Source organism: Azolla caroliniana, unplaced genomic scaffold (assembly GCF_043228905.1).
Source record: "Azolla caroliniana isolate FFs.n. ecotype wild unplaced genomic scaffold, voAzoCaro1.0.p SCAF_5, whole genome shotgun sequence".
NCBI lineage: Eukaryota > Viridiplantae > Streptophyta > Polypodiopsida > Salviniales > Salviniaceae > Azolla > Azolla caroliniana.
In genome coordinates this window covers 5,155,473-5,227,561 of record NW_028230440.1, presented here as the reverse complement: position 1 = coordinate 5,227,561, position 72,089 = coordinate 5,155,473, and the positions used below count along the sequence as shown (strand labels likewise).

General features: G+C 37.2%; 5 protein-coding genes across 5 annotated transcripts; 3 read left to right on the top strand and 2 right to left on the bottom strand.

Moving 5' to 3' along the window:
- Positions 1-6,605: 6,605 nt before the first annotated feature.
- LOC147863843 (Ankyrin repeat family protein) lies at positions 6,606-12,533 on the top strand. Its single transcript, XM_087320016.1, has 10 exons — positions 6,606-6,713; positions 8,885-8,941; positions 9,022-9,089; positions 9,165-9,375; positions 9,490-9,611; positions 9,689-9,764; positions 9,855-9,914; positions 11,736-11,786; positions 11,868-11,946; positions 12,148-12,533. The coding sequence occupies exons 1-10, from the start codon at positions 6,642-6,644 to the stop codon at positions 12,228-12,230; spliced, it is 879 nt and encodes a 292-aa protein (XP_087176142.1). The 5' UTR covers positions 6,606-6,641; the 3' UTR covers positions 12,231-12,533.
- Positions 12,534-14,037: 1,504 nt separating this feature from the next.
- Positions 14,038-16,027, bottom strand: LOC147863842 (uncharacterized). The gene has a single exon (XM_087319110.1). It carries the CDS (start codon positions 15,919-15,921, stop codon positions 14,377-14,379), a length of 1,545 nt encoding a protein of 514 aa, XP_087175236.1. The 5' UTR covers positions 15,922-16,027; the 3' UTR covers positions 14,038-14,376.
- Positions 16,028-19,833: 3,806 nt separating this feature from the next.
- LOC147863841 (uncharacterized) lies at positions 19,834-22,905 on the top strand. The gene is made up of 6 exons (XM_087320585.1): positions 19,834-19,932; positions 20,087-20,178; positions 20,516-20,582; positions 20,902-20,932; positions 21,046-21,186; positions 22,613-22,905. The coding sequence occupies exons 1-6, from the start codon at positions 19,891-19,893 to the stop codon at positions 22,705-22,707; spliced, it is 468 nt and encodes a 155-aa protein (XP_087176711.1). The 5' UTR covers positions 19,834-19,890; the 3' UTR covers positions 22,708-22,905.
- A 2,915-nt stretch (positions 22,906-25,820) lies between these two features.
- LOC147863840 (Pseudouridine synthase family protein) lies at positions 25,821-44,893 on the top strand. The gene is made up of 18 exons (XM_087319508.1): positions 25,821-26,052; positions 26,287-26,530; positions 26,603-26,675; positions 26,802-26,858; positions 27,589-27,668; positions 27,870-27,932; positions 28,000-28,087; positions 28,169-28,272; positions 29,412-29,514; positions 29,823-29,896; positions 30,567-30,631; positions 37,450-37,634; positions 38,337-38,404; positions 42,476-42,536; positions 43,097-43,134; positions 43,210-43,278; positions 43,416-43,656; positions 44,528-44,893. Exons 1-18 carry the CDS (start codon positions 25,869-25,871, stop codon positions 44,579-44,581), a joined length of 1,851 nt encoding a protein of 616 aa, XP_087175634.1. The 5' UTR covers positions 25,821-25,868; the 3' UTR covers positions 44,582-44,893.
- Positions 44,894-54,884: 9,991 nt separating this feature from the next.
- Positions 54,885-57,711, bottom strand: LOC147863839 (uncharacterized). The gene is made up of 4 exons (XM_087319219.1): positions 57,469-57,711; positions 57,041-57,110; positions 55,265-56,947; positions 54,885-55,013 (listed from the first exon to the last, which is right to left on the bottom strand). Exons 1-4 carry the CDS (start codon positions 57,698-57,700, stop codon positions 54,908-54,910), a joined length of 2,091 nt encoding a protein of 696 aa, XP_087175345.1. The 5' UTR covers positions 57,701-57,711; the 3' UTR covers positions 54,885-54,907.
- Positions 57,712-72,089: the final 14,378 nt, after the last annotated feature.

Genomic DNA, 72,089 nt, shown 5'->3' with positions numbered 1-72,089 from the left:
GGTTTCAGGTTGACACGCCCGAAACCGCTGGTCCCAACTATCCTATTCCGCAATCGGTATCTCGGCCTCGTCCTTGGCCGTTCTATCTTTGCAAGTCAAGAGGGCGTTTTGTTCCGCACCCTCTCCCGTGGTACCATCGTATCGATCTTCCGCCATCGCGTGGGGCAAGTCCGTCTCCTCAGTCTCAGCTTGCGGCCTCGATCTTTCCTCTTCCTCGAGCATCGCCTCGAGAGCTGCGTACGCCTCTGCAATCCTGGCCCCAACGCCGACCCTTGCCGACTCTCTTTGCCGTTTGACCTCTTCCCGTTGTGATGGCACGCCGTCGCGCCCCTTCCTCTTAGCCTTCTCGGCTCACTCGTTGTCTAGCCTTTGGCACACCCTTCTGACCTTCGACCAATCCTTTGTAAGCCCATTCGCTCCGTCATCGTCTACGAGCTCAATCCCGATGGCCTCCCGTTCTGCTCGGTCGATTGACCTGACGAACAATAGGACTTTGTCCGCCCCCACCAAACCTTGTTCCCGCTCCGGGAGCCGAGCAAGCCGTCGCTCGAACTCTCGGAACGCCTTCGTTGCGCCCCGGTGGGTCTTTGCCGATACTACCCACTGGTCGAAGTCGTGTCGTCCCGGTTCTTCCGCCGTCCTCCATATGCCTGCAAGAGCGCCTCTTCAAAGGCCTCCCACGAACTATGAGCTTCTCGGAGCTCCTTCACTTCCACGTGCATACGGACGGTGACAGCCCGACAGAAGAACTCCAGCCTCAACGCTTCGTCCACGTCTCGCTCCTCCATTTCCGCGTTGTAGGCTTCCAAGTAAGATGGGACTTTGTCTCTGTTGAAACGGCCGACTCTTTCAACCACTTGCTCAACCACTTGTTGCGATGCTTCTCGCCTCATCACCACTCGTGCCGACTCCAACACCACTTCGGCCACCATCACCGCAAGGTCGTCGTCTTCCGACTCCATCCTCCCTCGCCGCCTTTCACGTCGGGTTCACCAAAGATGTCACGAAGTTTCGCGCGTGCATGGAGAAAGGCGGGACCACGGGGGTCTTGGACTAGGGAGTGACGAAGCGTAGGAAGTCGTGCTTCACCGTTTCCGGGGCATCCCAGAAGCACACCGGAAGCAACCGAAGGAAGAGAGAGAGAGAGAGAGCAGGCACGCAACATTGACTCTTGCACACATGCACACAGCACGCCGACCCAACTCACGCCTTATGTACAGAAACGAGAAAGAAACTCAAAGACACACACACACACACGCATACCAACAGAAACTCGAATATGCACAACCAAATGTATATGTATTTACAAGACAACGAGATTCAACACCAACTTCGAGCCGGACCTAGGTCGCATAGGATACAACTGTTGTCTACTGCCAAGCCGTTGGTCGGGGAGCTCTCGGGCTTGCACAGAGTATATGGCAGAAAACCGAAACGCTAGACACTAGTGCTCGACACGTAGAACAACAAAGAAGAAGCAGAGGAGAGCAAGAAAGGAAAGAGAGAAAGAGGAAGAGAGAACGTCTCTTCGTCTAACGATATACCCTGCTAATACAAAATGGGCAACCCTTCTACAAGGGACCATCCCTTCCTTTTATAGAACAAGGAGAGGGATGTGTTACAATGTGGGATAAATCCTGATTTACATGGGAATCTTCGTCCCGACTTAACTCCTATTATTCACACAATTATACGAGGGTGAGTGCACATGGTACACCCCGCCGATGTAGCCAATATTTCCCGGTTTCCGCCTCTGGCCGAAATTCTTCACGACAACGTCGGTCTCTCATAGTGCTATTGTTTGTGTCGTGTTTTGGGTCAACCTCGACTATTTACCCAAGCTCTCATGATAGAAGAAGTCGAGTCAACCACTTCACCCGTTGGTGTTTGTGTCTTCGGTGAGGACCGCACCTGCTCACTCACGCCCATCGGTGCTCCAATTCCCATTCACCCCTACACCACGTTTTGGAAAAGACGATCGTAAAGGGGAGGATAATGTCACAGCACAGTGACATCAAATACATTGTTGATGAGGATTGAACTTGCAACCTCACATCAACAAGATGTTTTGCTCAACCATTTTGACATGAGCATACATTTATATATAATTGTGTAATATTCTATAGTCTAGCATATAATACATTTCAGAATCATAATATTCTAGTCGTTAGTATATTCTAGAAATTTGTATGGTATATTCTAGACGGGTATATTCTGGAGATATTTCTCGAGTATATTCTAGAGATATTCAATCTCGGAACTAATATAAATACTTGTAACCTCCTTGGTCCCTTTCAAGGAATTCAACGCCAGTCATTGACACATCATCTCAAATATATTCGGGAATTTGGATAGAGATTGTGCATAATCTCACAGGGTTATTGGATAGTATAAAAGGTAATACGCACCAAGCAGAGCTTAAGCGTTTGGAGTTTCATGGCATCTGGGACATAAGTATTTTTATAGACGGCTTTATGATAAGGCGGAGTGGTTTTACTCAACACCAAAGTATTTATTTAAGCTTATGGTTAGAATTTAGAAAAATACAGGGGATTTGTGGTATATCTTGTATGTATAGCCTTCTGGCGTTTTCTAATACTAATGTAGTATCTTTTTTTGGAAAAAATAGTCACCATGTCTGCCCAAACTTAATTGGGTAATTTAGGTGTGCATACCCTTGTATGATTATATCTTCTTCATTAAGCACTAAAGGTTTGTGATTAAGAGCCTCCACGTTCAACAAACAGTCTACATGTTGGTAATTTTGAGAATAAATACTTTTTCTATTTTCTAATGCATATATAACCATGTATTGGTAATAGATATACATTTATCGCATTTGCTTAACAATAAGAAGACCACACATTTCACCTAGACAATTGTGTCTCCATCAATTGGCATATGTACTAAGTAGTAAGGACATAACTCCATAAGAGTTAGAACGGAAGGATTCCGTTGCAATATTAGACATATTAACAAACTTGAAATAGAATGTATGCATAGGAAAATGAAATTCATAAAATGGTATTTTGGAAAATTGATCGAGTCATGTTTGAGCAATAGTATTTCTTAAAAAACAAAACATTAACTACAAAAGTTAAATGTGTGTGTGTGTGTTGTGGGGGGGTACTCCCTCTATTTTGGAAAACGATACTAAATATATTAGAAAATAAACACACATTGCTTAGCACATATATTGAATGGTGACACAAGTTGAGATTTTTTTTTTCATGTTACAGGTTTCACTCTTTCCTTCCCTTCCTTCAGTAAGATATTTTGGTGGATAAAAGATGTGAGCTTACAAGTTAGGTCTTACCTAGTTACCATCGATCAAAGCTAGTTGGGAATAAACCTCGTTTTATCCTAAAATGATTATGTGTCTTGATTATTCCTCTAGTTGTATGTCTCTCTTCATATTTTCAATTTCTAAACAAAGCTCAATGACATTAACTTTTAGACTTTGTAAGGATTTGTTTTTCATATCGTGTGAATTTACATGAGATATTGGGTACATTAGTGACTCTCTCTTTTTTCCAAAAAAGAATATACTCCATTAGTTAAAATATACACAACTCCAATCCCTTTCTCGGGTAGGCTTTGCCTAAACTACCCTATCATTCATGAGTGATCTCACTCATTACCATATGGTGCATATGGACGACAAGGTGTCGCAGGGTATTTTCAGCAAACAAACGCCCTACGGCTGAATCGATTAAGCTAATATGGCACACATTAATAACTACACCGAGAGCTCAATATGAGCGGATTGATGGTACTGATGATGCTTCTAAAATAATGAAGCTGAATTTTAGAAAACGTTGGTGTACTACACCGATGGCCACAACAAATGGAATGGATATATGATGGCAATATGTAGTGCCCAAATGGTGTTCGCCCCCTCCGATTAGTTGAAAGAGGGGCGTTAACGAGATGTCATGTGAGATATTGAATGCATGTGATGTGTATGGGTACATTAGTGACTTGTATATATGGTTTCCTAAGCAAGAGGTCATACAATTTAGAAAAACTTTAATTCATGGCCTCGTAGTTATATTGGTTATATATTAGCCAAAATAACTACTATCGTGTTTATAATAATTAATCTTTAATAACTTTTGATTTGATGGATGCTTTGTATACTAGTTACACATGATAGTCAAGTGGTGAACATGCATGCTAGCCAATATAGCGAGCATGCATTGACATTGGCTTATGGACACAAATCAATGTTAGGTTGTGAGCATGTATATGTTTTTCAATGTATTTTGATTCAATGTTATATCAATACATATCTCACAATGGTTCAAATGGTTCAAGGTTGGCAAATGCCAAATAACACGTTTTGTATGCAATGTGGAAACATGAGTGGATAACAAAGAGGGTTACAAGAGAAAGGGGAACCATGAACCCCATAATGTGGTGACAATGTGTGTAATGGATGGGTTGGCATTCCCATCGTCATTTTAGAGCTAAGGTGTCTATTTAAAGGGTCACGATTGGGAGGTTAAATCTAAGAAATGCTTGAAAAAGACATCACTGTTGGAATGCGTTTCTTTTGTGTGGTCTCATTAGAGTTTAGAACATAGTACCCATCACTAATTTGATTGTATGATGATGCTTGGACATATATTTAAGCTTTCACAACGAGGCCTTCTATGCTCAAGGTTTTGAGCCCTTATTCCAATGAGTCTTCTCACAAGTTGGCTCAAAATTCCCGTCATTCCACTTTTGAATAGTTGTCGGGTTGTTCAACTATTGGAGGTTATGGCATATGTGTAACAACTTTGTATATGATGCCTGATTTGGGGTGACAATTGGAACTTAGGTTTACTTTGCCAATTCTTGTTGTTGGAAACATCATGGATGATATCGCCTCGAGAATTCCAAATATACAAGTTGTCAAGCTATCATATATTGAAATTTGTGTTATTGGCCTTTTAAAGCTCATCAAATTTCGTTTCAAACAATAATGTTGTTAGTCGTTGAGTAGTCATAACTTATATATGTAGTTGTTTTTTACTTTTTGTAATTAATATGATTTTATTTACCATTTTTATTTTGTAAGTATAACTACAATACATTAAAAGAGAATTCTTTTACACACGAACCAATGACCTTTTCATTAAGAGCCATTTATAGCAAATAAAATACAAATTATTAAATTAGAGTTGTAAGATAGCCTTCTTGGGTCAGGGATGAAGGTTAGAATATCCCTTGGTATGAACTTGTTTGTTACTTTTCATGAACAAAACTCAAACATTATTGTAGTGATGCATTTCATTTCATGTTTTAATAGGAAAAATCTCATTGTACATTGACAGTTTAATAATTCATTATACTTCTTTTCTACAAGGGAAAGACTCGCACAAGGAATTATCTAAAACTTTTTAATCATTTTACACCATAATGTTGTTCTATTAATAAAAATCAATGATAAATGTCCCTCTGACTAATTTGACCTTTAGGTAAAACATTGTTAGAGACCTAGATTGGATGAAGAGTATTAGAGGTTTTTTATATGGTATTGGACATTCTTCCATTGTTATGCCCAAAATTGGAACAAATTGGATTGATAATGATGAGTTACAAGCGACATACTATAGATAAGGCAACTGTGAATGTGGAGTTGTTCTATTTCTACTTGTATGAACCAAAAGCTTCAAACGAGTGAATTGCTCCCATTGTGCATTTACTTGATAGGAACAAAGCTTGTCACATGCAACATATTATAGATAAGGAAATAGCAAATGGGGAGTAGTTAGATTTCTATAGTATGAACCAAAAGATTCAAATGAGTGAATTGCTCCCATTATGCATTTTCTTTAATAGGAACAAAGCTTATGATGTGGTCTTTTTCATTCGTGATCCAACCCAATATTTAACTAGTGAGAAGTCTCGAGTGTAAATATTGTTATTTTATGAGCACATACTCACTAATATCAGTTGTTGATGAGGAAAATGTTGATGCCCCTATTGAGGATCGCGCTTGTGAGGTTCAAATTACAAGATTGACACTTTACCCTCATAGTTACAAACACAATGTTGATGCCTCTATTGAGGATCAAGCTTGAGAGGTTCAATGTACAAGATAGTCACTTTACCCTCATAGTTACGAGTATAATGTTCACCCTCGAGAGTCAAGACCTTCAAGTTTACAGAGATGGCACTCTACCATTGAGCTATGGGAGGCTCATGAAGGATAGATAAACACGCATGATATTCATCCATCTATATACATAACCTTCATGGGGCAGTATTGTTCCACCTTCTTCTTACATCCACGTGGATGTACAATTCTAGATCTTATGGCATGGACGTAAAATAGAGTATGAGTCATGACATTAGGCGATCAACTACCCTTATGTGTGTTGTATCCAACAATAGTTGTACACCTAGAACCATGCACGACCGTGCATGATCAAAGAAATTCAGAGACACTTAATACGAATACCAACTACAAGGATCCAAGGAATTTGGTTTTAGACTCGGCTGAGTGCATTTTGGGAAATAAGGAGAAAGTCCGGGGGGTACGAGATGGGAATAACGAGAAACTCAGATGAAATACTACTAAAACCAAAATTCTTTGATCTGGTCTGCGCGCGAGAGGCAGACAGACAGACGCATAGACGGGGAGGTGAGCTATGGTACCATCATTTCAAGAAGCACCTCGCTGCACCGTCTGCAATACTCCTTTCTCGACCTTCAAACGCCGTGTAAGTACACAAAAGTCTACTCCTTGTACTATTTCTAGATCAGAGAGAGGCACACACACACACACAGATCCGAAATATCATTTTGGTGTATTTGAGCTTCTGATCGAAAAAGAGAAGGTCGTGGAAACTTTACTAAGTTTCTCATCGTATGGTAGGAGGTCGAAGACTGTTTGGTGTGCAAGTCTATTTGATCTTCTTCTTTACTAAGTTTCTCCTCGTAGTTGGGAGGAATGCATCTTAATGTTATGCAAATTTTCATTTTTTTTAAAACTTGATACAATGGCATTTTGATGTTTCTTATCTGAATTGAGGAATGCCTACAATGTTTGTTTTTATCTTCATATAAATGATTTTTCGAAGTGTAAACATATCTTTATACTAGGTTTCTTCATGTTCGAAGAATGTGTACAATGTTTGTTTAATCTTAATGTAAAGGTTCTTTTTTCTAATGCCGAACATTCCTTTTGAAGCTTCTCACCTGAATTCCCAAGATTGCGTGCAATGTTTATTGGATCTTCATATATTTTGGACTTCTATATTGTACAGCATGCCATTATGATGTTTCTCAATAGTTGGGAAGAATATGTGCAAGGTTTGTGCTATCTTTGTATAATGTCATTTCAATCCTTCTCACCGTAGCAAGTGGACATTGTTTACAATTTTTGTTTGTAAATTTTTGTCTTCCAGGAATGCTTGCAATCTTTGTTTTTATTGCATCCTTGCACAAAATTCTGTTTGACCTTCATATACTCAATAAATTACAGGGATTCTGGAACGTATCTCTAAGTATAAACATGTCTTTTGAAGTATCTGATCTTGAAGAATGTCTGTTTGATCCCGATCCATGGACAAATGTTTGCTTAATATTTATATTGTGAACTTTAGTTTTATTGAATGTAGGGATTTAATGGTACAACGTCTTGAATTCCAGAATGGACTCTAGAACCCATGGTGACAATAGGGTGTTTGCCTATTTGAAATTCTGATCCGGAGAATATAAAAATGATGACGAAACCGTGCATTCAAACTTTGTCCTATTTGAAGAATACGTGTAATTGGCTATTAGCCCATTTTTACGAAAGTTTGAATGCAAGGTTACAAGCTCACATGTCCATCTCATATGTCCATTATCCAGACTGTTATGTTTCACATTTACGAAAGTTTTACATACAAATTTCATTTATTCCAGACTTCAACCACTGGGCCTCTGGATGGTTCTTCAGGACATGTTATATGGTCAGGATTAGGAAAAGAAAAACATATGTGAGTTGATTACTAAGGTACTCTATTCACACTGAAATTTGAATGTTCCTCTACCATTCCCATTTATGATCAAGGTCTTCAGTTTTGGATGTGACAATGCAAATCAGGCTGATAAAAGAAACTTTTGAATGTGATTTGTAGATTTTCGTTTATGGATCTGATGCTCCAGTTGTTTGGCAGAGAGATAGCCATATGTGTACTGCCTTGCTGATAAAGTAGTAAATGTTTCTCAGACTTCACTCTTTGCCTATTGTAATCCAAGTGAAGATAGAAACAAGTGACTGCTGACATTGAGCAAGCTTATATCTCATTGGTTTTTCTCACATTAAAATCAAAGTTCAAACTCATGTTTTTTTCTTTCGTGAAGGAAGGTCTTGAACATACTAGATGTTTGGATTTCATTGAACACCGTTTTGGAAGTCCCACTTGTAGACCAGCAATATAATTTATAACATTTGTTTTTCCATAGGAATCTATTAGTACCACCTTGCAAATCAGGCTTATATGTTCCAATGCGATGATAAGGCTTTCTCAAGATATTATTTCTTTGCCATTTCGAACCACAAAAAAGTAAATTATCCCCAAGTAGGGGTTTTCTCTAGGTTTGTGATAGAGACAGTATAGCCTTTAGTAAGCTGCAAATGTGTTAGCCTAACAATCATTAACTACTTTCTAATCTCAATTAATTAGAAACTTTAATTAGGGTCTTACACGCTCATGCAAGCATATTTCTGCCTCCACACTTTGTCCTTCCATCCACCATTTACCTCACACAAAATGACTGTAGAAGCTTTTTCTTTACATGTTTTCCTATTGTGTTTACTCCTTTGCTGCAGAGCTGCGACATGTGGCATTTTTTTTCCTCACAATTAGTTTCAAAGTGTTTGCTAACATTCAATTTTTCACAGCACCATTGCAGATGCTGTGGCAAAAGTCTTTGCAATGAGCATTCATCAAACCAAATGGTAATTCGATAATCTAGGATTTCCTCAAATGCTGTTGTAAATGTTTTCGGAGATTATAAATGTCTTGTACACAATGACAGGCTTTACCCCAATTAGGGATCAAATCAGCTGTCCGGGTTTGTGATGATTGTTTTCATGCATCAAAACAGTAAGTTTTCTATTGGCCCTGCATTTTTTAGAGACCTTCTGGAAACAATTTATTTACTTTTTTCTGGATCTATAGGACTATCAATGTAATAGAAGCTTCAGATGGTGCTGTTATTGATGTCTCAGAACCTTCAGATTTATTGAGAACACTAGATCTTTCCACTGGGGATGATCTATCATTGGTAGAGGAAATGCCATCAGTTTCATCTGCAGAGAGACAATCATCACATCAATGCACTTGTGGGATGCCATTATGCATTTGCCTAACACCTAATTCAGCTGCAGAGGTAAGCAATTAATCCTCCTGAATGTTTGTAAAAATTAGATTGCATGTCAAGATTTGTATTTCAGGTGGAAATCTTGGCCTCAAACTGAACTTAGCAAGTAGATTTGAACAACAGATTATCTCAAATGTGCAAGTTGCAAATCCCATTGCATCAAAAAAGACACGATTAATATCTTCGGGGACAAATTCGACGTACAGAAGACCTATTAATGTGTCCTACGGCAATGAGCTACCTAGGTGGGTGTTATATCGTCCATTAGATAAAATTGGCATCCTCGCACTTTATGATATTTGCTAATTGATTAAATATGCAGTTTATTCTTTTCTTCTGCTAAAGCTGTAGATGGTGGTAGCCAGACAGTCGCAAGGAAGTATGATTGTACAGCAGAGGTTTGAACTAAGAGACGATTCTGATTGAAATTCCTTTTAGTGATATCAATAAGAAATGTGTAACTTTGTTATGTCTTACAACTATTTCAGGGAATTCGGGAAGCTATCAAGAGTGGTGACACAAAAGCTGTGAAAGATCTTCTGTCAAATGTAAGTTTCGTCTTCACCATTTTCTTTGTTAAAATGGTGAGGGTGGATGAATAGGCATACTTATTGATGTGATTCATTGGCATATCAGAGTTCCTAGATGATATAGATGAAACCTGATTTTAGAAAACTGTATTTAGGCTTACATGTTTTGACTGAAGGAATGAGTTATATCCCTCAGATGTTTAAGTGAAGGTGGAGTACCTTTGGTGCCTGATGGTTGGTGTTTGGTTTTTGGTTGCTATGTGAAGCAAGCCTGCAATCACTTTATACTTCGATGTCTGAGCAAGAAATTCCTAGTTGAGACTTAAAAATCCCTGTTGTGTCAACATGAGGTTCTCATTAGTCTTTTCTTATCAGGATAGGTTATCTTGCCCATCTGTGTGTTGTACGATAACAAAGAGGGAAGTATAGAGAAACGATTTAAGTATTGTGTTGAAAGCATTGCTTGTGAGACTAAGTGTGCAGTTAGATTTGTTACACATGGATTGAAGAATAGGTTTGCACAAAGTGAGTCTTCAATGAATGCTTGGTAAAAGGTTAAATGCTCATGCATGAATAGAATGAATTATTACTAAATTTTGGGTGAAATTTTATTTGTTCATGGAAGCTATGGGAAAAGGCGAATGATATCTGCAGGTTATTATAAGTGGAGAATTTTGTGAAGAAGTTGATCCATAGATGTGCATGAAGGTTTATGTGAAGAGTCAATGAAAGTAAAAGAATCAATGAGGATTTGCAATCAAGAAGGAAAAAAAGTGTGTGGGTTTGTCAAATGAAGTAGGTTTTCTTTTTGAACTTGTGATGCCTGTTATGGACAAAGAGAATGAGCAACATGTGAAATTTGAAGTGAAAGAGAAGATTGGGTTATAATATGCATGGTGAAGGAGAGATTTGTCATGGTGATCGCTGCTTAATAAGCATTACTGTTTTACTCAATGGTGACCACCTTTCTTTTTTACTATCTCACAATGCACAGATTATGTATGTGGTCTTATACATAATGCAAATGCAATGCATACTTTTAGTTGTAATACAAAATTTCCATGAGATTAGACAATTCTCACCCAATGTGACAAAAACTAAGCTTATGGTAGTAAATGAGTTGGAACTTGCTTACCGTCAAAGAAAAAGACTAATCCTGTCCTTAGTTCATAGAATCTCAATATAGATTTAACACATCGGCAGAGTGCCTATTCAATTGAACATGGGTTGCATACCATTAATTCATAAATTATTGTGCAAACAATCATACCAATGGTCGGAAAATAAAAACAATGACTTTTGGAACATGTATCACAATTTGTACCCGACAAGCATTTCAAAAACAACACTAGAAGTATGAAACCAAGGGTTACATAATCTGTCAGTTTGTTGGTCACTCAAGTGAGTCCATTACAGGGGGAGCTTTCAACTTTGGTTTTGAAGACTCAATACCAGCAGGTAGAAAGAGTGATGCGAAGGAAAGAAGATGAAAAGATATGAGTTCAGATTAACATTAATGGAGGCCAAAATATTGGGGCCAAGTCACTAGAAATCATTAGTAATAAACTTGGATTTGAAGGTAGCCGATGTTTATTGATGGGTATGGAATCTCAAAGCTTGGATATGTGAATCAGTTAGATTATTCATTTTTCAACAATTGTAAAGAATGGCTTGGTGTATGCTATGTTTTTCACTCTCTCTAGGAAGTTTTGTTAGTTATGATTATACCCATGGACAAGTTATGTTGAAGGTTGAAGCAGTGAGGTTCAAAAATTTATAATTCTATATGTATGCATATTATGGAAGTCGTTTAAGGTTTTGTCAAACATCTGTATGCAGGGTGTTGATCCAAACTACCAAGACAAACAGGGGATGTCTTTGCTTCACCTTGTAAGGGAACATCTATCAGATTTTTTTTATTATGACAGTTCATAGATTTAACTATTCTTCTTTTTTTCTCAATCTTTCTAGGCGGCCTTATTCAACTTCACGGAGATTGTTTTTCTCTTGATAGATTGGGGTGCAAAAGCTGATTCCAAAAATTCTCAAGGTAACTAGAAATTGAATTTTGAGTATTGCACACTGAATCTTTCTAACAAGATTTTGTCTATTTGTGAGTTCAAACCAAAGTTGATAGAGATTGTGCCTTGATGTTTCTAGATTTTTGGAAGTAAATCTCAGTTTCATGTTTTTGTCTGGTTACAATTTACCATGCTTTTAGCCACCGATATTTTTTTCTATTCTTCTTTAGGAGAGACACCACTTGATTGTGCACCAGCCACTTTGCAGTACAAAATGCAGCAAAAGTTGAAATCTAGGATGAGTGATGCTTAATGTATTTGATGAAGACAAAAGGTGAAGTTGCACATAAATTGAAAAATTTTCGGTATGAGAAAAGATGAGTTATTTCAAGTGGCATAGTTTGTAAGTGATTTATTCACTTTCTATTTGCTTCAAATCAACGCTGGGAATGTTTTCTTGTTGATCTATAAATAAATTGAAAAATTTTCGGTATGAGAAAAGATGAGTTATTTCAAGTGGCATAGTTTGTAAGTGATTTATTCACTTTCTATTTGCTTCAAATCAACGCTGGGAATGTTTTCTTGTTGATCTATAAATAAATAGTTGTACATATCAGTGTCTCAACCCTGATTAGGCTATAGAGAAAATGGCGAGGCATCAAATTATTGTCTATAAGTTGCAGTGTGAAGCTATGTGAAACTTCTATGAAATGTGTAGGGTATGATTTGTCTAGTAATAAAGACCTGAAGAGAGGCAAGAGGTTAATTTTGGGAGTAATATTCACTGTTTGAAAGTTAACTATGCTTAGAAACCCAACGGACAGGTATTGTAGAATCCAACGGTTGACATTCTTAGATAGTTTGAAACAATTACAGTAAAATGGAACTATTCAATGAAGGATACTCCCAAAGATGGAGCAATTGAAAGTATTAAGGCCAATGTTAAGGCCATTACTGTGCTGGAAAAAATCTTGGTCAGACTTCCATTGCAACCTTTCTTTGTTATATTTTAACCACTTTATGTTCACCCTCATTTATATTATATATTTATAACATGTCTTTGTAAAATGGCTTGCTAGTTGCATGTTGCCAATAGTGAACAAGTTGTTTCAAATCTTGTACATGATAAAAATTGTTGTCCCTTTTTAAATGGCAATCCCTATACGTATGTAAAAATGCTCCATTACATTTGCAGCAAATTTTCCAGGAGTATAGGACAACATATAGGGGAACTTACACCAGTGCCATTAAAAATTTGTATATCTTATTTTGTCCGTACTTGCGTCTAGAAATCATTGTATCATATGCAAATAGAAAGTGAGCTTTATACGAGGCAAGGTGAAGTTAATTGGATGGGCATTATGGGGCATATGCATAATGTGTGAATTTGTTACATGTCACTTTTGAACGTATGTGAGATATGATTTTTGGATACAGTAAAAAGTCAATGCATCACATGTAAAGAATTTTGGCTAAATGAAAGTAATAATAAAGTTGGCCACCTTTGTTAAGCAGACTTTGTGTCCCCCTCCCCATTAGAACATGAAACTATGGATAAAAATAGGCAACACTTCTAGGATAAGATTAATTAAGGAAAGATAGAAAAAAAGTTGCAATAACTATATATTTCTCAAGCATGGCAAGAGAGATGGTGAGCATACACAAAATTCATAGACTTGGCATCACACTATTCTCTCATTTTCTTCTCTTTGAAAGGTATATTTCTTCTGGCGAGCTCCTTTCCACTAGTTATCTAGATAATATTCTTCTCTTTTCTTCCTTCATCTTCACCAACATCGTTCTTTATGGTCATTAATTATTTAACTTAAAATGCCACTCATTTATTTATTTTTTCTATAAGAGAGTAAGTTATGGGAATTCACATGAACTAAACTAGAGGGATGCCCATACAATAATGCCATGGAAATTTGACAATAGCAAGTGAAAAATGTTCATGTTGATTACAACATTTGATTTTGTATTCCCCCCACTTGAAACAAGTTGTGTTATCTTCTAGCACACATAAGAAGTTTAAGTCAAACGTTGTAGCATTTGATGCTTTGTTCTTAAACCCTAATGATTCATATCGAGCACTTTCATTGAATAAAATGAATATCATGGTAAACAATTTGATCCATTTTGTCTGACCTTTCCATGCCCATGAGCACTTTTCAATGGAATCTAATGTTAACTTGATTTACTTTCTACAGTGTCGTAGAATCTCACGTAGAACATTGAGTAGGTGGAGATTAGAATCTAAGGAGATGTTAGTTCGAAGGGATCAAGTCAAATGACCAAATTGTAGTTCTCTTCACACACCAAATATATCATTATTCGATTCCTTAACTTTTTTTGTACTAGTAGAGCCATTCTTATCATTAAGGTTTTGAATTCATGAGGGATGGCTAAATTTTGAAGAATGTTTTTTCTTTTAAAAGTCCACGTAGTCTTGTGAACCCCTAATATTCCCACAGGGGCTCACAAGGCGCTGTGTCATCATTGTCACTCTCACACAATGATCCAATGTGTTGAGTTGGCAAGTGGCCAGGAGGCACGACTAGCATTGCATCAACAATTTGTTCAATGGTGGGCCTTGGTGAGAACTCTACCTTGGCACTATACTTGAGCCAATCGGAGTGCATCACATGTGGCGATCCTATCGGTTGATTGGTCGTTGTTAACGAGTGCCTCATCATGTTTGAAGTGGGGACAGGTGACATGCCACGAGAAGAACCTAAGGAAAATCCAATCGTGGATTGTCCGAGTTGAGTTTGTTGACTGGCCGGCAACAAGTGGTTCGAAATGGTGATGGGCGACGTGCCACCAGAAGAATCTAAGGTGGATCCAATCATGGAGTGTCTGGATGGAGTCGGCTGACATGCCGTTGCCATTGCCGGCAACAAGTGTCTTGTCGTGTTTGAAATGGTGAGGGGTGGTGGCGTGCCACGTGAAGAATCTAAGGTTAATGCAATCGTGGATGTATGGGATATGACCCGACGGCGGGGGATGACGGACATGGGTCGATAGGAGCTGTTGATCGTGTTCACACTGGGGGACGCGGGTGAGGAGAATGGAAGATGGGACTCCCGACCGTCCTTCCAATGGGGATGGAAGCTTGGCACGTGGTCGGCGTTATCCGGTGGTGGTGGTGGTGGTGGCCCTGCGGGGGTGGACGCCGCCTCAGACTCGAACGCAGGAGCAAAAGGCGTCCGCTGCCGCTCAGAGATCTTCCATGGAAACTTCTGATCGGAAGGGCGAGTGGAGGAGGTAGGGAGAGGCGATCCAGGCGGAGGGCTCGCGGAGGAAACAGAAGCATCAGGAAATCGAGCAGCAGCAGCAAGAGGAGGAGGAGGGCCTAAATCTGGGGTGCCTGCAGCTGCTGAATCGTAAGGGGGCGGCACCATTGTGGCGGATGAGGCAGCGCTAGGCTGAAGGTCTACCATATAAGCAGGAGGAGGATCGGAAGTGGCAGTGGAGCTAGAATTGGCGATGGCGATGGCGAGCTTCTGCACGGAGCGGGGAGAGAGCTGTCCGGGGGAGATGTCTCTCAAGGAAGGGGGCAGTAGGTGGGGGAAGTTGGTGCGGGCGGAGTCCCCGCGCAGGAGGTACGAGGCGGCATCGAATGCTAGGGCCGCGGAGCGAGGCGAGGCGTGGGAGCCTAGCCATATCCGGGACCGTTTCCGGGGCTCCCGGATCTCGGCTACCCACTTCCCCCAGCTCCGCTTCCTCACCCCGCGGAACGGCTTCACGTCCTTCCGCCCGCCCGCCCGGTCCTCCTCCGGCTCTTCTTCCTCGTCCGCGTCTGCCTCTAAGTCCAATTCCTCATCGATGACAATGTCCTCGTGTTCCGGGGGGAGCCACTGGTGTGAAAAAACCCTGTGGCCCGCTTGCTTTGTCGAGCTACTACTCGAGGGCGTGGGCGTGGTGATCGTTGCGGAGTTAGTAGTAGTAGTAGTAGTAGTAGTAGAGAATGTTGTGGAAGTAATAGAGGATGAAGTTGCCATCTTTCTGATGAGGCTGACAATCAACCCCAACTGGTTAGTTAGTTCCTTTCACAAGAAACAGGTTGGTTGTGTATCACCTAGGTGCACACTTCACTCGCTTTCAAATACAAACATTGTGTTGTTGTTGTGTATATATATTATATATAGAAGAGGAGGGGGGGTTGGGTGTATTAAGAATCAACCTCACCCCCTCCTTTGATTTCAAAAGCAAGTAGTGTTTGAGCTTGGTACTTTCCACCGCCCACCTTTTTCTAAACCTTTCCTTTTTCATTGTTTTCTTATTTATTGATTTAGGCCTCCAATCGAGAGTACTAAGTTCGAACTATTTAGGAAGTTTCTTTGCCTTCTTCCTCCGACCTTTGACATATTTATTGCTTGAGTACTCACATTGTGGAATTAAGTTAGAGGGGTCAACCTTGATGCCCTTTCATATTCTTTGGTCAAATTGTTGACCTATGTTCTCTCCTAACTTCTAATCTCTCTCTCTCTCTCTCTCTCTCTCTCTCTCTCTCCAATGTGATTTTGTGGGGTCAACATTTTCTCCACTCACCGATCATCCCCGTCACACAAGAGTCTTCTCCTCGTCTTCTTTAAGCCCAATGTTGACTTGTCTCCACATTTTTTCACAGTTACCTTGATGAGGTTCTCTTGGCTACCTAACTTGTGCAACAAGCTTCAGATACCAAGTTTGATGGTGATGTGGAAACTTGTTAAAAAATAACTCCCCTCTATTTTGGGTAGCATCAAAACAATAACAAACTTGGTTTTGATATTTAAATTCCTTAATTTTTATATCGACATACAAAGATGAGTCAAGTCTTAGGTTCATTGGTTGCCTTATTGATCTACATGTAAAGTTGATTCCAAGCCTCTAATGCTCTCGTATCATACACTACGAATGATAAGGTTTTGTTGATTTGCAAATGTAAACATGCCTTTGAGTTGTGTAGGCTTTGAAGTTGATTCAATCCCTAGGTTTCTAAAATATCACATTTGCATAAGTCAGCTTGGCTATCCTAATTTCTAAGCCTAGATGAGACAAACTTTAAAATGTTTTTGTAATTTTACATATTTCATGTAAAAACTACGAACATATGTATAACTTATTTCATTCAAATTCTTGCTTTACATTTATGGTATATATTGATATAGATTGAAGAGTAGGGAAACAAGCTTGAAGTTGACATCCTCTTGAAAGTAATAGAGATGTATGGTTTTTAATAAATTAGAAGGAAACCCCACTAGACGTGTTTCAAGTTCATATGAATACCTTAGGAGCATTCTTGATAAAGATTTAGGGGAAGATACATGGAATAGTGGAAAGATAAGGCCAAAAGTATCCGAAGAAATAAAGAGACATTCTCGGCCTTTCGTTGACCAAATATTTTGTACATTCCAAGTTGAGTTGAGTGGATGTAACAATAACGTGACAATAAACAATGTGGACAAAAAGTATTCTAAGACATAGACCGACATTATTAGCCCTTAGTTGACTAATAATTTCCAATCTTACAAATTGGGAACATTTACATGAGTTAATAAATTTAAATGAAACTAATGAAAGTATCCAACAAAATAAAAGGACATCTTTATTATTTAACCGTCTCTTTGACAAAAGTGATTGTATGTGACAAGTCGGTGGGAAAGGAACAATTTACCGTGAGAATTGTGTGGTCCAAATGTTAGACCTCAAGATATCTCAACATAGGCTTGAAATAAATTATGAATGTGATATTCTTTGTGAGTAAATTGTTACTATTGTTAAGAACTTCCATTAGTATGTATTGTACATACATTGGTCGACGAAGTCACCCATGACATCATCCAATATATTTTGTATGTAAAATCGCCAATTTTGCAAATAAATAACATGCAAGTGTGTATATATTACATTATCTCCTAAACAACTTCCTTCAAATATCCTAAAAGGTTTTAAACTCTAAAGAATCTCAAAGCTTCATGTCACATGTTAAAATCTTACAAGTGGACATTTTTATTAGACTCTGATTCTCTTAGAAGATTTTCAATAGTGTATGTGAGCACATTTTCATTTCTTGTGATTTCTTCCAATGGCTCGTAAATATAAATAATTTGCCTCACATTTATGCATTCCAAATGGTGGATGAAATTTATGTGGATTCAAAATACAATGAGGTAATCAAGTGCCAATTGTTATTTAGACACCCGTGTTTGATTTTGATTAAGATATGGTACACAATTCAAGCAAGGTAGTTGCTCATACAAAATTTCTACAATGATCCACAAATTTTCCAAATTTTTCACATACCCCCTTATATGTGGAAAGTCTTCTCTCTCTCTCTCTCTCTCTCAATAGTAGAGAACCGCCAGCTATGTACTAGGTGTACATTTAAATTATTTATAATTTCATATTGCCTTAAAACATGGGTTTTCGAAACATTGTCCACAACGCATGGAATATATATTATTGAAACGTTATGTCACGAACACACCAATGGCGGACTGGGATGTAGCACGGATGACGAGGCTACAACTGATAAGTGTCGTGAGCGATAAGACTATAAACATAGGAAGTAATATAAAGATCAAGGAGACAATATGGCATGAAAGGAGAATACTAGATTGATGTGTCAATGACTAGTGTTGAATCCCTTGAAAGGGATCGAGGAGGTTACAAGTATTTATACAAGTTCCGAGATTGAATATCTCTAGAATATACTAACGACTAGAATATTCTGATTCTGAAATGTACTATACGGTAGACTATAGAATACTACACAATTATATATAAATGTATGGTCATGTTAAAATGATTGAGCATGACATCTTGTTGATTCGAGGTTGTAGGTTCAATCATCACCAAATATGTATTTGATGTCACTGTGTCATGACACGTAAACTATATAAGATGGTCAAAATATTTGGATTTACATCATTCTTCAAATGTCCCTCTTTGTAGCAGACAATTTAGAAATTTGAACATCACCAAAAAGTAGATAACTTATAATGTGTATAGTTGAAATAAGACAAGGAAACATACCATATGATTAGTGTAAGAAGAAGACACATTTTTCTCATTGTTATCATGTACGTTAGCTCCAGCCTGCAAGGACACATCTAGATGCACCCTCCTATCCTAGTTGGAAATATGGTCATAATTATGGACTTGGCATGATAAACCATAAGTGGTGTTTTAAGTCGTGAACTGGAATCAATAGATATGATATACATATTTGTTATGAGACAAACATAAAAAAAGGAACGTAATACATTCAAAGAAGAGACATGAATTGATGCCAAAATTCAAACCCAAGCAAATCTTTGCATCGAGATGTGGTTGTAATTGGCACATGGAAAGTAAGTAATAAAAAATCAAAAGAAAAAACAAATTGCCTAGATAAAGAAAGGAGAATGACATATAATCGATGGGAAAAAAAACCTCAGATGAATTGACTATGTGGTTATTCAAATAACATATGTAATTGCACAAGAGGTGGTGATTAGGAGCATTCGAGGGGGGATGACAAAACTCCGATCAATGCACGTGGGTTATTGAGGAGCCTTTCCTTTTATTTTTCCTCCAACTTCATTACTAGCATATAAGCTCGATCGAGATGGAAGGAGAGGCGAGTGTCATGCACTGAATTCCGACGGATAAGTAAAGCACACGAGTCCAAAAGAGACGGCCAAATGGCAATGCCAACCAAGGAGAAGAAATGGGACTCAGAGTTTCGTTTTGGACAATTATGGGACGATATCTCTTTATGTCATTTGCGGGTGGCTCTTTCGGCCCAATGTGTCAAATTTTGGTTATATACCAATGAATACCCCCCCCCCCCCCCCCCCCCCCCAATAATAGATGGTTTTGGATATTTATGGAGGGTACCCCCAACTCTAGTCTCTCCTGTCTTTTTAAATTTTAAATTATCTCTCTCTCTCTCTCTCTCTCTCTCTTCCTTGCCTTCCTATGTGTTGCCCCGCACAACCAACATGAGGGTTTTACTGCAGAGAGTCCTCTCAGCTCGCGTCGAGGTGAGTGCATTCCATCGTTCTCCCTCGTGAATGAAGAAGAGATAGTGAGGGTTACCCATTCATACGGGGCCGAATTGATAGAAAAATGAAATCCCCGTCCCATGGAATCAGTCGATGAAACGAATTGAATGTCTGAAATGAACGGTTTTTGCAGGTGGATAATGAGATAATCTCACAGATTGGCCATGGATTGCTCCTGTTCGTTGGTTTCTCTAAATCCGACATAGCTGCTGATGCAGAATCCATGTATTCATTTCCATTTATTATTATTATTTGTTTCTTTCCTTCGTGTTAGTCCTCATTGGTAAATTTCAAAGGTTCATCAAATTCATCAGTAAATTCAAAGATTCATCAAATTGGAGTGAAATCATATGAGGAAAAATACAATTTTCTATTTGTGTGGTTAAAGAATGTCGCATGGTTTCAATCTCGTGCTTTTTAGATCATTAGTGTTTGAAACTTTTTAGTTCATGGACGCATCCATTGTGGTCTTTGTATATATCCACACATGCATAAACACAAACATATCATGCATATACATTTGTACCATATATATAATGAATCTATTACATGATATTTGTAGATGCCAGAAAGTGTTGAACTTGCCCCTTTTTGATGATATGGCATCTCAAGATTCATCCAAGAATAGTGTAAGTCCATCAGTGTTGGGGAAAAAGGAGCCCTTGTTCTGTTGAAATTTCGAACCTGCAGGTTTGGAAACATTTACCATGGGAGCAAAATCCAACAAAATATATCTATTTGTGTGTCTGTGCATGTATATTTACTGAGTTCCTATAAATTTATGATAATTTTCTATCAGTTCATGCATACGAAAAGAAAACCTCAGTCGGTTTATATAGACTTTTATTTTCTTTGAGCACCATATCTCTTTTCGAAGATGAATGCATACATATATGTATAGTAGATGTATCATTACACAAGGAAATCTGAGTGTGCCTTCTCATCCAGGTCATGCAGAGCAATTATGAACTTCTTCTAGGTTTTACCTTATCCTTTCTTCTTTAATTTTCGTTTTCAACAAAAATACATGTTGTTTTCTGCTTGTTTAGTTATATTTTCTCATTCTTTTTTCTGTTCTTTAATAATTCACAGTTAGCCAATTCTCTCTATATGGAGTTTTCAAAGGGAATCGACTTGATTTTCATGATGCAATGCCATCTGAAGAGGCAAAACCTTTGTATGAATTTTTCCATGAAAGGCTTGCCCAAATATATAGCAAAGACAAAGTGAAAGGTAACTTCTCTAATTGTACTTCATACAAAAGAATGTTTATGTAGGAATCTGTAAATAAGAGAAGGAAGAATTACCCCAAAAGAATCATACAATAGCTTTTTGTGATGAAATGATGATTGTTTATATCAAGAAATTAAATAGATTGGGAGTTTTTGAATCTGTACACGTGGAGTAATTGAGGTGCTGAAAGAGTATGATTCATTGAAAACAAATGCAAACATAGGGAATGCTAATCGTTCTATAGGTCATCGCATATTGAGAAAATAACAAGAACAACTTCAATCTTTGGAATGTATTTGTGTTTTGGCACCAAATATGTTAGTAACCTTCCTCATTTTTTTCTGTTACGAAACCAAAGATATGTGAGCCTAGCAAAACATGAAATTACTTATATGGATAGATATGTATGTGATTATTTTAGAAATAAGTAATTGTGATAGTTTTGGAGGGTTCTTCACAACAGAATTGAACTGTTGGATAGGATAGATCAATTTAAGTGTGAATAGTGTGAAGCTAAGAGTTTAGGGGATTTTCGAAGTTCATAAACCAGAGTTTATAGAGAAATTAGGATTTCTACATTCAGGTTGAGAATTTAGTCATGCACGCTTACTAGTTTGTGCAAAAAGTTGATCTTGTTAAAAACTAGTTTTTTAGATAATTTATAATGACTGAATTTCTAGGCCTGCTCAAAGGATAGTGCGGTCAGGTGGTTTAGCTATCGTTTTTTGGGTGTTGAATATCTATATTGTGATTCTATCATTTGTGTCCTGAGTTTTTTGGTCAATTATTCTTTGGCAAAAAACAAATTAGATTTTTTGTGTTTATTTAAATATGATATTATTTAGTCAGAAGACTTTAATGCTACAAGGTTTTTGAAATATGTATCCTTTGCAAAATAACGTCCTTTCCTTTGTAGAAGTGTTCCCTTTGGAGGATGTGCATTTATAAAGTTCTGAATGTTCTATTGCTCAAAGAAAAATTGCCTGTTTGTCCGTCTCTCCATGTAATGTGTTTCTTCCATACGTTATAAGAAACCCCTCACCTTCTGTAATGTCTTTTTTCTATACATTTTAAGAAACTGCTCATTTTGTGCTTTGGCTATTGACCAATTCTCTTATTTCTTCCATAGAATTTAGATAAACTAGTGACTGTCCTTTATCAATTTCCCCAGCTAAAACTATATGGAAATAGAATTATATATTTGTTTATGCCTTTTTTTTGCTTGTTTTGAAACAAGTCACAAACATAGTATAATCTCAAAAATAAGGACAGACTTTGAAACAATCAATCATGTGAAATATGCATGTTTGCCTTTCTGTATATGTATAATTCTTGATTAAGTTGCTTTTTTATATGTTCTTAAAATTGAATATTTATAGGATTATAAAAGTTAACTCTTAGAAGTGTGCTCCTTTCTTATGTGCAGATGGTTTGTTTGGAGTCAAGCGGCAGGTGTTTTTCGTAAACAATGGGCCCATGGCATTGCAATTGGACTCGCAAATGTTCACCAACGAGAACTGATGGATAACAGACATTTTTGCCAATCAACTATGACATTAAGCACACTATGATAAATATTCTATTTTGTATTGCTTCGTGACAACATATATTATTTATCAGAACAATCGTTGGGAAAGCAACAATCTTCTTGTGAATTCCCTTGTAAAAGCTAATGTTGAATTTTGATCTTTTTTATGATCATAGTACGCGTACTTTCTCTATTGTTTGTTACATAGGCACATAGGAGAAAGGTATTATCATGCTATTTAATGTCCTCATCCTACATGAATGCAGATATTGACCAAAATGCTCTCACTAATTCAATAAATTGGTCCAGAAGTTCAACATCGATTTTGTAATTTGTTCAGTTGTATACATTATTAACCAGCTTATTATACAACAATGCTATTATTTTGTCCAAGTAAAGCATCTACATATACTAACATGAAAGTCCATGGTAGGCAAAAGCGATTGGAATGTTGTAAATTTGGTTTCCATTCATCATGAATATGTTTTGGGATCTCTTGAGAAGCTTGACAAACTTACAAATGCTAATACCAAATAATTAGATCAAGATTAAACAAGCATAGCTTTTTAGTAATGGTATACTAGCCAATAGTGCACATTAAATTTCCAGACTATTTGAATCCCTCTCTTGAAGATATGGCACTAGTCAACCAAATGAATTTCGCATCCCATTATATTTCCAAAGGATCTAGACTTTGTATTTAGACAAAATTGAAAATTTGTGGATGTTTGTTGTGCTTGATTTAAATACACATAGATGGATCATTATGTGAAAGTGAATTGGGAGAAGCAAGCAAAAAGATAAAAAGAAGATTATGAATGTTCAAAGGAGATTAGTGGGATATTGATGATGCATCATCCGTGAGCTTTCTCTTGTGGGTGCCTTTAATAATTCACATTTCATGTGATTACAAGATAGAATAATTAGTACATACTGTCATATTCATTTTGACATCCTAGCAATGTTATTTGGTCAAAACCTTAGCCATGTGGCGACGGGTCCATGCGGGTATGGTGTCATACATTGAGGGAGATTCAAGTGAAGCCAAGTCAAGCAAAGTCAAGCCAAGTCATGCTTGGACTAGACCAAAACTCTTCTAAGGAGAGTGTTAAAAATAGAAGAGGAAGGAAGGAGGAAGAAGAAGGGCTTTGGAGAGTAGAAACATAGAAGGGTGGTTGTTGGGCACATGAGAAGAGGCCTGAGCCTCCTCGTTCAGAGTTTTAACAGACGTTTCGGCCCTTCTTCGTCTAAATTCAGAGGGGACAATCTCTCTCTCTCCTCTTGTACATCATCCAAAGTTTCCATCTGCTCCCAGATCGGTTTTCTGCTTCGTTTCTGGTGGAGGAGCCTCTTCCCTTGCTCGAACATGGTGGACGAAGCCACTGTCGGCATCGTTTGCTTTGCAAACAATGCCCCGGGATTCCGTGGAATTCTCAAACAGCGGTATGTATATAGTATTAGAATGAAAGTTTTTCCCACGGAACAAATTGCATGTACGTACACCCATATATCCCTACACATACATACTCAGTTTTAGCAAAGTATTCTATTAGTGGTGGGAAAACCTCACAGTGAGGGAAAACTCGCAAAGAATATCTACAACACATACGCACACACATAAATGCTGCTCTAAGTGAATAGTTGTGGATTCCACAATGTTCATAGTACATGCATGTATATATTATTGCTATTCTAAATGAAAAGCAGGTTGTGAATTGCCACAATGTCCATGATTAATAGAACAAACTATGAATAGGAATGTCAATACTGTTAATGTGCATATAAATAAATGCTATTGTAAATGAAAATAGTTGTGTATTCCACAATGCCAATGATCAATAGAAACACTATTGTAAATACATTCCCGTACGGGTAGAACATTAACATTCTGGCTTTGTAAAATTGTTTGTGATTGAAGAATCCTAGAGAGGTGGGAACTATGGAGAAAAGTATCTTGACTGAAACATACATGACTGTAATATGTCCTCACATTCTCATATTTATTTCTCAAAATTATGAATTACTCATATATTAATATGTGTAATTTCTGGAAGTGAATACAGCACAACAAAAAATTGAATTCATAATCTCAGGATAAAAGTTCAAGACCACAAAACGTGCTTGCATACCTGAATTTGAATGCATATGTTTCACTTTTGCCGAGAACTATAGATTCCACAATGATCACCACCACTTGTAACAAGAATCAGATCTCACAAACTGTAATGAACAGTATAGAAATATTTAAAGCGTTGTCATTATGTTTGGATTGAGGAAGAATGCAAAGTACCGATATGGAAATAGTTTATCTGGACAAGTTTTGTGTTAAAAACTATGTTGCATGAAATGATTCCAATTTGGACAAGGCAATCTGTGGATTTGTTTGGAAATGGAAAATGTCAAAAAGGTGGGAACAGCAGGTTTAAAATGAATTCTGTAGTAGCTATACACAAAGGTTAAATTTAAATCTATTTATAAGAGATTTAATAGCACCTCCAGTTCTATATCTTTTTGATGCTCATCAAAATCTTCCTCCTCAAAATCCCAAAGTTGAGTATGCTCTGATGAATAATGAACCTCCTGGTAGGGATAAAGTCTTAGGTTATCATTGTCCATAAACAAAATCTTCTGCTATCTTATGTGCAAGTCAATTTTTGTAGTATTGTGTAATAAGCAGAGACGATAATCATTTGTTCTTATCAATTGCTGAATCAAAGGTATCCTGCTTATAATTAGGAAAGTGGGTGCAGATTTTGCATTTCAGTTAATACGCCTAGCTATTATTATGTGTAGAAAGCTCGTTTATGTAGTGCCTCAATATCTCTATTATTTGAACAACTTTATTAAAGGATAAAAATTCCTTGTTTTACCCATGCTGCCACATGCTACAAGATGTAGGTCATGACAGTTCTACCTTTTTTTATCTTTTACTTTTTCCAGATATGCTGATTTTATTGTCAATGAAGTTGACCCTCTTGGAAATGTGGTACATCTTACTTGTTTGGATCCACTTGAAGAGGCATGTCAACCTATATAGTCTGCCAATTGGATTTATACAAAATTTTAGTTTAAATAAATTGTACATAAGTTGTGTCAAGGTTTTCGTCAATATTATATTGTTTTGTAGAATACGGATGATCCAAATAAAGACGTAATGGAAGAAGAAAGCTTAAGCTCTTCAAATGCTGAGAAACATATTGAAGCTTTCAAATTGTTATGTGGAGATGGTAATGCTGAACTCTTGAGGGGAATTCTGAATAACGTGATTGAAGGAAAAAAGGATGAATGTGATCCCATAGTGTTGGCACCTGATTCTGATAAAATACATCGGACGGCAAGTGTTCACTTACATTGTTCACATGCAATTACACTGTCTTCGTTTTGTTTTTCAATTCTTTTGCAATATAGAGATTTCGTGTACTGACAAATTATTTTAGGCACATGCAAAATGGAAATATATTAGAATTTTGAACTTTTCTCCTTGATATATTTGTACCTGGCTGTGTCGAGGTCAATACCCTCAAACTTCTTCATACCATGCTAATGTAGTGCTTATGCTATTATGCAGGAAGTTCACAACTTTTTCAAGGGAAGACTCCCTTTTCTTGTCACTGATACAGTGGATGGGCCTGATTCACATAGTAAATGTGTACGTGTAAGGATATTAAATAACGCAGGAAGCAATAAAGCGAAAAGAAAAAGGGATTTTCGAGGAAATGATGGGAGAAATAAGAGGAAGAAGGATGATCATACGGGGCCCTGTTTTGATACTAGAGGGGCCGACAATTGGCCTTCTCAACATGGGAAATACTTGCAGTAAGCAACTTTTAGTTTTCAAGAGCGGACATCTCTCTATTGTCTTCACAGTGCAATTTGTTAATTTTACAGGTTTCATCTATACAAAGAAAACAAAGATACACAGGATGCTTTAATGGTTATAGGAAAGATGCTTGGTCTGCAGGTATTTACAATACTACTGCTACCCAGCTTTTAGCATCTGTAAATGAATGCCTCACGAATTGCAAATCCGTTGTTTTTGTTATTGATGTTCCATTGAGATTAGTCTTTCACTTTCCATGATTGACAGCCTAAGTCATTTGGTATAGCTGGAACCAAAGACAAGAGAGCTGTTACAACACAAAGGGTACATTATTAACTTGATCATTATTAGCATTGTGATGATTTTCATTTGGGTATTGATGCTGGTTGCTTTTTGAAATATTTTTGACCAGAGTTATTTTTTGCTAATGTTTTAAGCACGATCTTTTATCAAGGATAATATTTCTTTAATAGAGAATGTTTATATGATTAATCAGAATACTTTGCCGTTAATATGTAGCCTATATTTTGAGGAGCTCAAGCTAGTTTACCTCATAGCATATACCATATTTGAGCATAGCTAGCCTCATCTTTTGGGATTTACTTTTTATTCTATTTATATGGCTGTGAATGATTGGTTCTGGTAATGCTATGTTTGTCTATAGTAAAGATAGCTCTGAATGCTCTCAATTTGTCAATTGTCAGAATGGACAGTCTCTTTCATTTTGTTCTGAGTTCCTTTATTTGCATACAAGTACTCCTCTTGTAAGTTCTATTTGGTAGAGATGTCTAGATAGTGGATCTTTATAGGAAAAATACAAAATGGGTGACTTTAGTTGTAGGTAGTAAAACCCAAGATTTGATGTCCAATTGACTACAATCAAAGACAATTTTTCATTTCATTCTAGTTCTTCATTATTAGGTAGACATTGAGTACTTTCTATATGTTCAAAGTTGCATTAATTTTGATTTTCCATTGTCTCTGTTTGTTTTTGTGCAGAACACTTATTGATGGTAGTCTTTTTGCTATACTGTGTTTCTTTTTATTCATGCAGGTAACTGCTTTTAAGTTGCAGGCAGCTAAATTGGCTGCATTAAACAAACGATTGTATGGAATGAAAGTGGGTGATTTCTGGTGAGTCTATGGTACAACAATTTTACTTTTAAATGACTTACAACATTCATCATGGTAGAGTAATTAGGAATTAGGTCTAGCCATCTTTTAATGCTTCTCATTTGGAAGAAACAAAGGAAACTCATGCAAGGTTATAATTTTAATGTTTTTTGATGTACTCCACAAGTTTAACTCGTGTAATGTTTTTTTGATTCCATACAGCTATGTAGACAGATCACTTGTGCTTGGTCAGCTTTCTGGAAACAAATTCTTAATAACATTACGGTAAGAACTATGGATGATCATGCTTGTCATAAACCAAATTATTTGTTAATTTACCATGGATTTCCAGTGGAGTAGTAGCTGAAAATGATGACACAATTAAGGATGCTGCAACATCGTTTGGAAAGAGTGGCTTCATCAACTATTTTGGATTACAAGTAAGTGAATAGAAACTTGCATCTAGGTTATGTGATTGGCATGCCCATTTTGTAATTACATCTAGTTGAGCATTGTTGCAGCGATTTGGAACAAGTTCAGTCCCTACTTTCACTATAGGAGCTGCATTGTTTAGAGGAGAGTGGGAGCAGGCAGTGAATCTGATCTTGCAACCACGAGATGGAGATATCCTTTTATGTTTTTCTCTCATCCTTTCTGGTCAATATTCTCTTGTTTTTGTTTTGATTTTTAAATATTTGAAACTTAGCTGAAATCGTAGGAAAACTACAAAGGGATATACATGCCCAATGCCATCATACTTTGTATGTTGTATATAAGCTAAATAAAATTTAAATCAGGAGGTTGTATGTTCAGCGTATGACGTCTCCTTTATTAGGAAAGGAGATAAAAAAAGGCAATTATGAAGGCTAATTTACAAGTGGTAGCATGCATAGTTAAAATCCTTGTTTCTTAAATTTTAAGCTATACAATACCTAAATGCAGAGGTATAAAACGTAGGTCAAGCATTTTTTGTTGCAGATTATTAATTTATAGTTCATGAGAAGTTATGAAACATGATTAAAGGAGGTCTCAAGGATCTAATTCTGATTCATGATACAGAATTTCATTATTTGGAATTCAATGTAAAATAAAAATCGTCATGATATGCTGTTTTAAGGTTATTGATAATGCAAATCACTTGATAGAAGGAACAATGATTGATTTTAAGCTGCAGTTACTTCTAGACTAATGATACTGCTTGATAGACCCAGGATCTAGGTTAAAAGTCAAAGACCTTTGTTTATCGGCTATAATTTAAAGTTCTTTCCCTTATTAAAACTGCCTGCTGCAAATACAATTGTTATACTACTACCAATGAAGTGAAATGTAAGACTACTATTCTGGAGAAGTGGCACTACAGTTTAAGAATGGTAATGGGCTTTCAGCTCCATGAATACCCTTTATTGGTATATATGGGATTTATTTGTTAGAACACAACTAGTATTCATGGGTGGTTTTGTTGAAAGCCAGCTAAAAAAGGGAAGGGGCCGCTTATTTAGAACCTAGTTTGATTCAAGAATGATTGAGATTTGTCTGTCAGTGTTGGTAGTATAGATGACATTTGTGTACCAAGCATGCAAGGAATCATAAAAACTATTCATGGGGGTTGTCTTGGGGACATTTTCAAAGAGCATGTTTCAGGTGAATCCTAGGTGGGCACGATATTATTCTCTGCGAATTGTATTGTGTGGGTTGCTTTTATGGAGTTTCATCTTGTTTTTCTTGAAAACATGTGTATTGTTAAGTCTTAATTGACATTACACAGCGACAAGATATTATGGAGGCACGGGATTATTTTGCGAAGACGAAGGATGCTGATGGAACATTACTCCGAATGCCTCGTCAATTTGTCACTGAAAGGCTAGTTGTAAGAAACATCGAAATATTTTATGGCAAGCCTTGTATGTTGATATGTTCTACACGAGTGCTGTAAATGATGCCACAATGTCAATCTCAAACACCACACATTATCTATGAGTGCCGCACTAAGTTCACAATCTTGATCTGAAATGGTGTATGCCTGTAGTCTCCAAGAATGCTGAAATAAGGCCAGTCTTGCAGACATACATACATGTCTACTTGCAATTCAAGTTGACGATTTAAATGTTATGAATCATTGCAAACCAGAACTTGAAAGTTGCATATTGAGCTAAAACTTAACTTCCTGTTTTGCAGTTATCAGGGCTGAGGAAATCTCCTGGAAATTATTTACAGGCTATCAGCAGCATTCCGAGGACTATGCGAATGATGTGCGTATTTGATGCAAAATGATTCCCCTGATTGTGTGAGAGGAAGATGTATGCATGACTGTTGGATTAATAATCTGTGAGGCCTTTTCTGGACTTTTTTCATCTTCTTGGGGGTATACTGTCCTGTTGTATTCATTCATCTAGCATCAACTCAATAGTTTGTTCCACTCTATTATTATTGGATATTGTATTAGGGCAGACTACTGTATCTACATCTGGCACAGTTCATCCAGGATAATATATAGTGTTTCAACATCAACATAATCAGAATGAAGAGTGTTTTTGTATTTTCTCTAGCATTAGCAGGCTTAGCATATTTCCTTCTATACTAAGTTTATATTGATCTCAAGCATGGATGTCAGAAATGCCCATTACAATTTCTAGTGGAGATAAAATACCTTTTTTTCCACTTGATGTTTGTATGCTATTATACATATTTTTAGAGGGTTAATGCTGCAAGGAAACTTAATACATGAAAGACGAGAATAAACCTGAGTTACTGTTTTATTGTGGGGAATTCTTGCATTCTAATCTGTAAATAAATGACTTACCATTTGTGGAGTAGATGAATTCCAATGGCAGAAATGTCGAGAGTTTCTGCTGCATATATTTGTGAACGGGTCAATAATCTTGGTTTTTGTCGTAATGAAATGGTTGAGGAACTTCACAGGTATGTGCACAGCTATCAAAGTTATTTGTGGAATCATGCTGCAAGCAAAAGGATAAGTTTATTTGGTAAGTGAATAATTTTTGCTCTCACAGTTCTACAATTAAAATGATTAATCTATATCCCCTCCTCCAAAACATGGATTGAGTAAAATAACATTAATAGTTCGTATATAACTTGGCACAAGAAGTCTTTTCGCAAACTTGGACTAGAGTTAAGATCAACAGGGTCTTCTTCCCTCGCTGATTCTTCCAAGCCCACATTTCCTACGCTGTGGTTTTGCTAGATAAAATAGATAGGGACAATAGGATGTTCTAATTATGATTAATCGATGTTATAATGATATAATAGAAACTATTATAATGATAATTGCAATGATGTTCTAGTGATAATTTTGCATAATTCTCTACAATTGCCTTTTCCACATCTGGAATGCTTATTTTTGTGCCATGACTCCGTTTTATGCCAATCATTCTTTTGGGAATAACTACAATGTATATTGTCAGTAATTTTCAGTTTTATCTTGATGCAAAAGTAGTTGAACTCCTTCAGCAAAATTCCACAATACTTCTCTTTGTATGTATAAACACAGAAACTATATGAAAAGAAGCTACAATAAAGCATCACAAACATGTTTATATTAAGCTACAATCTTCCCATGGAGTCATGGCATAATGATGACAAGTTACCTATACTTAAATCAGACCTAATGTGTTGAGGCTATATCTTGATTTGGAAGTGTAAAATTTCCATAAAGTGCACTTATAAATGAAACCCATTTGGTTTGGGTTATACCTGGATATGGAATCTACTGAATAGTACCCACCTAAAGAAAAGATTCTAATAAATCTCAGCTTGGATAGTTCTGTGGAATATTGTTTCTAAAGTGTGCATCAAAGTAATAAATGAGTGGTAGAGCCTTAGGTTTATACTTATGAATGCTAGATACATATCTCAAGCATGACAGATTAGCTTCTACTGAAGCCTATTGTCATGTGACATGGATGTGACCTCAGAAAGATACATCCTTGAAATGAATCCACTTGTCAGAACAAATTACATGATATTTTATATGTGGTACCCTTTCATGAATGCACTATTTTCAATTGGTGGAAAGGCTATACCTGCCATACGTTGGTCAATAAACTTAAACATGCCAGCTTGTGTACTGTATTTGTTACCCTGACAGAATAAAATGATTCAGAAGAAAGAATATTTTCAACTTCAATTAGCATTAAAAGAAAGTACCTCAAACTTAGTAAGTTGTGGAATAAAAGAGAAATGTTGTATTACAAATGTCCACTTAGCCACAATAAACTATCTAACAGGGAATGTCAATTGTGGATTATAGCCAATAATGTTTTAATCATATAATTGTGGTCTAATCTGCAGACTTTTTCACCATCAGAGTCACAAAATTTGATTGTAGTTTCTGTTCCTGTTGTATTTGTTGTATACACCATTGTACACATTTGACTTTCCAGAAGTGAGTATTATGGAAGACATTATAGAGAAGTCATATTTTTCACCTATATTTTGCTTGAGTTCTGACATACACTGGATTTGACTTCCAAAATAACTCTTCTGTAATAAATTTTTTGTTTCGTATGAATATTTTGTGGGCAAGTTACGATGTACTTAGTCTTGAAGTATGCGTCATTGACTTCAAGATAAGTATTATCTAGCACTAGCCTGTACCTAGGGAGTTGGGTCATATTAAATGACAAGTCAGTTGACAGAAAAGGAATATCTCCACTACTGTCAACTGACTTGCACATTTATACTAAGACCAAACATAGATTATAAGTCACTTTTCTCACACAGTGGTCAGATTGATCATCAGTCCCCACTAATTTTGTAGTGAGCCGGTCCATATCCTATCTAAGCTCTAAGGTGTGAGCGCATGGGAAAACTACCATTTTGAACTACTCTCATATGTAATAGAAATTCTGTTTTCATATATCCATCTCTGCAGTTGTAACTCTATATACCTATCTACTCGATTCTCAATATTTCTAATATGGTATCAGAGCGAAGAGGTTGATCTAGATTAGGTATATACGGGTAGTTGCTGTCTAGCAATAGAGAGAAATAGAGAGAGAGAGACAGAGAGACAGAGTATCAATGGCCTTGTCCACGAATGTTGCAGCTGCTCCATTGCGCATTCGCCCACCTCCATTGTCTGATGGAAAGCTAGATGGAACCAACTACACTCTATGGAAGTTCAAAATGTCTGCCATTTTGGATTCCTACGAGTTGTTGGAAACAATCATGGGACCCACAGGGGGAGACCCTGAGCCCATGGCAACCTTTGACCCTGCACACCCTACCACATCAATTCCTCCAAATGCTGATCTACTTCGAGCCTGGAAGAGAAGGAATGCTGATGCGCTATGTACCATAGTCACTGGTGTATGTGACTCTGTACTAACACTAGTGCAACATACAACTAGGGCACATGAAGCTTGGAGCATATTGGCCAGCCAGTATGAGACCAGAAACTATACAAGGATACAAAACCTCGAAAATCAGCTTGCTGCAGAGAAGCTCGCTGATGGAGAGAAAGTAGAATCCTTTGTAAAAAGGATTAAGGATCTTCAAGATCAGCTGGCGGCTGTTGGAGTAGTCGTCTCTCAAGAGGATATGGCTCGTCGGTGCATTCGAGTACTTCCTTTCAAGTATGATGGCATTGTGACAGCATTGAACACTCAGGTTCGACCCACTCCTTTAAAATTTGATGAACTAAGTGCAATGCTGCTTGAAGAGGAGCTTCGGCTGAAGACAAGAGAAGAAAGGGAAGATTCAGCATTTGTCTCTAGGACTAAGGGTGAAGGGGCATCCAATTCAAACAATGCGAATAGGATACCGAAGAAGAAGAAGTTCAATGGATCGTGTTTCTACTGTGACAAGAAGGGTCACACAATCAAGGATTGTCGAAAGAAGATGGCGGATGAGAAGAATGGTTCTAATAAGACTTCTTGGAGAGAGCCCGAGTCCGCTAACAATGTCGTAGATGAACTAGAGTTATGGGTCGCAACTGAAGAAGTGTGTTCTTCAGTTGACACTCAAGTTGTTGATGAGTCTTGGATTCTCGATAGTGGAGCATCCCGACATATGACCAGTAATCGTGACTGGTACAGTTCTTGGACACCTCTACAAGAGCCCATCAATGTTGTGGTCGGAAACAATGCTCGATGTCCGGCCAAAGGAACCGGAACCGTCTCCCTCAAAGCAACGACCGGTGGGACAAAGCATCTCTCTCAAGTGTTGTACGTGCCAGATCTGAAGAAGAATCTACTGTCCATTTCTGCACTGACTGACAAGGGTCTTGATGTTCGATTCAAGAAGTCGGGTGCAGAAATAACAGATTCTGCTGGCAAGGTTGTAGGAATAGGGGTGAGGCGCAACAATCTCTATGAGCTGAGCGCGTTTACCATTTCTACTGACCACGGCACAAGTACCAACACAAAGCAATGGCATGAGAGATTTGGGCATCTCAACGTTGCTGTGTTGAAGGAGATGAAGAAGTCGAATATGGTAGTTGGGTTGCCAACCCTATCTGACTTAAGTCATGTTTGTGATGCTTGTATGATGGGCAAGCATCAAAGATCAGCCATTCCAAAAGAGAGTCAAAATCGGGCAAAGACTCCTCTACAGCTAATACACATTGACCTCTCTGGAAAAATGGTGACTCCTGCAATGGGTGGATCTCTCTACTATATGCTAATAGTCGACGACTTCAGCAGAAAGATGTGGGTTTACTTCCTTCGGGAGAAGGCTGAAGCTTTTAAAATCTTCAAAAGATGGCATAAGTTTGTCGAGCGAGAGTCTGGAAAGTTAGTGAAGGAGCTACGCTCTGATCGAGGTGGAGAATTCTTATCAATAGAATTCTGTGAGTATTGCAAAGAGCATGGAATTAAGCGCCAACTTACAACTGCCTACACCCCACAACAAAATGGCGTTGTCGAACGTCGAAATCGAACAGTTGTCGAGATGGCTAGGTGTATGTTGAAGGCACAAGCGCTGCCCGACCCATTCTGGGCTGAAGCAGTGAACACAGCAGTTTACATCCTCAATCGGAGCTACACGAAGGCACTTCAAGGGAAAACACCCCAAGAAGCTTATTCAGGCAAGAAACCTTCAGTGCTGCACTTCAGAACCTTTGGGTGTATGTGCTACGCACATATTCCAGATGTGAGCAGAAAGAAGTTGGATGCTAAAAGCAAAAAGTGTATCTTTCTCGGATATAGTGAAGAGTCAAAGGCCTATCGACTCTACGATCCAGAGGCAAGAAAGATATTGACAAGCCGCGATGTGGTGTTCGATGAGGAACAACCACAGCTAGCTGAGAACAACGATTCTCAAGTTATCTCATCAACTGAAGAAGTATTTTACCCAATCCCGACCCATTATCCAAAAAAGGAAGCTGAACCATCTGATGGTAATGGTTCACTAGTTCAGCCTATGCCAGTCCCACATGTAAAGAAAATACCTAAGTGGGCTCAACAACTCTTCAATGATCATACTCCTAAAGTTGAGTTTCCTGAAACTTCAACTGATGGATTACGAAGATCAAGAAGAATACAGGAGCAAGGAAGAACCTCTGACCACATTGTCAACATGGCTCTGATGGTGGACATCATAGGCTCAGTGAGTGAGCCGACCTCGGTGGAGGAAGCTATGGCCGACCCGAAGTGGAAAGAGGCGATGATATCAGAATATGATAGCATCATGAAAAATGACACATGGGAGTTGGTAGAGAGGCCAACAAAGAAGAAGGTGATAGGCACGAAGTGGGTATGGAAAGTAAAGTATAAAGCTGATGGCTCTTTGGAGAAATTCAAGGCCAGGCTAGTAGCGCAAGGATACTCCCAAATTGAAGGGTTCGATGTACAAGAAACATTTGCCCCGACAGCTCGCATGACAACAATTCGAATGGTCATAGCGTTGGCTGCTTCAAGAGGATGGCCGATTTATCAAATGGATGTCAAATCAGCATTTCTGAATGGGCATCTCAAGGAGGAGGTATATGTGACACAACCACCGGGGTTTGAGATACCGAATTCAGAAAACAAAGTTTGCAAGCTGAAGAAGGCACTATATGGTCTAAAGCAAGCACCAAGAGCTTGGAACAAGAGGATAGACAGCTTCTTACGATCAATCGACTTTAAGCAATGTGCTTCGGATGCAAGTATGTATGTCAAAATGAAGGACGGGAAACAAGTCATCATTATCATTTACGTGGATGATCTAGTACTTACTGGTGACCATGAAGAGTGCATTGGCCAAACACAAGAGTGTTTGAAAACTGAGTTTGAAATGACAGACTTGGGGATTCTACACTACTTCCTTGGAATTGAGGTTTGGCAAACCTCGGTCGGCATCTTCATGTCACAAAGAAAGTATGCAACAGAGATCTTGAAGACCTTCGGGATGATGGACAGCAAGTCGAAGTCGACTCCAATGGAGTCAAACTGCAAGCTATCCCAAGAAGACTCATCACCAATGGTTGACATAAGGAAGTATAGACAACTAGTAGGAAGTCTAATTTTCCTATGCAACACTAGGCCGGATATTTGTTTTGCAGTCAATGTGGTGAGTCGATTCAGCAACAAGCCGAAGGAGACTCATTGGAAAGCTGCTCTACGTGTATTAAAGTACATTGTGGGTACTTTAAATTATGGAATCTTCTACAAGCCAACAATTGACCAACTTAGTGGATATTGCGACTCCGATTGGGCTGGAGATAGTGATTCCAGAAAATCAGTTTCTGGATATTGTTTTTCAATAGGATCTGGAGCTGTTTCATGGAGTAGTAAAAAACAACCAACAGTGGCACTATCTTCAACGGAGGCAGAATACAAAGCAGCATGCATAGCGGCATGCGAGGTAGTTTGGCTAAGAAGAATCCTTATGGATGTGGCAGTCCCAATAAGGACGGCAACGGTATTGAGGTGTGACAATCAGAGTTGTATGGCCATTGCCAAGAACCCCGTATTTCATGCACGTACTAAACACATAGAGATTCAGTATCACTATGTGCGGGAGCTAATAAATGATGAGATTGTGGAGCTTGAGTACTGTCCAACATCAGAAAATGCTGCAGATATCTTCACAAAGGCGCTTGGAGCAGAACAGTTGCAACAACACCTTCGACGACTAGGTGTTGGCCCAATTCCAAGTGAACTCAATGGGTTGATCATTGAGGGGGCGTGTTAGATATAATCAATGATCAGCCCCAAGTTGTAAATCTATCCCCATATGTGCTCTTAGAGTGCACATTTTGTGATAGCGCCCCAAATGAGGAGCGGCTAGTGTGCAACTCGACCATATGGGTCGATAAGGTGTTAATCTAGGAAACCGTAGATGCGTAGGACACAACATATTTAGGAAAGAGAGAAATAGATAAAAGGATTGGCTAATCAAGTCAGCTAGAATATTTTGTGGGCAAGTTACGATGTACTTAGTCTTGAAGTATGCGTCATTGACTTCAAGATAAGTATTATCTAGCACTAGCCTGTACCTAGGGAGTTGGGTCATATTAAATGACAAGTCAGTTGACAGAAAAGGAATATCTCCACTACTGTCAACTGACTTGCACATTTATACTAAGACCAAACATAGATTATAAGTCACTTTTCTCACACAGTGGTCAGATTGATCATCAGTCCCCACTAATTTTGTAGTGAGCCGGTCCATATCCTATCTAAGCTCTAAGGTGTGAGCGCATGGGAAAACTACCATTTTGAACTACTCTCATATGTAATAGAAATTCTGTTTTCATATATCCATCTCTGCAGTTGTAACTCTATATACCTATCTACTCGATTCTCAATATTTCTAATAGAAATCATTTCTCTTAATTTTGCTTTATCTTTGGTTTCAGGGGTTGATAAAGTAGTTGAAGGAGATTTAGTACTTTGTAAAGATGATGAAAATGATGCAAATGGTACAGCACAGCAGAAAACTGAAGCTTTGCAAGAGGAAGAGAGTGATATTGCTGAGGTAATTGACGGCGAAGGGGATGACAGCAGTGTTGTTGTTGCGATGGATTTCCTTCAGAAAGTTAAGGTAAAATATTACTTTTAGTGTAGCTATGCTTCGGGGGTAATGCAGTTGAAATTGACATGCCCTCACCTAATTGCCTCAGTTTTTGTTTCTTCCCATAGTTTTGGGCACAAGTCATGTGGCTTTTAGTGATAGTTTCTTACTTACTGCAGACTTGAAAGGATCTCTTAGGTGTCCTGCCTCTGCAATTCAAGTATCTGAAGTTCTTGCACCATAAGAAATTTGAGGATTATATGGTTAAAAAAAAATATTAATTTATGCTGGAAATGCATGGCATCTTGTAAAATTTATAACATGAATGGCATCTTGTAATGTTCATAACATGCAGTCATGTTTTTTGTTATGATTAGCACATGCTTTTACATGCACATTTTGTGTGCATATGTCATGCCATATGAAAGGTTTTGTGGTTGGCTATGTTATTGTGTTGGACTTAGTGCCATTGTTTAGAGTACGTACTGGTGCATGGCGTCTTGTAATATTCATAACATGCAGCCCATGTTTTTTTATTATGATTCGCGCTGTGCTTCTCTTAAGAGACAAATTTTGTGTGCACATGTCATGTCATACAAAAGGTTTTCTGGTTGGCCATTGTTATTATGATGCATATACTGTCATTTAGTCACAATATTATTTGTGTTTTTTTTTCATTACAACTGTAAGACTCATGGTGCTAATTTTTTTTGAGTTTTTACGTTGAAACAGCATGCAACAGCTGAGGATGTGGCATCTGCAAAGTTTAACATCAGTGATGTGGTACTACCATTACCTGGGTAAATTTCTGCCAAAATGCATACATGTTTATTGAAGTCAAATGCTATTTCTATTTGAACATTTTAGAAATCTTATGTGCTCCTAAGCCTGTGTGGATTATTTATGCGTCTTCAGAAGCACAGCCTGAAAATGCTTGTGCCTGACTTTCTGGTGGATATGCCATCCGTGGTGCACTCGAAAGACAATGCACACATTTGCAGTTCCAAGAACTATAAACTAAACTGTGTTTATTTGATATATGTGTCAAAGCAACTCTTATATATTGAGTAGAAACATGGGGGCTAAGTCTTAACAAGGAAAATAATTGGAAAGATATACAGAAACCTTTAGTTTCAATGGTTTTCCGCATGATAAAGAGCAAAACATCAAGGCCCCATGATATGATCTGGGCAGAGATGGGAGCAGCCCCAATAATCATTGAGGCATTATTCTGATCTATGACTTGTATCCAACGGTTGTGGGAGCTCTCTAACAGAAGGTATTGAAGGTTGGTACTTTTGTCATCAAAACAACTTGCTGAACATGGAGACATTCATTGTTGGTATGTTGAAATGCAACAATGGTTCTAGTCACTCACATGGCATAAGCGTTAATGCACGACCCCCGTTTTAATATAGCTTAGGGTGTCCCCATTTAAACATGATCAAAGTGGAAAAGAATTAGAGTGATCTAAACTGATATTATTAACTTCGAAAACAAGATAACATGGACGAGCCCCAAAATATCACTTGGTAGGAAGATGCCCAGAGTAAGAGACACTTTTCACACTCATCGGAGGATGGATTCATCACGAGACCATCTTATATGGACATTATCTACCCATGCACTGTGCAGTGTGATAGGGCAGCTGCGAACTGCATCACACCAGTTAGAGATTGAAGTAGGCGTGAATACTACTATAAGAAAGAATTTGCCAATTGTGTCATCAATTATTGGAATATGAAGAACATTATGTTTGTCATTGTAATGTTTTTTATCAAATAAGAGGGAGATATCACTGCCTCTTTAAACAAGGCTTTAGCCTAGTTCGCAAGGTAATGGAATATGAGGATCAATGGTGCTTTGGGTTCTCAAAAAAAAGACAACACTTAAGATTTAATCGGTTGTTTGGTCTTATAGGTCATTTTGGCCTCTTATAAGACATTAATAAGACATTTTGGCATGAGTATAAATGCGCTACCGTCGTTCCAATATATAGCTTGGATTGTCCCCACCTAAATATGACCAAAGTGGAAAAGAATAGAGTGATCTGGACTGATATTATTAACTTGGAAAACAAGATAACATGGATCAGCCCCAAAATACCACTTGGTACAAAGATGTCCCACTATAAGACGCACTTCTTACATACATTGTGTAAAGAATCAAGAGATGGATTCTTGTGAAGCGGAAGAGATATGAGTTATGTGTGTGTATGAGAGAGAGAGAGAGAGAGAGAGAGAGAGAGAGAGAGACAAGGAATAAGACACAGAGAATACGCAAGGTAAGAGTATATTAACAAAGGAGAAAGACTCAACTAAATACAAGGTGGGAGGAGGGTGCTTTATATAGTCACCCTCTCTCTTCATTAACTACAAGACTCATGGAGTATGGGGAATGTGAAAGCTCATAAGTTATGTGTCATAGAATATGATTCTATGACTCATACTAAATGCTTGAATACAAATTGGTGACATAATGTTGACTCTTGACTGTTGGAGTGTCTATTCACTCTCAAGGTGAGTTCACACACTAGACCAAGTTGAGCTTGATTCTCAACACATTGGAGGATGGATTCATCATCAGGCCACCTTATATGGACATACATCTATCCTATGCATTGCGTAGTGTGATAGGGCAGCTAAGAACTTCATCACATTAGATATAGATTGAGGTAGGCAGGTATACACGACTACCTCTAGAAGAGAGAATTTGCCAATTGTGTCATTAAGGAGTGGAATCTGAGGAACACTATGTTTGTCATTGTAGTGTCTTTTATGAAATCAGAGGGAGATACCATTGCCTCTTTAAACAAGGCTTTGGCCCACTACGCAAAGTAATGGAATATGAGGACCAATGATGCCTAGGACTTTTCTTGCTAGAGCTCAAGAGACATTGGGAAAAGTTGTTGAAGAATACAACCACACAAGCTCATCCACAAAGAACAATCACAACTTTCTTTAGCCCCATCACTCCTACTACTCCTATAAGTCCATCACGGGATACACAAATGGGCTCCAGACCAGGACATACAAAGGGGTTACAATTGATCGGGCAATAGCAATTTGTCGTGCACGTAGGCCCCACCCCCATGGACCACGACCTCAACACCCTTGTCATCGACAAATAAAAGCCATTATCTCCCGCCATCGTAGGTGCTTCCCTTGCTTCGGAGACATTTCCATGCTGGATTGACCTATGCTAGAGATCTTTCGAAGACAAAAGCTACAATATACCTAACTTGAGAATCTCACATGTGCCAAAAACCAGATTCCCTCATTTCTTCTCTTTTCATCTTATTTACTTTTATATTTATTGTGTAGTATTTATTTTATTTTGATTTGTTCTCAAAGACGAGACAACACTCAAGATGTAATCTCTTATTTGGACTTATAGGCCATTTTGGCCTCTTAAAAGACGTTAATATATCTATCTATCTATCTTTCTCTCTCTCTCTCTCTCTCTCTCTCTCTCTCTCTCTCTCTCTTACAACCCTTGGTGATCTTGAATGATAATGTGCACATTTGCAATTCCAAGATTCACGAAGTAAATTGTGGCTATTTGATACACTTGTCACACAAACTCTTCTCTATGGAATAGAAACCTAGGGACTGAATCTTAACAAGGCAAATAACTAGAAAGGTTAGAGAGACCTTTAGTCTCAATGATTTGCCTTGCATGATAAGGAGCAAAGCATCAGTGCCCCATGGTAATACCCAGACAGAGATGGGAGTGACCCCAGCAATCATTGAGGCATTATTCAGATCAGTGACCAATATCCAATGGCCTTGAGAGCTCCCTAAACAAAGGTACTCAAGATTGGCCCTTATGTCATCAAAATAACTTGTTGAAAATGGAGATATTCATTGCTGGTATGCTGAAACATAACAATGGTTCATGTCAAATGGGATAAGCATAAATGCATTATCTCTGTTCCATAAGCGTAAAGAATAGAGTGGTTTGAATGGATATTATCAACTTGGAAAACAAATAACATGGATCAGTCATACATCTCATGGTAGGAAGATGGCCCGTTATAAGACACTTTTTACACATCGGAGTATGGATTCATCATCAGGCCCCTCTTATATGGACATACATCTATCCCATGAATTGCGTATTGGGACAGGACAACTGCCAAATTATTTACATAACTTGGAGATGGAGGTTGGCAGATATGCACAAATACCTCGTAAGGAAAGAATTTGCTATTGTGTCATCAGGGAGTGGAATATGAAGACCACTGTTTTCCGTTGTATTGTTTTTTATGAAATGAGAGGGAGATGTAATCAGTTTTTTGGTCTTATAGGCCATTCTGGCATCTTAAAAGAAGCTAATATGTTCTTCTTTCTTTCTCTCTGTAGTTGTAGAGTGTACAATGACATGCTTGATTAAGATCCTTCTAAATCTGTTCAGGAAGTCACAGAAGGGTTGTCAAAGTCATTGCATTTTGCAACCACAAACGCCTTTACCCACAGCACATGCGCCAATCACCCATTCATGATGGAGCCACACAAAGTAGTTGATATGATGAGAAATGTTGTGATACAAGGAAATGCATGCTTCAAAATATGATTCAGGGGATTTGTACACATAAACAAAAAAGAGCAACCTTCAGATTGTGTGGCATGGCTAACTTTAATTTAACCCTTGTATGAATGCATGTGATTATCAATTGATGTCAGAAGTTATGAAAGCTAGACTAGGAAAGTCCTTGAAATGAATCATTGCTCAATCAAACTATGTAAGAGAATAATAGTGGACATAGATTGTTATGTCTTGTAATGTTTCCATCTTCTGTAGTTAGTCTTTTGTCATTTCATGCAATCTTTTATTAGCTGACGTTTTTATATGTACTTTTAATGCAACAGAGCAAGAACTTTGCTTCCAAATAATGAGGTGGCTGACGTTTTTGTTGATCTTGCTAAGAAGGTATTTATTATTTCAGAGTTTTGTGGTAAGAGAATAAATTATGCTTTTAAGCAAATTCAAATGTTCATATTGGATAATGCATCTATTTCATATTATGCTGGGGATTAAACATGATGAAAAAGTATGGAGAAGTTGTCTGAAGCTAGACAAAATTGATTGAACTATATGGATTTTATACATATTATAGATGCATGAGGATGGGTGAGGTTGATGCTGTAGGACAATTGCAGGCTTCCTCATGTGCAGGATATATCTGTCTCTGCATTCACATGTGTTCAAATTTTGGTTTGTCAAGTCCATTCCTTCTTTCGACTATGAATTCCTGAATTTTCTTCATTTCTACTTCAGTCTTTTGTTTATCAATTCTGTTCCTTTTTTCTGCAATGAATTCCCTTATTTTCTTCATTCCCTCATTATTTTTATATAAGCCAGTATTTCAGTAAATTGATATTCTACAATCTATTAGTGTGATTCTACTGGCATAAAATCTCATATTTGACATTCTTTTTGCTGTACTTTTCTTTGATTTATACTTACCAATCCTTTCTCTGATTTCACAGGATTCGCTTGACTTAAAAGCATCCTCCCACAATGTAAAGTAAGTGCTAGAGAGAGATATGGGTTGCAGATTCTATTGAAAAACAAATTGTCTTAATGCATGTTTCTATTCCAGGGAGTTCTCCTTTTTACATTTACCAGGGGGTTATAGACGCATCATTCAGACATCAAAAGACTTTGATTGGTATTGACCCTATATATGTATATATGCATCCATTCATTTATGATGTATGTATAGAGGAATTTAGTTGAATGTGATGACATCCGATGATTCTTGTTGATAGCATTAAATTGATATGATTAGAGTGTCAATTCATACAGGAGGATATTGAAATATTCTGATCAGACACTAGCTTTGGCTGAGACTGATTGGGACAGAGTTAAGAACCTGAAGGTTGAGAAGAAATCAGGGGATGACACTCAATCTGAAAGTCCGAGTGATGAAAAGGAGAACTCTAAATTGGATAGTTCTCTTCAAACTGCACTACAGATTGAATTTACATTGCCCTCTTCGTGTTATGCTACAATGGTGATACGCGAACTCCTAAAAATTTCATCATCGGTCTCACTCTAGCCCTCTCTATCCTTCTATATTTAAAGTACCGTTCTTTTTTTTTGTTCTTGGTTATATCAGGAATAATTACTTCCATATTTAAAGGTATTGTATTAATATATCAAAATCATCATGTTCATCCGTGTCTCTATTTCTGTGTTTCTGGTTTTCCATGAACGTTAAAATATCAACATCATTTCTCCCTCTCTGGCTGTTGGCTTGGTGGTATAAACTGGAAGTTGTAAAATTGAGCAAAACCAAGTTCAATCTAATGTCATGAGCTCGGTCCTGTGTCGTAGATTGTATTTGATCTCCCATGGTTGTTAATAATCTTTCACTTCTCCCTTTCTCTCTCTGGCTGTTGTCTTGGTGGTTAAAACTGAAAGTCATGAAATTTAGCAAACCCAAGTTTGACTCAAAAGTTTGCTGTCCCATGGATGGTAATATTCTTTTGTTTCTCCCTTTTTCTCTGGCCATTGGTTCTTGGTGGTTTAGATTGAATCTTAAATAATTGAGCAAACCCAAGTTTGATCAAATGTCATGAACTTGGCCCCGTCCCACAGATTGTATTTGGTTTTCTGTGAATGGTAACTTATATCTTCTCCCTTTTATCTCTCACAGAAGCATACACTCACCCCAAAAAGTGGCTTTGACTCTATTCTAATGTTTATCAAATTAGGAAATAATTATGTGTTACATTTTGGCGATCTGGTAAACTGGGAATTATGAATTTATGGTAATGTAGAGTGTGCCAGTTTAATAATTTCCTTAAACTACACACACACACACACATATTGGTAATCTAATGTATAGTGTTAAGCTTTTTAGGATGTTCTGGTGTTTGACATTATTTATTTACCGTTCATGTGGTCTTGGGCAGGTGGCATTCCATAAAACTTTGAGCGAAGAACAGAACGAAGCCAAGGAAATATAGATGTGTTACTTTGTCAAACCGTTTTTTCCCGTCAGGTTATGGATTTTTTGACATGAAGAAATTTGATGGTGCCATGATCTTCAGAAGATGAGATGGCTATTTTTGTATACGGTATACCAATTAAAAAAAGATAATGAGTTTAACAAGCAACAGAAAATGTTCACATTGAGTAAAACCCATTGCATCGTATTTTTGTATATGATGATACATTCAGTAATAGTATCTTCGGCATTCATGAATAAGATCATAGCATACCATTACACATGATTGTATACTCAATTATATGTTCCGAATGGAAATTGGCAGTGTTTTATTTGGGATGACTCTTCAATATGTCATGACATCCATTTAGGGTATACATTCTTTTTAGTTATGAACTAACATTAATGTCTATTTTCACCTATATTGTCATGTCACATTTTAGTTTTTGACAATGGAAAATGTCATCTTTATGAACTGACGTTTAGGTGTAAAGAAGCCATGCCCCTCTTCATTGGTGAAGGTTACTAAAAGCCTTTGAAAGACAAGCACAACTATGGCCATATCTCTCATATTGCACATGCAATCTTGAATTTGGGACAATATTTTTGCAAGTAAAGATGACCTTGGGCTGCTTTGATTTTTTTGGTCCTCTAATAATTGTGCCAATGAGTCTTTTTGCTCTTATGATGTTTTCAGTTTTTGGTTAGGTTCTCGATGCATGAGGACGTCTTGTGCTTGTACACATGTTCATTAGGATGTTTATATTGCGTAATGATAGAACTAGCCAACAAATAAAGTGGGCATGACATTTTCAGAAGTATTCTAATAATGACCATCGTGTTTTCATATCTTGATTCTCAAGGTTAAAACAATATAGCAAGATAGAAACCAATCTTATCCTAAGATTAAGGTGAAGTGGAAGATTGGGCAAGATTATCTTTGACTTCATGACTTTTGAGGAACATTTGATCTAATAAGATGATTTACATAGGAAATAGGATAATTGGAAAAGGCAAATTTTGTGCAATAGAGTATATGTGATTGTCAAATATTTCATGAGGTTCTAGTTTCATACTTACCTACCTTGTTTGGATATCCATGGAATGATTTCAATTTTTTGATTAACCTTGGAGATGCATTTGAAAGCCTTAAATGTGACCTTGGAATCCTTTCGTGCAAAGAAAATGGGGAAATATTGCACCTCCTTACCAAATGCTCTTTAGTTTTGTGTCTTTTCTTCAAGAGTGCGACTCATGTTATGAAAATGCTAGATCTCAACCCTAAGTTTGTTGAGATTCTTATTTTATTTCATTAAATTTAAAGAGTTTGAGTTCTTGTTCATTTAATACATAATAATTCATTCGTAATATGTATACGAAACTATAAAAACAAAGAGGATTTTGTTACGGTATTTGTTTGTGGTTGCGTTGGGACTCATGCCAAGATTAATATAATCTACCGTGTCTAAGGAAATTATGAATGAATAAACATCTTGAAATCATTTGCAATGTTTTCAAGAGGATGAAAACATAGGAGTTCTATAGTTTTTTCCATTTCTTCCTTCTCCCAAATCAACATATCATCTTGTTGTGATTCCTTCCTTCCTAAGAAAGGGGGTTTCTACTCTTAAGTAAAAACTCTTGGTGTGAAAATGATGCATGCACATATGTACTCACCCTTCTCAGTGGAAATTTGCATATGACATTCACATTATCATGTACACTTAACAAGCCATCATATTTCTCATGAATGGCCTTATATGTTGAGCATGCAATTAAGTGATATTCATCCTCCATAGGGTTTTCTTTGAGAGTGAAGGCTCATGGGGTTAGTGAGATGCAATTGGATAGGTTTTGGCGTTTTTTTCCTTGTATTGGGGATTGGGGGTTAATATTTGCAATGTAATATTCCAAATTTGACATTTTAGCATCTCATCATCATTTCATCCTAAGTGCCTCTAGTAATCTATCCTCGATGAACACATACTCTATAACATCACATGGGAGTTCTGATAAACTCATCTCTTAAACCATTTCATAATGTCAAACACCCAACCTAATGAGAGAATTTTGCTGTTATTAGTTTTTTGTACTTTACATCATATGTTCCAATCTTTTTTTCCTATTTTAGAGAGAGAGAGAGAGAGAGAGAGGATACAAAATCACAATTCATTGAGGTCGACCCAAAATCACAGATGGGGATTGTTTTCCTATTTTGGCGATATTGTGGATTGCATCATTATTGGATAAGCACAATGCTTTTGTATTTGATAGCAGGCATGGAGCCAAAAGCATATCTACAAAAGTTGAAGGGAATGACAATGTGACAAATTTCTTTATTCGAGGAAGTAGAAATTCTTTGCTCGATGGAGTGGTGGTCTTCTTGTCTATTGGTAGTTCAAAATATACCGCTACCCCTAGAGTGGTGATTGTACTCCATTGTGGTACCCATTATACTCTTTTTCACACACATTTATTAACATAAATGTGTGTTTTAACTTTTCACCAAAAAAATACGAGAGAGGCTACAATCCAAGAGATACATCCCGTGAAAGGAGGTTCATGTCAATAGGGGGAGGGAGATAGATGAGTTTTAATAGTACAACATTTAAGGGAGGCACCTCTCAAAAATGAGAAAACATGAAGCATGGTTAGGGATGGGATGTGGTTCGTGGTTCTCTATGTGTCACTTTGCCCAGAGGGGTGGACATTGGCAACTACAATTGACTGGCAACATGTTCTTGTCCGTTCTCTCTTAGGAAGTTTGTGATGCCGAGCTATGGGCGTAGAAGGGACACAAATCTTTATTGATCAATGCCGACCATGATATGTGGTCATTTTTTACACACAAGCGGGGCTTTAGAAGTGCCTAGGGTAGATAATAACCCATGGGGAGACTAAGTTTTGGTTTCTTTGGCACCATTCTTCATCCCATTCCTATATACAAGTCAGGATACACAACTTATGCATGGCCTACATGCGACCATTGGACAGATACACACCTCTTTACATTACCTCTGAATAGAGACTTTCATGTAGAAGATGTTGATAGCCAATCGTAGTCTATGCCAACTATTATGTGTACCACGGATGTGTAAACTAATATAAATTCTTTTGTTGGACAGAATATGACTAGGATGAGAGTCTGACTAAGTTGTTATAAGTTGAGTGCAAATTATTAAGCAGCCATAAATGCAAGTGAACATGAAAGTACTGAGATTTAATGGTGAAATCATCATTCAATGTTGCAGTTCCATTGTATTTCACCTTTCTCAACCTTTTAAATTACAAGCAAGGGAAAATGAGAGAGTTTTAATGGTGATGAACACATCCATGTATTTACCTTTGTCAACCTATATAAGTTGAATGCAAAGGACAATGTGTGTGTGTGTGCGTGAGAGAGAGAGAGAGAGAGAGAGAGAGAGATTATTTCTAGGGCTTAATTGATGTATCTATGCTCACTTTGTAATTTACTCTTATCTTGTTGAGATGCTTTAAGCTTAAAATTTTCATTTCATTTCTCCACTCATCAACTACTTTCTCATTGCTAAATCCAATGTAACCAACTAAATCCATGGAGTTAGCAAGTGATGAGTATTCTTTGTCTACTTTTTAGAATTAGTGCTTGAATTGTGATATTTTCGATTCGGTCCTATTATATAATCCAATTAAGGGTGCATATGTAAGTCCAATGAGAGTCTAACCAAGTTGAGTGAGTACACGTGATGACCACATGGCATATGAAGAATGCCAACTATGTGAGAGGGACATAGAATTAGAGGACTATTATATTTGTAGATGTAGTGTTTACACTAATATTTGAGTTAGATATCATATGTTAGAGAGGGGTTTTGACCATTACATTGTAACATGCAATTCAAGGACAAAATGTGTTCTTCAAGTTTCAATCTCTAGGGACTTTAGGGACATAGATCAGCTATTGGACAAATATAGGGCACTTCCACACTCCTTGAAAGGACACGAAGGAATCAGCCATAGCTTGGTTTGCCCACAAAGAACATGATCCCACAACTCACAAATAGAGCACAAGAGAAGGCAAATAATGGAAAGAGCCGAATAACTCATAATCCTAAATACCTACACCACATGGGAAAAGAATAGGTCACCTTTTCCACAACCAAATAAGGACAACATTATTTTGGAAGCATGGGATCTCTATGGTGAGATAAGGTTTCTCATTGGGCTTTGGGATGGGTGAACACGATCCATCTTACCTTCTCACAACTTTATCTTTACCAATCGGTATGCTAATTTCCATTTCTTGAACAAGCAAATAAGTTATAACGTGTATCACTATGTTGATCACATTGGGCAATAGGCGTCTCTCGTGGTTTTAATCCACTTTTTCCTTATGGATGAGAATCTAGAGAGAGAGTTGAATCTAGAGAGAGAGAGAGAGAGAGAGAGAGAGAGTCATTGGCTTTATTTTGACTGGCTTTATGGGGAAGTGTGATGCATGTGGACAATGCATGAATTCCTCAAGAAGTTTGGAAGAAATTTCAAAGTAACGGAAATGTGCCCTCTATTTGGCATGTGTGTGGACCATCTAAAAGATTTCATCGAGAAAGTAGTGTAAAGAACCGGAGTATATAGTTCTATGTGACAAAGTGTGTATGCTATGTATATGTGTTTGTGAGAAAGAGATAGATATAGACAAGTCACAATGAGAAAGAAGTAGACATAGACAAGCCACAATACACCATGTGTAAAAATATAAACGGGGGGGGGGGGGGGGGCTTGGATTATAAAGACAAACTCATTAGGTAACAATGTAGTATGATGGGAGATTGGGTGAGATATCTAGAAAGTATATACTTCATTTAATATAAGTTATCTCCCATTAATTAAGTGAACGATTCTCTATTGCATATACGTGCCCCAAGGAGGATGTGTTCACATTAGTATGTGGTCAAGCTTGATAACTCGCCATACACGTTTAGGTCAATTTTGTTATACAATCATTTGTGTGCTTGAGCTTGATATCTCATTAAGTAACATGATGTGAGAAATGTTTAGGCCCAACAATGCACAAACATATGGTTATGCTTATGTTCTATGTAGATAATATGGTGTCCAAGTCTTAGGGTATGTCAACAATCTTTAAGGTTTTCTTCGCATAGTATAGGCTTTCTTGTAGAAGCTTGTTAGTGAATGTAGGAAAAACCAAATACATGAAAAGTAAGACCAAGTAAAAAGATTGTCCATCGAACAATTATGCATTGAGATTCGTATTGAGAAAAATTAGGGTATATGAATACCTTTCAACTTGACAAATCAGCTGAAAAAGCTAGCACATCTTCAAATTGAAATAGTCTTGGTAACCTTTATAAGGTGGAAGACATTTCAATACATTGGTAACCCAAGCCTTGTTATATAGTGTGGAGGTATAGGTAGGATGTATATCTTGGGTTGGAACATACTCAAGATGATGCTCTTTGAATGAGGCTCAAACCCATTATACAAGACATGCATGTGGATAAATAAAAAGATGTGGAGGCACATTGCTTGGGATAAAAGAAATAAACTGCAAAATACAACTAAAAGCAATATTCTCTTTTCTAAATTGGCACAAGCCATACAAATATAATCATAAAAACCTAACATACAAATATAATCATACAAATACAAGCAAGTCTACTTGAAAGACCAATATAATCATAAAAACCTAACATGGCGGGGCAACAACAAATCAATGAAGTGATTTGCGTGGTCTAAACCATATCTTACCCCCATGCCAAATGGGGCAAAGTCATCGCATTAAAAACCGGTAAAATGGTGATAAAGTTATCCTAATTAATGAGGCAAATGAAATCCTCTTGAATCATTTTGTCATGCAAGGATATGTCCCTATTACCTTCCTTAGTCACAATACACTAAAAACATGTTCCATTTGTAATGTGTTCTTAAAGAAACACTTTAAGATAGAGTGAGAAATGAGTCACACAATCATTTTACACATTGTTTAATGTGCCATATACCATCACATTCAAAACGAACTTCAATCAAATTTTGCCATACAATGGACTCAAGGGTGTTTTCTTTTCCGTTCCAATACATAAGTCATGGGGATGTGACTACCTCTTTTGATGGAGAATTGCTATGTTGTGTGTGCTTTAACATATGCAACTTGACCAATCCCAAACTTGAAAGGAGAGCACCAAGAATTGAACATGTGAATGACAAGGTACAATTGACAACATGTCATCATGAGGCTTCAATCCTTGTTTTATGATTCTAGGTACTAACCTTTCCAAGACTAATGTTGTCTATTTCCCAATCCAGAAAAAATATTGTTGAATCTAAAAGCAATGTGATTAACATATGTATCTCATGGGTTGCATGAGGCATATCCTATGTGAGGAACCCCATTTTAAAAGTGTAAAATATTTCCCTACAATGCCACTTTGGGATGAATGCATCTGCATCATTTCCTCAGCCTTCAGGTATGACGATGAGACCCAAACAATTTGCCCAAAGTAGTGGATGGAATGGATCAATCATATTAGAAGCAATCAAATGAAAACTCAACCTTCTCTTGCTTGGGCAAGTGATTGCTCATGATAGAAATTTAATGACACATTCTAGATAATCTTGTAGAGGAAGGACATGAGGATGTTGTAAGGAGCAATAAATTTCAATAACATTGCACTAACATCAGTGAAAATATTGTGACATCTATTAAGGAAATGATTGGAAACATCCAAATATATTATCCCATGACATTGATATGAAATGTTTGTTGTTGAAACACTCTCCACCGCATTTGCGTTTGTCATCTTGCAATTGATAACGAAGACGTGCTTGATGAAGGAACTAAGATTGAAAAACAACTCACTATATGATATGCAATGTTTCCTATTGTCTGAGAGTGTTTCCCATTGTGGACCCAATGAACCACCCTCACACAATCAAATCGCACATTTTATATACATTTTGTGTTGTGACCTGCCATCAGAGTGATGTCGTGAAGAATGCATGAACCATTTTGTTTTCTCCACAACCTACTACAAGAGACTCTCTTGTGACAATTTTATACTTGCCATAAGTTATGTAACAAGACTTCACATTTTGTATGCTAAAACTTGAAATTAAGTATATAGTAATCCAACTTTATGTAATAATAATATGGCAATAACAATAAAATATACAAATATATTGAGACACACACATGCACACATAAATGAATGGTCATAAAATAAAGGTAAATATACGGCTTCATGGGGATTTAAGTGCCTAGCAATATGGTGAATGTTTTCACCATAACATAAGTATTGTAGACCTCCAGTATTCTTAATGGTGTCAATTACAATAGTGAGGAACCAAGGAGCAGATGGGCCATGGTTAACTCTATATGATATTATGTGAGAAGTTCTTTGTTGATGATGTGGCATATTCATGTGAGGTTGACTTGTCGGAAACATGGTCTTGATGAACACATCTATCTCTTTTATCTAGAGTGTCATTTCTCCTTTGCTATTATGGCTATTGATGCCTTACATCACACGTAAGATGGTGAAGAGTTTGGTTTCTACTATTGAAGAGATTGTCGATGCAAGGGTTGATAGAAAAAGGTGAAGGCCTAATGCTTCTAGGTGTGTGGGAGTTATTACACATGTCCTTAGTTGGCAAAGCTTTTTGTCCTATTGACTGCATGGTTAAGAATGAGATAGTTTATTCAATGAGCTTCATAAAGTGAGTTTTGTTTGTTTGAACACATGGACCTTGGGTAGGAGTAAGAAAGATCCCAAAGATTGTCAGAAGTTGTACTGCCCATGCAACTTGAACCAAAACAAGGTAGGAATAATGCTCAATACACATTTGAGTTAACGTTCACATGGCTTAAGAGGAAGATTGTCGTAGAAACATAATTTGAGAAAAGACATGACTATATAGGAACATTGATCTCTAATGTTCTTTCGGAAGGAACGTGAACCAAGAAAAGGTAAGAATATAGGTCAATATCTAGAATAGATTCGACTTGGCAAAAAGTGAATGAATTTGAAGGCATTTGGATTTCTTGCAAACTTGAATGTGCAGCTTTTGGTAGGAGTGTGGTAAGAAAAGGCCTCGACTTTGATCCACATCATGCACCACTTCTTCTCATTATTATGAATTTTAGAGAAAGGTGGATCCCAAAAGACCCTAACATTTCTCATTGTATATTTTTTATGTCTTCCCCAAAGATATTGCCGCATCTTTATGCAAGTCTAGCGAGACAACTCATCTATTGTCCACATTCAGAACTTGGAAATTTGATTTGTTTTCTCAAATCAATGTCATGTTGATGAGGTAAGGGTACCCACATGTTTGACAAAAATGACCCCAACAAAAACATGGTGCATTTATTTCTCTTTGAACCTTCGTTTTGTTTCACTTGAATAAAGATTTAATTAAATCGTGCGGCACATGACAAGGCTTTGGAAGATTATTACACATGCAAAAGGGGTGCCTAGTTCAATAAACTAAATATGAGATGTGTGAATCCGCAAGACACCTTACTCATTTCCAGACTATTACAACATTTTTGTCACACTTGATATTGTCCCTCAAATCTAGCATAGGAGAATGCTAAAAAATATAATACGCACACACACACACACCACTCAACAAGGAAGGTATGTTAGTGATCACTTGATAAATAAACACAATCCAAGAATGACTCTAGCTAAAAGAACATGCAACGATGATCGTGCTCGATGTTCCAAGATCACATCAATGCACAAACTACATTGCACCAACCTCAAAATCTTCAAATGCCTAAAGTGAATATCCAAGGTACATAAGAGCAAATGGTGTTGTGTGGGTGTCTTGAAGTTAGTATGTCATGCATGCACATTTATATGTACAGGTTGTCTATACTTAAGGTGGGCCAAAGGCTACTACCACGGAAGCCCGTAACATTAATACATCATCATCATAACTCTCCTCTCCTTGTTTGGATTGCCTTGGAGGGATTGACACATAATACTAGGGTCGGTTTCAAACATGGTCAGGGCATTCTCTATGGTCGACAATTGCACACATCCCTAATTGATAATTAAAAGTAACATAGAGATCCGGTAATAGTAAGGGTGCTAAGGCTCATTATTTCCACTAAGATGCATTCATTATTCATAGCTTGTAAGATATTTTACATGTGAAATCGTGTATTAGAAGTACGATAAGCATTGTGAGTCGTGACACGATGGATGTATCCTTGGTCACATTGAAAGCAATCCAGTCAAGATATGTATTCAGTGTGTGTACTTCTTGATGGTGCAAGTGGTCAATTTCACACACGACAATAACTTGATGGGTTTTGTCACACATAGGCACATTCCACCTACAAGCACTACACACACACTCACACACACACACACACACACACACACACATTCACTCACTCACACACTTATAAGGTACCCCCAACAAAATCCCTTTCCGAAAGTCTATGAGTGTACCCCAACAAAATCTCTAGCCGAAAGTCCATGAGTGTTCACTATTGAGCAACCCAGTGGTAGGATTTGAGAAACACGTCACTTCCGAAAGTCTTCATTTCTATATGTATGTACACTTCAATAGGAATGAACAAAACCCAAGAGAGGTGTATATAGCAGGCATTCAATTACTTCCATGCTCTCCCCTAGATACAACGCCCTATCTATCTTTGGTGTTGAAGCTAAGGATGATCCCTACACTTTGAAAGCATTTCATTGAAGTAATTTATATCCTAAGGAAACATATCATTGAATTGGTTCTGAGAAAAATCGTCCTTCGATTTGATCGACATGCACATTGCAAGTAATAACACGCACACGCACATTACCAAAATCGAAGTGAAACACGGAATATTGATTTCAATCAACCATGAAATTAGATCAATCAAACACTTCATGGATAGGTTTTTACTCGGTTCTATAGTTACAACTTACAATATATTGGAGAGTTGACCATCATATTATGGAAAACAAAAAAGTTAAAAACTTTAGACCAATCATGACCACCACCTTCCAATACATTTTTTTTGTTGGGTTTGATCTAAGCTTAAGATGTGGGTGGTTTTGATTCATATATTAATTACGGCTATTAGTATATTAATTAGGTTGATTTGTGGGCTTAATTAAGGATTCCTAATCAGGTTTAAGATAATTAAGTGGCACTGTATATATATATATATACACGCTGCCACTTAATTAAGAGAATTAATTAGAGCATTAGTATATTAAATCTAGGTTGATTTATGGACTTAATTAATTATTCCTAATCAGGTTTCAGATAATTGAGTGGCATTGTATATATATATATATATATATATATATATATATACATACATCTCCCATTCTACTCATGACTTCATCTTGATGTTCATTATGTCCTTATTATTGCGATGGTCATCATCATGACATGACCTCATGAAGAAATATTGATCTGTAAGGCTGCCACTCGAGCTCCTGCACAGATAATTAAGATTGATTAAGACACTTGTAGTATTCAATATGATTCGATACATTCCGCTTTAAATAAATAAATGATCCAAATAAACCACATTACAATGTCCTAAATAAGGAATTGGGAACTTATAGCTGATCATTTTGAAGAGAGAAAAGAAGATTAAATTAATTAATTGAGTAAGATTATTGTATGTGAATGAATGAATGAATGAAGAATTGAAATTTCAATAAACTATATCCGGCTTTAGTACCTCAAAGGGCTATCATCAGCAGCTCTGATTAGCTCACCGATGGAAAACCTTCTTGAGCTCGTACCGCAATTGTCATCACCATTAATAACAACGTGATTACGATTACAGACGTCAAATCGCCCATCATTAGTAGCCTTAGAATCCCCAACCACATTGTGATTATAATAATGATCCTTCTTAATTAGCACACTAATCATATTGTGGAAGCCTTTGATGCCCTTGAAAGAGAACCTCTTGCTAGCAGTATTAGTATTATTACAGGCCATGTCATTAATCCCATAAGGCTTGTTACAATCATAACTGTCATTGACAAAATGCTTCATTATGCTGGTATCGTAACGAATTGGCTGTTGATTCTTTACTTGATCTTCAAGGCTGTTTATAATCCCACCACATGATGAGACCCAATTGTGCAGTAAATTACCCAATGAATTGTTGCATAGCTTATTGCATTTCTGTTCAAGGCTGTTTGGGCTCAATGTAACTAAATATTCACCATCACCACTGCTTACAAATTTCTTCTCATCTTGGCTCTCCTGTAGATAGCAATTACCCAAAGTTTTTGCATTATTGTGTTGGCCATTAGCCAGACTTATAGCTGGCTTCGGAGAATTATAATTATAATTACGTGTAGTAGCAGCCGATTGCAGATGATTCATGAGGACTACTCCTCCTCCCTTGCCATTATAAATCATTTCATCTCGATCGTGATCCGACCTCCCATACCTCGACAAATAATTAGAAGAAGACCTGTAGGTTTCATCGATCCGATGATTGCTAATCCTAGATGATGATCCTTGATCAATCATCCGATGATTGCTACTACTAGATGATGCTCCTCCTGTGTTAGAGCAATTTAATGCAGTATTAGGGGTAGAAGATGATGGCATTGCAGTATTAATTTGCCCTAATTTTCTTGATATTACATCGACCTCGTTCGATATTTCATCGGTCCGATTCTCATGTCTTTTAACTGTCGGGCCACGTGGCGATGGCGATGACGGAGATGGCATCATTACATGCCTCGTTGGATCATAATGACGATGATGATGATGATTATTGGAATGATTAAATCCCGTGGCTCTAATCGTTGGATTAATACGCTGATTATTCATACCATTGGCAGCATTAATACACTGACTAATGCTCTCATTACTGGTCATGTTATTCATCCTCAAAATCATCTTGCTATTATCACTACTGCTATTATTGTTGATGAGAGCAGCCAATTCTTCCTCTGTTTGGGTGGCAGCATCACTACTCTTCACCATAATAACTTCAGGATTTGCACCGGAGAGCCTGCGATTCCTCCTCCTCGAGAGATTTAATGGACTATTGATAATATTCGATTTACTTCCGCTACTCAATCGATGATCATCGTCGTAGTCTTCGTCAACCGAATTCTTAATATGATATTTATCCTTACCATTCCTAATGCCATCGCTATATAAACTCCTGTGTTGATGATGGTCCTGACCTAATTCTTGATCTTGATCAACTAATTCTCCATCATCATCATCATCATCATCTTCTTCTTCTTCTTCTTCTGATTTGCTGATACAAGTGTAACTGTGGCTGAGCTTGCATCCTTTGATTATGTATTCACTCTGATTTGCAGCAGGAGGGAAGATTAGGTCGCCATCTCCACACAGATCTTGCCACACATACCCATTCCTGTAGCTTCTGAATTCATCCATGGAAGATTAATTTTAATTCTTGGAGCATTAGACAGGAAAATTTTCATACTTTAATTGAGATGGGGGCGTCCTTCCTTACCTCTTGTAGGACCATGCGAATGCAGCAGGCATGGCTTTGCCCCGAATGCTCATCAGCTTCTTCTTCACATCTGCTCAATAATCAATAATCAATAATCAAAATCTGCAGCCTAGAAATCAAAATCTGTAGCTTAGAGATCAATAATCAATAATCAAAATCTGCAGCCTAGAAATCAAAATCAATAATCAAAATCTGTAGCTTAGAAATCAATAATCAATAATCAAAATCTGCAGCTTAGAAATAAAAAATCACGGAGATTACGGATCACTGCAGAATATATAATATCTGAAATAATTAAAGACCTTGGTTCATTAAACCTTTGGTGGGATGATTAAGGATGTGATTATCATCACACCTGCAGGTTTTGTAAAATGTTTAGATTATATAATTAGAATTCATGATATATATATATATATATATATATATACCTCTAAGAGTGAGGCCGGATTGAGGTGAAGAGAGGGGTACTTCAAGCAAATGAGGCTGCTCAAGCAGACCGCCTCTGCTCAGATAGTAGACGATCCGGACCGTCCGATTCTGATCTGATGCCGGCCACGAGTTCTGAGCCGTCGGATCTTTTGAGGATAAGGAGGAGGACGATGACGACGACAATGAGAATGACGCTTTCTTTACATCAGTCTCCTCTGCATTGGTGGCCATCCCCCCAAAATAATTATGGGCTTCACCGCTCTTTTGATCCCTTAATCCCCAGCGCTAATTGTAATCGAGGCTGATTAATGATCCCGTGATTAGAGCTGAACCGCCCTTAATTACGACTAATCACCTTGTAATTGAACCTATCCCCAGAGCTAAATTGTAATCGAGGCTGATTAATAATCCCGTGATTAGAGCTGAACCGCCCTTAATTACGACTAATCACCTTGTAATTGAACCTAATCCCCAGAGCTAAATTGTAATCGAGGCTGATTAATAATCCCGTGATTAGAGCTGAACCGCCCTTAATTACGACTAATCACCTTGTAATTGAATCTAATCACCTGGTTTTAGTGACCCCCTGATCTTAAGATACTCCAGATTTGGGAATCAACCTTAATGGGAGTGACCAAATTTGGGCAACTTAGGCTGATTAGACTGAGTCCCAAATTTGGGCTAATTACTCTTACAAGAGCCGTCATTAGAGCTATCATGATGATGCATCCGATGGATTAGCGTTATTAGAAGGAATCCTGAATAGAATTAGCCTAATCGGAATCATCATTTGAAAGATTTTTCTGAGTAGAATGATCCGATGTCAGTATAATTATCCTAGTTAAGAGAACCTTTATATCTTAATTACCCGAATTTAATTAGAAAGCCCGATCATGCGAATCAGCCCGTAATTTGCATGACCCAGCTTCAGAGTTGTTATAATTAGAATGCGTCCTCGTCCAAATTTCTCTGATTAGATAGATAGGATGACCCCTCGTCCGAATTACTCTAAATTAAATGACCCATTATGATGATAAGAAAGGAAAAAAAAGAAAAAGAAGAACCTCATTGTGGAATTATTCACCAGCAATAGAAAGAAATAACGTAATCAGGATTAGGAATTAGTAATCAGCGTGTCATGAAGAAAAGAAAGAGAAAAACCCTAATTTTCAATTTCTCGTCATTCTCCAAGCAGATTATTCTAATCACAATCGTAATTACCCAGTCTCAACCGAATCTTCTGGGCCTAATTAATCACATATGCGATATACAATGCATAGACGAGAATAAATTGTTAATTTGGCATAATCAGGGGAGATTCACTATTTTTAATTAGGACAAAACCGATAAAAGGAGAAAAAGAGGGGGGGGGATGAAGAAGGGAGGCATTCTGATTAATGCCTTCATTTGTTGAGATTAACTGCCCACGTCTGTGATTAGGAGACGATAATTTAGAGGCCAAGGGAATTAATTAAAGATTGTATAGCATACATATATACATACGTACACGAAAGACAACCTTAGGTAAATAAATGCCTTTCGAGAGTTTAGAAGCATTAAAGGAATGGATAGAATGTATGAATTGTTTTGTGGGTGGAGTTAATGAAGAAATATTAGAATGTAAAGTGAATTGAATTGAAGTGATGTCAAGTCAAGTGAAAAAAGAAAAAGAAATTTAATACAAATAATAGCGATAATAATAATCAGAGAAATAATAGAGTGTCTGAAATAACATTATATATACATATATTATTTATTATTTATTTATTTATTAATTTTAGTTTTCGATGGAATATTCGCTGTAACCATTTTCATTAGCAGCAAAAACATCGAAGAGAAAAATGCATAGACACACACACACATACACACACAGAGAAGACAAATAGTAAAACAGAAAACAGATTTTAGTTGAAAAAACAAATTGAATCATTTTGGTGGTAAAAAATGAGATTTGAATTATATATATATTCGGTTTGTGTATTGTAAAAGGGGGGGGGGGGGATACGTGTGAGTGAGAGATTTGAAGAAGAAGATTATTTTACTACATTAAAATTGGAGAGGGGTGGGCGAAGGTTTTGGGAAGCGGGGGAATAATAATTTGGCTAATTTTTATTTATTTTCAAAAAATTCTTTTTTTTACATCCAAATGTGAGCATTTAATGGAAAGTGAGAGGTAATTGTTAATAATGGGATGTATGTGGTAAAAAAAAACAAATCAGTAAATAAATCAAACAAGTGAAAAACCCCTGCCGCCGCCATTCCAACACACACACACACATACATACATACATATGTATGTATATTATATATACATAAGACCTTCTCTTCATTCTAATATGTGTGTGTGTGTGTGTGTGTGTGTGTGTGTGTGTGTGTGTGTGTGTGTGTGTGTGTGTGTGTGTGTAGACTCTAGAATGTAGACCCCTAATTCTAGAGAGAGTGATGGAATGGCAGGTAGGATAGACAAAGATGGGGGGAGGGTGAATGTCTTCATATATATATGTAGTTAGTTATAGTTAGAAGTATGTACATATATGTATAGTAGTAGAGCCACTCCAAGGTGCCCCAAGTACAAACCACCCCATGTGGCATGGACACCCCCCAAGGGCCAACACCCCAATAACCTATCACGAGTCACCACCAATGTCTCCACGCTCCATCTCGCCATCTATGTTTTACATCTCGCCCCCATGCCATAACCCCCAGATCTAAAACATGCATATCGGGATCACATCTTGGGTTCGTGGTTCCTCAACTACATTCCACAACTCACAAGTCGCCACCAATGTCTCCACGCACCATCTCACCCATGTATATTTTACATCTCGCCCCCATGCCATGATCTCGAGATGTGATCCTCGACATGTAAAACATGCATACATACTTCATATGGAATGAAGGTAAAGAGGGAGAGCTCGAGTCCATGATAAAAAAACATAATCATGAACGTGGAAACTAGAATTGCATCCTTTCCTTTGCATTTCTCATCAACAACAATGAAGGCATTCTACCTCTCATGCCATTAATTTCAAGCAAAAAAACCCTGGGAATATAATCTTGAAACAATAGCTGCAACTTGCAAAACTGTTGTGATGCACTTCCCCATAAGTTTGACATTGTGTTTTGCTCTCTAGGTTAGAGACACATAGCCTCCAAACACATTATGTATAGAACTCGATTGACATATAAACACAACACAACATGATTATGATTTAAATTTATCTCTCTTATGTGGTACTATTATCTTAGCGGCTCCACACCATTATTTTGATGTAAATGTTTGACATGACACCATTATTGTGATGCAATTATCTCGTATTTGTATGAGGAGTAGTGGCCACTACGTTTGACACACCCATGACTTGATCGATGCATTGTATTCCACTGTCAACGCTACCATTGACCAATTGTCTTCAACTACATTTCATGTCATTGTATTGAACTATTAACCAATTATGAATACCTCAATATTCTAGTTTCCTACCTTATTACAATATCTCATTCTTCTCAATTAACCTTTTCTTACAACATTCATGGAGGATAAAACTTTTTTCCCAAACTCCCTTTCTCAGTTCATTATGGTAGACTCTTTAGGTATTGGCTTGGTGGTTTACATGGTAGCATCAAAAGTCATAAAATTGAGAGAACTGAAGTCGAATCCTTGACATGGCGTAGGCCCCATCTCATATAAATCACAATTGGTCTTCTAGCAAAATTCATTGGGTTTCAAATGAATGAGTAGTTTGATCAAATACTTGTTAATATGTAACAATGTGCATAATCATAAAGTCAAGGAAAATGCAAAGAAAATATAAAGGCTCATAATTGTACTTTTATGCTTCATTTACAAAACGTTTTGATTAATTTATAATTATGGCCATTTCATATGTGTGCATTGTTCTTAAAGGCTTTTGGGCTTTTCTTCATCTCCTTTTATGTCTCACCCACTAGTTTAGCTTTTGGGAATGTGTGCCCATCCAAGCCTGCACCTAATTAGTGTAAATTTCTAGGTCCTCAGCTTGCCTAAGGAATCCAACAGGATAATGAGTCATGACTACCCCAAAGCTGCCATCTTCTCTCGAGACCATTAAGCTAGGTTGACTCCCCACTAGCATCGAATGAAGTTGCCAAAGATGAAGTCATCCTATCTACTATCAAGCTCCCACCCTCAATTGTGTACCTCACCCCCTAGCCCATCTATTTATCATCACACGGTACACCTCCATCCAAAGTTAGATTCATCCATGAAATCTACAATCCCACGAACATGCCACCGTGTTGGCCATCTAGATTGGGTGTGCTAAGAAAAATAAACATAGTTAATTAAGTTGTAGGGATAGTTTTAGTATGATAGGAACCATTGGACAAGAGGCGGAATCCAATAAATTTTAGAAGTTGAATTAAAAGATAGTGACCCACCATGTATTGACTATCATTCAAGGTTGTATAAAGTGTAAATTTGTAACAAAGCTCCATTGCTTTCTAACTCCTCATCAATTTGATTCCCGGTGTTAATAATTGTTCTTGAGTGAAAGAATAGAAATGGAAACGTTCTGATAGGCTATAGCTAACATGTATCTATGAAGGTAATAGCTATTATTTTAGTTGTTTCTTTAGATGGTGGGTTTTAAAGGTGCATCATTTATTAAAAACTTTAGATTGAGAAATGCCCAAATATTTGAATTTGAGCACACACATATGTACATATTGGAAGATGATTTTTTTTTGCATTATGTTTAGATTTATAATGCTAATACCTACCCTCAACAAATTTTGCATATGGAACACTTCTCATGTATGATTATAAAACGTCTCCTTATGTCAACGAGAAAACCCACAAATCAACAAACTCCCCTTGCTCCAAAGGGTTTAAAAGAGGACCTCTTCATCTAGGTAGTTGTCAATATAACTTCCTCTTTTTGTCGAACTAACTACTCACAAGTTGAATTTACTTGCTGGTTACAGTAAACTCATTGGAGTCTATCACGTGGATGTCACTGAAATCACAATTGTCTAGGTAAGATTTTATAAACAATTGGGTTAGGGTACAATAATTTTAGGTTAGAATCATGTGCATACATTTAGTGTTGATAAATCGTTAGCATACATATATTTTAGCATGATACATGCATTCTTAGTCGACCAAGTAAGAACTTGCCAAATTTGATTGAGATTCTGATTAAGGTTAACATACAATCATTTAGGGTTAGAATAAGATATTCAAAACATGCTTTTAGGGTTAATATACATACATTTAAGCCTTTATATTGCACGCATTTCATGTAGTTGACAAGGTAAAGAACTTGCCAAATTTGATTAAATGTTCTAAGTAGGGTCAACAAACATACATTTAAACCCTATATATTTCATTTATATCTATGCATAATGTACATTTGTTTGTGTTTGAATCCAAGTGGTTAGTTCGTGACTATCATAGGGTCTTGATCTTTCACAATTTTTGTGAAACCAAGGAGGAGTTTAATGTTATATATGGCATGCCATTCTTTGGTATCAATCCTATAGTTTGATGATATGAGAAATGAGATAGATTGGTCGTCTATATATAAAGTGACAAGAATGAGAGGAAAGGGCAAATTGAAGCATGTCCAGGTAGCTTGGATTGAACATCAAGTAGAAAATTAGCTAGGTGTGAATATACAATAGTCAATTTCCTAAACCCTATTTTAGCATGTTGTATAGTTATATTCATATAGCTAAGTTCTAACTTCTTGTGGCATATAATAGTCGGGTTACGACTTTGTCATTATGATGTATCTAATTGGGTTGATCTTGCAATTGATGTTTTAAACTAAACCTATGTGGTTGAGTAATAGTCCTTCTATGACATCTCCTTCTCCAAATAAGTTAAAATACTATCTTGAGCCGGATATTGCTATAAATAAAAAAAAGAGGCGGGCTCCCAAGTGCATGATGATGAGGTAAATAGATCAATGTTTTTGAACACTTAGTAGAGCAATTCTTTGAGTTGTTAAAGCTTGTGGAAACCCCAACTAGCTTAGAAATTGATCTTCCATAATAAAATCCTCCTCTACTCAAATAGTTGGTGAAGGAGACATTTGATATGTTGTCAGAGGAAGTGACCCTTGCTCATAACAATCAGCAAACGGTTTGGTTCAGTTGAGAGGGTCAAAACTGAACCGGTTTGGAACCAAACCGTTTAAATTTTTTGAAACATGAACTGAACCGAACCACGAAGCCTTTAAACCGTTAAACCAAACCATTAAAACCGTGGTTTTGTGGTTCGGTTTTAGTTTTCAATTTAGGTCAAAATTTAAATTTAAAATTTTAAAGATGTTCCAAAAATGTGAGAATAAGGTCTAAAAATGAAAAGATTATTTAAAAACAATTTTTTAAATTAAAAAAAAAAACTGTTAAACCATTTAAACCGCGGTTTCTAAATGTTGAAACCGAACGAACCATTAAAAAAAACCTGAACATGAACTGAACCGTTTAAACCGTTAAGTTGTTAAGCCACGGTTTCGCGCTTGCTCAATAGGTAAAAGAGACTAGGGAAAATGAGCAACCATCTAGAAAACGACAAAGAAGGGGCAAACACAACAGGGGAAAAGACCAATTACTCAATCAAGGAACTAGACTTTAGTGCGAGAACGTTATTATAAGATTTTCATAATGTTTATGGTAATTTGAATTTCTTCTAGGATTAATACGTTATTTAAAAATCTTAAGACTTATTATGTCAAGGAATTGGAAGAATTCGACTATGTTTTGAAATATTTTTTTGCTTCTTCTATGAGTTTGGTTATGCGGGTTTTTTTTCTTGATGCCATAGAGACTGGGGAAATTGTATAAGTTGCAACAAAAAATGATGATGTGAAGCACAAACTTCAAGTTGGAACATATATTCAATGGGAAAACACAAAGAAAATCGCAACAAAGGTTGACAGTCTCACTTCCATGTTTGATGTAACAATTGTCATGATATGGCAAGACTCAAACCCATGACCTTATGCTACATGGGTCAAGCTCTTACCATTAGACTATGAATTGTAATTTATAAAATATTATTTTCATTTATGTTTTATCATAGAAAATTGATGTATATTCTAGATCTCTCTAGAACATTCTAGAAGCTTCAGGATTATTCCTAAAAACACTATAAAAGGAGGCACAAGGCATTGTTTTGAACCAAATTGGTTCAAACTGTCAGGAATAGTACTAAAGAAGAGCAGTACTATTAGTACTAAGAGGCTTTCTCTCTCTCTCTCTCTCTCTCTCATTCTCGCTATCTCTCTTCTCACTTCCTCTCTCGGGAATCTTACGCAGTCCCGTCCTCTTAGTACTAATAGTACTGCTCTTCTTTAGTACTAATTCCATCTCTGCTTTAGTACTATTCCTGACAGCAACAAACACTGAGGGTCTCATTTCGAGAGTAGATGTAGCAACATACACATATGGGCTCATTTTGAGAGAAGATGTGGTAATAAACACGAATTGTGTCATGTCAACCCCCAATGTTTCGACAAAGGCTGAGTATATTATTCTTAAGGTAGATATTGCAACTCAAACGAAACACTTGCAAATGAAACTATCTCCAGTCCCAAGTATGCAAAGGCAAACAAACCTAGATCCCAATCCAACATGGTAAGCATGTCAAGAGGAAGTGGACATCAACAATGCCAATGAAAGTATGAACTGATTGAAATAAAATGTAAACTACTTGCCTATGGTGTAATTGAAGAGGAGTTTAAGTAATGGAAGCCAAAACTGCTTGCGCTTTGATTCTAGATCTTGATAAAATCCTTGTAAATATACAAGAACCGATAAACTCAAGGAAGGACACCAACCAATTTTTGACATGGGTTTAGGGTTTAGAGTTTCCGAAAATGTACTCTTACCAAAATAGGCATTGTATGTGATCTAGGCTATAGATATAGACTCTTGCCATAGACATTAGAATTTTAAGTCTATTTGGTCTATGGAGGGAAAATATTCAAGAATTACATTTTACCGGCTTCCAAACCCATCATGGATTTTGGCATAGTGGTGTGATTATAGTAGACACACTACCTTAATTATGGATATACAACATTTTCAACTATACCTAAAATTTCACGAATGTCATCTTATTGTTTCCGATAACATGCTAGGTAGCTACCTTGGAAACTCTTTCTCACCAACTTCAAACAACGTTATGCATACCATATCCAAAGGAGTATATACGCAACATATAGGTAGGTTCCACTCAATTCCAAGAGCTTGGCCATTTATCTGAATTTTCAACAAGGATATGCCCATTGAGAATGTAATCAACATTATGCAAATGATGTATTCAAATTAATGAAGTGTGATGTTTGATTACATTGCTTTATAAGAGTTCTCTTGGTTAATTGTTGTCATTTCCTAGCTATTATATTGCGCATTTCTAACTTACCAAACTAACTTACTCTTTGAAAATCTATTATTTTCATATATTGGCAATTTAGTTATTGATGTTAAGTATATGCAAGATAATAGAGTATATAATTGAATAGACAATTGGCTTGAACAATTTTACTAAATTTATGTGTTATAAAAGAAGTGTGAGCACAATACAATTGAAGTTCCATAATTCTACTTAGAAAGAGTTTAAAAATGTCCAAGAGCACTTTATTATGAAGTTTCTTCAAGCTAAGATGCAAAATTGATACATGCTCTTACTTTTTGAAACTAGATCATTTGTCATCGTGATCATGGCCATGGAAAAAGGTTATTAATTACATGCTTACAGTTAAACTATAATCCTTACATCGACTTCCCTAAAATTTCATGGGAAATAAGCAAAAAGTCTAAAACGATACATTGAAGCAAATGTTTGCGTTTCAAATGGAAGAAATTCTTAAGAAATGAGATGCATGACATTTGCTTCATGATGTGTCAATAACATCTATTAAGAAATGTTATATTGAGATTTGAACCTATGACTCCTTTGAAGGATGTCGACAACCTCAACCATTAGGACTAATATTATGAGATTTGAACCTATGACGCCTTTGGAGGATGCCGAAACCTCAACCATTAGGACTAACATAGGCTAACACATGACGAATAAATGGCATGCTTGCATGAATGCCCAATGGCTATCATGCATGATGGGAGATGGGGAGCATGTGTGTGTACAACCATGCTATATAAGCAAGTACTCTAGTCATTAATGAACTATTTTCGGCTCTAACGTTAGTCTTCGATATATTCTTGTGAGGTTATTTTTCTTGTTAATTTACAGGTCACATTCTTTTCTTAATCTCTTCTTCAATTCAATCTTTTCTTATTTGCCTCTTCTTTTCTAAATTTCATCTTCAATTAATTCAATCTTGTTCTCACCGATGGCTTTGACAATTTGAATTGGAATTTACCTCGAGAAACTTCTTGCCCTATTTTCTCGTAACCATGGTAATGGAATGAGAATATATGCATGTTCTTACATATCTAGAACACTTACCAACCACATTCTTATCTTATTTTCCTCTTTTTTCTTATTCTCTTCCTCAATTCAATCTTGTTTACACTCATGGCCTTTGACAATTTGGATTGGAATTTACCCTTCTTCTTCATCTTTGTTGAGAAACTTCTCGCCCTATGTTCTCCTGACCATGGTAGTTGAACAAGAATATATATGCACATTCTTACAAATGTAGAACACTTACCAACCAAGTTCATGTTCCAAGAGCAAGAGAATCACAACCTTCTCCAGAATTTATGCCAAGTGAAAGTTGAGACCAAAGCTTATCAACTCAAAGGTTTCACCAACTTGAATAACATTAGTAATTGTGTGACAAGTTTTGGGAGCACGAAGTTCCCCAACAGAACCCAAGATAAGTCTTATAGCACGAAGTTTAATAGTACTCAATCACTTCCGAGAATTGCTTAATCATGTATATCTACTATTAGAAACGTATCCCACCCAATATGAATAAATTTATGTGATATGTGTATGGTTGGTCGGGACTATATTGACTAATACAATGCTACCTTGGTTTGTGCCATTACTAGAGAATATCTCTCCTATACTAAAGAATTTTGATGAGTTTATTAAGGATTTTTAAGATTATTTTGTAAGTACAGATAATGTGAGAATAGATATCAATAACTTTCAAATGTTAAAGGAAATAAATTGCCCAACCTAGGAGGGCTTTATAACAATGTGAAGGATCTACTTCTTACATTTCTTAACTGTCTGAAATCACTTCAAAGGTGATCAATTGAGTCATACAATGTGACCATAATCTATTAGAGTAGTGTTTGGAATGTCCATAATGGTCTCATCCTAGATCGACACAAATGTATGTTTTTGTAGCGTGACCTCACTCTAATGGAACTATGTAGGCCCTGATCAATGTTCCAAGAGGTGGCCCACCTCCAATGCAGATCAATATAACATGACTTGAGGACCCCTTACACAATTCTAGACTAGCAAACACCATGATCCATGTTGAAGATAAATGTACAAGCTCAAATTGACATGAGCTATGATTGTTTATGTTTATAAAGTTGTATGGTGAATATTTATCTAAAGACTATAGTGAATAGCATATAATGGGTAAATATATGTGGTAGGTGAGGATTAGACACAAAATCAGTAGCTACAAAAGTGGCATCTAATAGGTGAGTCAAGTTGTAAGTAGCTAGCATAAACATAAGGTATAAATAAGTATAAAATGAGTTCTATACATATAGAAAAAAGGAGAGCAAGAGGAATACCTTGAGTGTCATATGTAAGTGAGAAGTTCTATAGATTGTCTTTGATATACATTGTTAGTGTCTCTCTCACGGTCTCTTTTGTATCAACTATTTTGTAAGATTCATATCTTAATGAATATATAGCCATTTCTTATGTTTAAACACTCTTTGGAAAGCTCGTTCTGTGCAGTTTCTGTGTATAAAATTGCAGCCTCAGATTCATCATATTATTGGAGTTATCAATCTGAGAGTGAAAGGTGTCTGTCCATGTATTGGACCTACAATGGTTCACTATACACTTCTTATTGTGAATAGAAGGACAAATTCTCCACAATCCATGCACAATGTCCAATGCTTCTAAGACTTCACATATATTTAACCACAAATTCATCAAGAAATACTTGAAGATGGCTCGACCCCTTACACAAGTTTCACATAAGAATCAATCATTACATGGATTTTACATGCAATGAACGCATCGTAAAACTTGAAGCATTCATTTACATTTGTCCTAATTTTGATCATGTTTAGCTGATGATGCTCTTTATTCTGGAAGTTTATGTGTTTGATTATGTACTCAAAAGTGTCTTGTCATCAATCGAAGACAACATGGATCTCTATCCAATCATTTCTCATTCATGGAAACTTGAACTTTATGAAATCAATTACGAGATTCACAACGAGCTCTTAGCCATATTAGATTTTGTTGAGATACCAAGCTTAACTAGATTTACCCATTTAGTCAACCATGTAACTTAGTAGTTACATAGATAGGATCTAGTTAGTAAGTTGACTATAAAGCCTTAAATAGGATTTTGTATCTTGTACTTAAGTGGGATACTTTCTAGATCCCCCACTTCCAAGTTCATTTAATATAGGACTTAAATCCTTGTATATATACCTCATTATAGGTATTTTTGTGACCGGATGCTTATTAATGTACCAATGGCTCCAAGCTATGTAGTCGAAGGGAGTCTGTCATTGGACTTCTAGCCTTTGAGTCGAAACAAGTCGACCGAGTGTGTGAAGCATGTCAACTCAGCAAACAACATCGACTCCCATTCCCAGAGGATAGACATGTAAGTAACGGCCTCCTTGATTTGATCTACTCAAACGTATGGGGACCAACTCAAACGCTGACGATCAAAGAGTGCCGATACTATGTCACCTTCATCAACGACCACTCTCGGTACACTTTTATCTTCTCGAAGAAGAAGAAGAGTGAAGTGATTTTCCACTTCCAAAAGCTCAAGAAATAGGTCGAGAAAGAAATAGGCCGGTATATTCGTTGTTTACGATCAGATGGAGAAAGGAGTACTTCTCTGAAGAAATTATCTCATGCCTCCAAAATGAAGGAATAAGGAGAGAATTTTCGTGCCGACACACCACAATAAAATGGAGTAGCTGAACAGAAGAATCGGCAAATACTCAAGGTAGCATGCACCATGTTATATGAGAAGCATATGCCGAAATTCTATTGGGCTGAAGGGGCATTAACAACCGTCTATCTGATGAATTGGTGTGTACCACTAATGTCCAAATCTATCACACTTGAGAGTGTTCAGAAGCATAGCCTATGTACACATTCCAAATGAAAGATGACAGAAGCTCAACCTAAAGTCGAAGAAATGCATTCTCGCGGGATATTTGTCCGAACAAAAGGGATACAAGTCCTTCAATCCTTCTATCCAAACGGTTTGAGTACGTCGGGATGTAGTCTACGACAAATCAACATCATGGTATGAACTAAATCAGGCCCGACTGAGGAAAAGTTGGACATCAATTCAGAGGACGACATTCGGTTGAGGCTTATACCTAATGAAAGTCCAAGCTCAACCATGATGAGTGGACCACGAGAGCCTCCAAGCAACCAAAGCACTTCACAACCTTGGGCCGAATCGGACAAAGGTAAAGGTAAAATGCCTGAATATGAATTCGACCACTCCGACGAAAGCGATTTGGACGTGTCGGCTCTCTTGCAAGACAATGAGTTTTGAGTGCCCATTATGTTCGACCCTTGGCATAAAGAAGGCGTGGACATCTACGAACGAGAAACTTCGATGCTTGTCCAAAGAGAAGAATCCGGTAACCCAATTCGACTACAATGAGTATGTGGCACACCATTATGCCTTCATGATGGTCACAGCCAAACAAGATCCCAAAAGCTTTACGGACGTGGCTTGTGACCCCCGATGTGAAGAAATGCAAGCGCTAGTCGAACCTCTAGCACACAATAAGATTAGTTGCCAATGGATATACAAAATCAAGCACAACGCCGATAGCTCCATCAATATATACAAAGCTCGGCTTGTGACTAAGGGTTATGCTCAAACCCACAACATCGACTACGAAGAAACCTTTGCCCCGGTAGCAAAGATGACTACTATCTGGACGGTGCTAGCACTTGCGGTGGCCAAAGGGTGGCATCTTCATTAGATGGACGTGAAGAATGCGTTCTTCCAAGACGAACTAGAGGAGGAGGTGTATATGGTACAACCATCCGACTTCAAATCAAAATCACATCCGAATGTCGTGTGCCGACTCAAGAAGCCCCTCTATGACCTAAAGCAAGCGTCACGGGCTTGGCATTCAAAGATCACACAATTTCTACACCGAATCGGCTTTCAGATGTCTAAATCCAACAATTATTTGTTTATCCAAAGCAACTCAAGTACAATCGAATCTTCATTAGCATATATGTCAATGACTTAGTGATTGGTGGTGACACCTAACCAACATCAACAAGGTCAAGATGCTCCTCTTCGGGAAGTTTGAGATGAAAGACACCCATGAACTTCATTACTTCTTGGGAATCAAGGTCATCCAAACTAGCACCGGCATTATGCTCTCCCAATACCACTACAACTTGAAACTTTTGTTTAAGTTCGGCATGACGGACCACAAGCCAATATCGACTCTCCTCGATCGAACGATGAAATTGCACGCGAACTCCGACACACCATGTGAGCCAACTCAATATCGGCAAAACATCGAGAGTCTCATCTACCTAACTATTATGCGCCCTGATCTTAGCTATCTGTTCGGCCTCCTTAGCCAATTCATGAAAACACTGTGAGACACACATTTGCATTTCGCTAAGCGAGTCTTACGATACGTTAGTGGGACCATGAATCGGGGAATCTTCTACAAGACAAGACCGATTACACGACTGGAAAGATACACTGATGTTGATTGGGGCGACAATGTATTCAATCGTCAACATCTGGCTTTGTCTTCTCACTCGGAAGCGAAGCAATCTCTGGGAGTAGCAAGAAGCAACCAACAATTGCATTGTCTAGCACTAAAGTGGAGTACAGGGGCATGGCCATACTTAGCAATGGGCCTGGCTTCGGCACAAACTAAGCCAAACCGTTAATCCAAGTTTAAAGTTTTATAAGTTCCAAAATAATTAAATGGTTTGGTTTAGTTTTAATTATTAATAAACGGTTCAGTTTTAGTTCAATTTGGTTCTGAAACTGGGGTTTATTGGTTTATAGGTTTAAGTGGTTTGGTTTAAAGGTTTATAGGTTTTTGAGCTAACTTCCCTTAAATGTTTATGTAATTTATTGGTTGAATTAATGTTTTTTATTGATTTAATTCACTTAACCTAAATGTTTATTTAATCTAATGGCTTAATTAATGCTTATTTCTTTAATTAATTAATTAAACATAAATGCTTATTTAATTTAGTTTATTTTTATTTATTTAAACTTTTTATTAAATGGCTCGGTTTGGTTTCAACTTTTCCCTAAATGGTTTTGGTTTAAATAGTTTGGTTTAATGGCTTGAAAGTTAATAAACAATTTGGTTTGGTTTTTGTTTTATATAAATGGTTTGTTTCAGTTCGGTTTGGTTTCAAGGCAAAGAAACTGAACCGAACATGGCCCATTGCTAGCCTTAGCCACTTGTGAAGCAATTTGGC

Excerpts from the sequence above, each read along its gene's own strand:
- LOC147863842 (XM_087319110.1), bottom strand. The coding sequence starts at position 15,921 with ATGGCAACTTCATCCTCTATTACTTCCACAACATTCTCTACTACTACT.
- LOC147863839 (XM_087319219.1), bottom strand. The coding sequence starts at position 57,700 with ATGGCCACCAATGCAGAGGAGACTGATGTAAAGAAAGCGTCATTCTCA. Across the intron at positions 57,111-57,468 it reads ATCCGGCCTCACTCTTAGAG|ATGTGAAGAAGAAGCTGATG; the intron begins GTATATATATAT and ends ATTATTGAGCAG. Across the intron at positions 55,014-55,264 it reads GCTGATGATAGCCCTTTGAG|GAGCTCGAGTGGCAGCCTTA; the intron begins GTACTAAAGCCG and ends TTATCTGTGCAG.
- LOC147863841 (XM_087320585.1), top strand. The coding sequence starts at position 19,891 with ATGAGGGTTTTACTGCAGAGAGTCCTCTCAGCTCGCGTCGAG. Across the intron at positions 20,179-20,515 it reads GCTGCTGATGCAGAATCCAT|ATGCCAGAAAGTGTTGAACT; the intron begins GTATTCATTTCC and ends TGATATTTGTAG. Across the intron at positions 20,933-21,045 it reads CAATTATGAACTTCTTCTAG|TTAGCCAATTCTCTCTATAT; the intron begins GTTTTACCTTAT and ends AATAATTCACAG.
- LOC147863843 (XM_087320016.1), top strand. The coding sequence starts at position 6,642 with ATGGTACCATCATTTCAAGAAGCACCTCGCTGCACCGTCTGCAATACT. Across the intron at positions 6,714-8,884 it reads TCTCGACCTTCAAACGCCGT|CACCATTGCAGATGCTGTGG; the intron begins GTAAGTACACAA and ends AATTTTTCACAG. Across the intron at positions 11,787-11,867 it reads GGATGTCTTTGCTTCACCTT|GCGGCCTTATTCAACTTCAC; the intron begins GTAAGGGAACAT and ends CAATCTTTCTAG.
- LOC147863840 (XM_087319508.1), top strand. The coding sequence starts at position 25,869 with ATGGAAGAAGAAAGCTTAAGCTCTTCAAATGCTGAGAAACATATTGAA. Across the intron at positions 30,632-37,449 it reads CAAAAGGATAAGTTTATTTG|GGGTTGATAAAGTAGTTGAA; the intron begins GTAAGTGAATAA and ends CTTTGGTTTCAG. Across the intron at positions 42,537-43,096 it reads TTGTTGATCTTGCTAAGAAG|GATTCGCTTGACTTAAAAGC; the intron begins GTATTTATTATT and ends CTGATTTCACAG.